The sequence below is a fragment of the Oenanthe melanoleuca genome, unplaced genomic scaffold (genome assembly GCF_029582105.1).
Source record: "Oenanthe melanoleuca isolate GR-GAL-2019-014 unplaced genomic scaffold, OMel1.0 S011, whole genome shotgun sequence".
Classification (NCBI taxonomy): domain Eukaryota; kingdom Metazoa; phylum Chordata; class Aves; order Passeriformes; family Muscicapidae; genus Oenanthe; species Oenanthe melanoleuca.
In genome coordinates, this window is record NW_026612660.1 from 81,265 (window position 1) to 148,335 (window position 67,071).

Consider the following 67,071-nt stretch of genomic DNA (forward strand, 5'->3'; position numbering starts at 1 on the left):
TGGGAGAGCAGGAGCTTCCTTGCTCTCCTCCAAGCAGCTACCAAGAGTCTGGATAGCCCAGAACTTCAGTGGCTACTTGCAGCTACTAGCTAGCAATGGACGAAAGCTTGAGACAGCGTTGCAAATGTTCCAAATTATCTTTGAAGGGACTTGCAAACAACAGTCTAATTACATTAAACAATAAAAGGGTATTTATAGGATTCTGGAGGATTGACTTTTCATCCAGTAAAATTCACACATTTCAAAGTAACCAATTATCTCTAAATTCTAAGTACAAAAAGAACCAATTATTGTAACACTTTAAGAACCAATAGAAATCCTAAAAGATAACGGGAGCTGAGGTAGGGAAGAGGGCCTCTGTCCTTAGGAATGTCTTTGTTCTAAGGAATATAGTTCCAGGGCCCCGTTTTGGGGGAATCAGAATTTCCCAGAGGTCCTCACAGGGTTTCTGTTCCAAGCCCCTCACCAGCCTTGTTGCCTCCTCTGGACGCGCTCGAGTGCGTCAACATCCTTCCTAAACTGAGGGGCCAGAACTGGACACAGCACTCAAGGTGTGGCCTCACCAGTGCTGAGTCCAGGGCAAGAATGACCTCCCTGCTCCTGCTGGCCACACCATTCCTGATCCAGGCCAGGGGCCATTGGCCTTCTTGGCCACCAGGGCACTCTGCTGGCTCATGTCCAGCTGCTGTCCATCAGTGCCCCCAGGTCCCTTTCTGCCTGGACACTGTCCAGCCACATGATAGATGTTGTCATTCATGCCATCACAATCAGAAGCCAACTATTTCCTAATTACAATTCATGAGAAGCCTTTCTTGGCCTATTAGCTTCTGTCACATCCTGCTGTCAGATGCCTTAAAGCCAATCATCTGAAATCACCCCTTGTGGGTTCCATGACAATGAATCTTTCATAGTTCTATTTCTCCAGTGTATCCACTCTGATTTGCAAGGCCATCCTTTCAAACTTTTTTCTATCTCCATTTCTCTCTCAATAATACCTGTCCTATTCCATGGCATTTCTAAGTCAGCATTTCTTATCTCCAAATTTGCACACAGATGCACGCAGTGTGAGCCTTCTGTCAGGCCCTGAGAGCTCCCTACTAATCCATTTCCCACATTTCCCTCTCTCTCCCTCACAGAAAAATCTTCTTGGATTGTCTCATTAATTATTCACCGTGCACAGTGAAGTGCACAAGGCACTATCACTAACATTGCCACTATAACAATCCATGCATATAAAACTATTTCGCAAAGCTCCTTTAGCCATGGGGCAAAACCCCATCCTTCAAACAAATCATCTAACCATGTTCCATTGTTAATTTTAATTGGATTTGTTCAATGCCTCAGTTTTTGAAGTTGGTTGTGGATGGACACTGAGTGGTCAGACAAGTTTATACAAAACAATTTTTCAAATTCCTCACAACCACACCCACGTGCCAGTTAAAGAAAATCGATTCCAGTTCTGGTCTGTAAGATTTCATGTCTGACAGCACTGACATCTGTCATCCTGTCACTAATTGCAATGGAAGTAGCATTGGCTAACCCAAAGTCCTCCTCAGACCAAAAAATCACCCCAAATGTATCCAAGCACCACAAAAACCACTCTCAAGGACACCACAAAATCCTCAGGACCCCCCTGAACCAAATCTCCCCATTCCAGGACCGCCCTTAAACACTCCAAAAACCCGCAGCACTCTGAAATCATCCCGGGGTCGCGAAAACCAGCACCCCCACTCCCACTCCTCAATTCCAGGGATTCCCCTCAGGGATTTCCCCCTCACAAATTCCCACCGCGGCCCCTCAGGAGCCCCTGGCTGGGTTTCCGCCGCCGTTCCCGCAGGAATTCCGCTTCCCAGCGCTTCAGCAGCACCTTCAGCTCCTGCTGCCGCTCCATGGCCGCGGGATGCGGCATCGGGGATCAGGGATCGGGATCAGGGATCGGGATCGAAGACCCTGGATCGGGATGAGGAATTTATCGGGATTTACAGAGACTCGGTGGGGACCCGAGAGTCGCCTCAGACCGAACCTCCGCCTCCGGCCAAGCGCTAGCCAATAGGAAAGCAGGGATTTGTGATTGACAGCGAGAACAACCACTGGAAAGGCGGAATGTTAAAGAGTTTCCTCCCGACTCTGTTGAGCAAATGAGAATGAAATAAAACAATGACAGACAGCTGAAAGATCGAATTAATTCTCCTCCAGGGTGGGTCTCGCGCACTGAGAGGTTGCGACCATGGCCAGAAACGAAAGTGAAGCTCCCGTACGGGCTGAGGGCGAGTTGGGGCTGCGAGCGGGCGGTGAGTGCGGGGCGCCGTGTTGGGGGGGCGGCCGAGCCGGTTTTGGGGATCCCTGAGGGGACTTTGGGATAATTTTGGGATCCCTGTGGGAATTTCGAGACTCTCGAAGGGATTTTGAATTTTTGGGGGATTTTGGGGTAGCCCTGGTGGGGGTCGAGGGTACCCTTGGACCCTCTTTTTAGGGAGCTGCGCTGGGGGTACCCTCACAACACCGCCCATCTTCCACAGCTTCCCTTTTCTTCGGGATATCCCTGGATTCGGAGTTTCCTGGGAATTCTCCCCTGGTGCTTCTTCATCCTGGAAGCTCGGAAAAACAATCTGTAATCCACAGAATAAGTTATAAGAGTAGGTATGTATTTATTCAGTGCTGAGGTGCATGGGGGATAGCTCCTCCAAAACCACGCACACCTTTGGTGACCTGCGCCTCTCCTTTTATTCTCTACAAACTGGGACTACACAATACACCTAATACACATTCATTGCCTGTCTCTGCTTCATAATTAAAATTAACTCCACACCTCTTTCTTTCTGCGCATTGTTCCTCTTTTGTTTGCTCTGGTGGTCAAATGGAGTTCTTTGGGATGGAGTAAATAGTCTTCCTCTCAGATGAACTTTTCACTTTGCCTCTTTGCCCATGCTCTCTTTTTTGTCCTTTTTCCATCTTCTGGACTTTGATATCATTTTTCCTGGTTTCAGGAAGGAGGACCCTCTTATCCTGGGGTGCCTTTGTCCTTGCATCCTGTTTGTGCACTCCAGCTCTTGACCTCACCTTGAGCCTTGCTGTGCTGCTGTTCTTGTCAGCACTGTAAATTAAAGTAAACATACAGTTCTGTCAGCCTACATTTTAGTCAAAGCATTTCTTGATGCGTTATTCTTAATTCTTTATTTCTGTCTCAGGGTTCCCCAAATTCACCTAATTCCCACAGCCCCCCAGAATCCATGGATTCTCTCCTTCTCCTCTGCGCCCGCCGAGTTGTCGCCCAGCACCCTCTTCCTGCCCTTCCCCCGGTTCTCTATCCCGTCCTTTTCCAAGCGGCATTCCTGGATGGAAGACCCCTGGTCCTGCAGGATTTGGTGGCCACTTGGCCTTTCCCGGTGCTCCACGTCCAGCGGCTCCTGGGACACCTGGACCTGAGCTTGTTTCTTCCCCGCCTCAAATGTGTCCGGGCCATCATCCAGGGTGTGGTGGCGCATCTCCAGAGGGAGCTGGAAGAGCCCGGCCGCTATTCCAGGTGGGTTTTGGGAATTCCAGCATGGCCACAACCTCCATTCCTTCAATTCCTCCATCTGTCCTCATTCTCCTGGGTTCTCCTGATGGGCTGTTTTTGTTTTCTCAGCCTCCGCATTCTGAACATGAGCATGCTCCCGGAGCCAGAGTCCTGCCACACTGTCATTGGGATGAAGTTGTGGTGCAGAACCGACGATTTCGCAAAGGCTTGCGTGGAGGTGTCCAAGCACCTAGAGGAATTCCAGAAGTGCAGATCCAAGCACCACAAAGGCTGCTCCAGAGCCAACATGGCCACATCAGCTCTGCAGTGTCCAGGCGTGGACATCTACGCCGACCTGTGCGTCAGTAAATCGTCCTACAGGTTGCTGCGTGATGCGCTCCAGACCGGAGCCACTGGCCTGCTGCGCCTCAAGTGCTGCAAATTCAATGCAGAGAACATTTCGGTATCCGAGATTGTAACTTTGTTGGAATCTCTGGATCCATCCTGTCTGCGGAGGGTGGAACTGCGCTTCAACAATTTTGGATTGACCGGGCTCTCGGTGATCCTGCCGCAGCTCTCGCGCTTCCCGGAGCTGTGCAGCCTCAAGCTGGAGCACAACAACGTGGTCGTGCGGAACCTGACGCTGAAAACACTAATGAGAACCCGCTCTGTGGCCCAGCAGCTGGCAATGCTGCCCAGCCTCCGGGACCTTAACCTGGCATTCTCCAGGCTCTCTGGGAATCTGCACCAGATCCTCTGGTAAGTTCCCCACAGAGCGGGACCTTCGCGCTCCAGGGGGATTTCCAAGTGTTGAGCTCAAGGATCTTGAGGGTCTTTTCCAACCTGAGTGATCCCATGGTTCCAGGATTTCAGTCATATCTCAATGTTCCCACGATTCTGTTATCCCAATAGTTTGTGACTCCATTGTCCCATAATTCCATGATCCCATAATTCTGTGATTCTCAGAGGCTGAACTTCAGGATCTTGGAGGTCTTTTCCAACCTTACTGATCCTATGATTCCAGGATTTCATTATGCCAATATTCCCATGATTCCGTTATCCCTGTAGTGCATGACTTAACGTTTCCATTATCCCATAAACTCATGATCCCAAAATTCCATGCTTCCAAGATTCTTAAACTTTGGGCTCCATGGGCCAAGAGGGTCTTTTCTGGCCTGAAGAATCCACTGATTCCAGGAATTCATTATCCCAATGATTCCGTGATTCTGTTATCCCAGTAGTTCATGATGCAATGATTCTGTCATCCCATAATTCCATGATCCCAAAATGGCGTAATTCCAGGATTCCCAAAATCTGAATTTTAGGATCATGGAGATCTTCTCCAATCTTAGTGATCCCGTGATTCCAGGATTTCATACCCCTAATAGTCAAATGATTCCATTATTCCAATCCTTGATTCCAGAATTCCCAAGGTTTGGGCTCAATGGTCCCTGACAGCTTTTCCAACCTTAGTGATCCCTGTTTTCCATGATCCCATGATCCTAACAGTACAGGACTCCATGATTCCGTGATCCCATAATTTCTTGATTCCAGAATTCCCAAAGTTAGGTTTTGATGATTCTGAAGCCTCTTTGAACTTTAAAGGTTCCATGACCTTGCAACTCCACTCCATTATCCTATAATTCCATGACTCCCTTATCCTAATATCCCATGATCCTATAATTCTATAAATCTATGATTCCAAGACCCTGTAACTCAACAATTCCACAATTCCCGGGCTCCACGATCCCATAATCCCAGGACTGGCAAAGCCTGAACCTCATGGTCTCGGAGACTTTGCCCAACTTCAGCAATTCCATTATTCCCTGATTCCATGATCCCATCATTTTAAAATCCCAGGATTCTCAGGGGTTGAACTCGACATTCTTGGAGCTCCTTCCCAACCTCACCCATCCCACAATGCCACAATTACAGGGATACAATCCCAGCTCTCATTCCCCGTGTTTCCCCCAGGAATCCCGACATTCCCAGATCCCATCAATCTTCCCTTGGGCCTCACCTCTTCCTTTCTTCTTCTGCCAGCGAACTCCAGTCTCCATTGGAAAGCTTGGAGTTACCCTTCTGCGACCTTCTTCCTGCTGACCTCGCCTTCCTCTCCCAAAGCATCCACGCTCCAGCCTTCAAAAGGTTAGATCTGAGCGGCAACAACATCTCCCAAGGCCTCCTGGAGCCGCTCCAGCTGCTCCTGGAGGAAGCCTCGGCCTCGCTGCTGTACCTGAATCTCAAGGATTGCCACGTGGACGACTCCCACCTGAACGCGCTGCTCCCGACGCTCCTGCGCTGCTCCCGCCTGCGCTTCCTGGGACTCCGCATCAATCCCCTGTCCATGGCCGCACTCAAGGATCTGCTCCAGAAAACCTTGGAGCTGCCGGATCTCCACCACGTTGAGTATCCCATCCCCAAGGTTTCCTACAAGAGAGGGTCGCCGGGATTTTTTTGCAATTTTACTACGGATGAAAAGCTTTTGTCAGCAGCCAGTGAGGAGATTTCCCAGCTGCTGGCGAATTCCTCGAGAACCGACCTCATCTGGACTTACATTCCTGTAAACTGCAGAGCCATCGACTACTTCTCCTTGGGATTTGGGAAAACCTCAGATGCGGGAAAAGGTCTGCCGCCTCCTTACTGAAATTCGGATGTTTTTCGTTGTTTTTCTGCCTCATTGCAGCGATTTTTCCGTTCATTTCAATGCTTTTTTGCATGTTTTTTTTTCCCCCTCATCCTGATGTTTTCTTGCCCCATCCCCAGATTTTTCCCTTGTTTCATACCTTTTCTGCCACCTTTTGAGGTTTTTCCTCCCCGTCCCAACAGTTTTTCCTTCATCCCGATATTTTTCCCCTGATCCCAGTATTTTTCTGCCTCATCTCGGTATTTTTCCCCCTTTTAATTATTTTTCAAGCCTGTCCTGGTGTTTTTTCAGCCCATCTGGATATTTTTCTGCCTCATCCCAGTATTTTTCCATCCCATTTCATGATTTTTCCATCCAATCCCGCTGTTTTTTCCATCAGGATTGGCTTTGCACGGCCAAATTCCAGGAGGCTCCAAGGCTGGATTCCACAGGAAGCTGCCAGAAGAGTCTCCCATGTTTGGCCAATCCCCTTGTGAACAGTGGCAACACCTCTGGAAGAAGAATGAACTCAGAAGAAACCAATCATAGCACAGCTGGAATTCTGGAGCAGGAATTTGCGAAAGGAACGACTCCAGAGATTATTCCAAGGTGCTGGAGTGGAAATTCCCAAAATTCTGTACTGCATCCGAAGAGAAGCTCATCCTGGAGCTGTATCTGGGGAGGGACCTGCAGATCCATGGCAAAAGGAGCAGATTCCTGGCAGGAATCCCACAGTGGAAAAACCTTTTGGAGCAGGATATTCCCAAAGTATTGAGCCCTTGGAAAAGTCCATGCAGAATTGTGTTCCATGGGAACGACACACTGGAGAAATCCATGGAAAACTCCCCTGGGATGGCCCCGGCTCCCTGCACTGCTGGAGGGATTGAGGGAAAGCTGGGAAATAGTGATTTAGGGGAGGGAAAAGTTGGATTTGGGGTCTTGTAATCCTGCTGTGATCCCGTTGGAAATAAAGTCATCCTATTGCAGATCCTGAGTCTGTTGTGCCCGGATGGGATTTCCTGAGGGATCTTTCCTGATCCTTATCCTGATCCCTGAATCCTCCAGGTTTTCCTGGCTGTTGCAATGAGGGTGGGGGCGCTACTGCGGCTCTGCGCGCCCGGGGCCCCGGTACCTGCAGGGACAGCAGCCGGGCCTGGAACCCGCGAGTGTTTTTATTACATGGATTTACATGAACAAGTCAGGATGGATCGATAAGATTTTTATTTGTTTTGGCAGTTTTGAAGCTTCCATATCCCCAAATTTCCCCCGAAAATCTCTGCAGGCCATATGAAGCCTCCTTGATGTCAACTTGGAAGGGAAAAATGGCCTGGAATTAGGGATTTGGGGATTATGGAGGATTTGGGTTTTTTTTTTTTTTTTATTTGGATTTTTGGTTTTTATGCATTTGATGTTTTTGAGGAGGAGATGGATCTTTGGGAGTTGGGAATGTTTGGGGATTTGGGGGTTTTTAGGATTCAATTTTTTTAGGCCTTGGTGTTTCTTGGGGGGCATTTTCGGTTTTCGGGGGTATTAGTGATTTTCTGGGCATTTGGGGTTTTTTGGGATTTGGGGATTTGAGGGAGTTCTCACAGAATCCACAGAATCACTGCAATGTAAGAAAACTTCAAGATCATCGAGTCTAAACCTGCCCTAACACCTGAACTAGAGGATGACACCAAGTGCCATATCCAGCCTTGTTTTAAACACATCCAGGGATGGTGACTCCACCAGCTCCCTGGGCAGACCATTCCAGTACTTAATCACTCTTTCTGTGAAAAACTTTTTTCTAATTTCGAACCTAATTTTCCCTTGACACAGCTTGAAAATGTGTCCTCTCTTTCTGTCAGTTCCTGCCTGGAGAAGGAGACCAACCTCACCTGGTTACAGCCACCTTTCAGGGAGCTGCAGAGAGTGATAAGGTCACCCCTGAGTCTCCTTTTCTCCAGGCTCAACAACCCCAGCTCCCTCAGCCGTTCCTCACAGAGTTTCTGTTCCAAGCCCCTCACCAGCCTCGTTGCCTCCTCTGGACGCGCTCGAGCGTCTCAACATCCTTCCTAAACTGAGGGGCCAGAACTGGACACAGCACTCAAGGTGTGGCCTCACCAGTGCTGAGTCCAGGGCAAGAATGACCTCCCTGCTCCTGCTGGCCACACCATTCCTGATCCAGGCCAGGGGCCATTGGACTTCTTGTCCACCAGGGCACACTGCTGGCTCATGTCCAGCTGCTGTCCATCAGTGCCTCGAGATCCCTTTCTGCCTGGGCACTGTCCAGCCACATGACAGATATTATCATTGACACCATCACAATCAGAAGCCAACTATTTGCTAATTACAATTCATTACAAGTGTTTCTTGGCCTATTAGCTTCTGTCACACACTGCTGTCAGATGACCTAAATCCAATCATCTGAAATCACCCCTTGTGGGTTCCATGACAACGAATCTTTCATAGTTCTATTTCTCCTAATTATTCAGTCTGATTTGCAAGGCCATCCTTTCAAACTTTTTTCTATCTCCATTTTTCTCTCAATAATACTTGTCCTATTCCGTGGCATTTCTAAGTCAGCATTTCTTATCTCCAAGTTTGCACACAGATGCACACAGTGTGAGCCTTCTGTCAGGCCCTGAGAACTCCCTACTAATCCATTCCCTACATTTCCCTCTCTCTCCCTCACAGAAAAATCTTCTTGGATTGTCTCATTAATTATTCACCGTGCACAATGACATGCACAAGAGACTATCCCTAACATTGCCACTATAACAATCCATGCATGTAAAACTATTTTGCAAAGCTCCTTTAGCCATGGGGCAAAACCCCATCCTTCAAACAAATCATCTAACCATGTTCCATTGTTAATTTTAATTGGATTTGTTCAATGCCTCAGTTTTTGAAGTTGGTTGTGAATGGACACTGATTGGTCAGACAAGTTTATACAACACAATTTTTCAAAATCCTCACAACCACACCCACGTGCCAGTTAAAGAAAATCGATGGCAGCTCTGCTCTGTAAGACTTCATGTCTGACAGCACTGACATCTGTCATCCTGTCACTACTTGGAATGGAAGTAGCGTTGACTTCCTTACTCAGCCAACTCCCCACTCTGTAGAATTAATTTAATGCCTCGCCTGAGGCAAGCTGAGGCAGAAATAAAGCTGATGTGAGTCATTTTGCAGGGCCCCAGGGTTTGAAATTCCTATTACAGTTTTCTTTCTAAAGATGGGAAAATATTTTTTCTTTATTTCAAACCTGCCCCGTTCCAGCAACTCCCAAAACCAATCCCTTCAGACCCCAAAACCACCCCAAAGCCCCCCCCCAGTAACCCAAAAACCACTCTCAAGAACAACCCAAAAATCCCCAATACTCCCCCAAACCAGTCCCCCTCATGGTAGGGATCCCCAAATCCCCCCTAAAATCACCTTGGTACTGCAAAAATACTTCATGGACCCCCTCGTCCACCCCAAGGACATCCAAAAAATCCAAGGTCACCCCTAAGCCAATTCCACTCATTCCAGGTATTCCCTACAAGACTCCCTCAGACCCCCTAAAACACCTCAGAAGTCCCAAAAATGACCTCTCCCATTGAAAAGACACCCAAAAACAACCAGGATCCCTCTAAACCAAATCTGCCATTTCAGGGACTCCCTAAACCACCCCAACGACTCCAAAACCAGCCCAAGAACACCCCGAAAAGCCCCAGGACTCCCCAAACCAATTCCCCCAATTGCAGGACACCCTAAATCACCAAGACCACCCCAGCACCCCAAAAACCACTCCATGCACACCGCAAAAACACCCAGTACACCCAAAACATTCCCTCTCATTGCAAGGATCATGAAATCGCCTCAAAAACTCTTCACGCACCCCAAAACCACCTCAAGGACACCAACAACAACCGAAGGAAACCCCAAAAAGTCCTGGATTGCCCTAAATCAATCCCACTCATTCCAGGGATCGCCAAACTAACCCAAAGTCCTCCTCAGACCAAAAAATCACCCCAAATGTATCCAAGCACCACAAAAACCACTCTCAAGGACACCACAAAATCCTCAGGACCCTCCTGAACCAAATCTCCCCATTCCAGGACCGCCCTTAACAACCCCAAAAACCCGCAGCACCCTGAAATCATCCGGGGCCCTGAAAACCAGCACCCCACTCCCACTCCCCAATTCCAGGGATTCCCCTCAGGGATTTCCCCTCACAAATTCCCGCCGCGGCCCCTCAGGAGCCCCTGGCTGGGTTTCCGCCGCCGTTCCCGCAGGAATTCCGCTTCCCAACGCTTCAGCAGCACCTTCAGCCTGCTGCCGCTCCATGGCCGCGGGATGCGGCATCGGGGATCAGGGATCGGGATCAGGGATCGGGGTCGAAGACCCTGGATCGGGATGAGGGATCGGGATTCAGGGAGACTCGGTGGGGAACCCAGAGTCGCCTCAGAGCGAAACTCCGCCTCCGGCCAAGCGCTAGCCAATAGGAAAGCAGGGATTTGTGATTGACAGCGAGAACAACCACTGGAAAGGCGGAATGTTAAAGAGGTTCCTCACGACTCTGTTGAGCAAATGAGAATGAAATAAAACAATGACAGACAGCTGTAAGATCGAATTAATTCTCCTCCAGGGTGGGACTCGAGCACTGAGTGGTTGCGACAAAGCGCAGACACGGAAGTGAAACTTCCGTACAGGCTGAGGGCGAATTGGGGCTGCGGTTCGGCAGTGAGTGCGGGGCGCCATGTTGGGGGGGTCGGCCGGGCCGGTTTGGGGTGAACCTGAGGGATAATTTTGAGATCCTGTGGGAATTTCGAGAGTCTCGAAGGGATTTGGAATTTTGGGGGGATTTTGGGGTGGCCCTGGTGGGGGGCGAGTGTACCCTTGGACCCTTTTTTAGGGAGCTGCGCTGGGGGTACCCTCACAACACCGCCCATCTTCCACAGCTTCCCTTTTCTTCGGGATATCCCTGGATTCGGAGTTTCCTGGGAATTCTCCCCTGGTGGTTCTTCATCCTGGAAGCTTGGAAAAACAATCTCTAATCCACAAAATCCTTATAAAAGTAGGTATGTATTTATTCAGTGTTGAGGTGCATGGGCGATAGCTCCTCCAAAACCACGCACACCTTTGGTGACCTGCGCCTTTCTTTTTGTTCTCTACAAACTGGGACTACACAATACACCTGATACACATTCATTGTCTGTCTCTGCTTCATAATTAAAATTAACTCCACACCTCTTTCTTTCTTCGCATTGTTCATTTTTGGTCACGCCAGTGTTTACCTGAGGCTCTTTGGGATGGAGTAAATAGTCTTCCTCTCAGATGAACTTTTCACTTTGCCTCTATGCCCATGCTCTCTTTTTTGTCCTTTTTCTGTCTTCTGGACTTTGATACCAGTTTTCCTGGTTTCAGGGATGAGGACCCTCTTATCCTGTGGGTGCCTTGTCCATCCTGTCTGTGCACTCCATTTCTTGACCTCACCTTGGAGCCTTGCTGTGCTGCTGTTCTTGTCAGCACTGTAAATTAAACATACAGTTCTGTCAGCCTACTTTTTAGTCAAAGCATTTCTTGATGCATTATTCTTAATTCTTTATTTCTGTCTCAGGGTTCCCCAAATTCACCTAATTCCCACAGTGCCCCAGAATCCATGGATTCTCTCCTTCTCCTCTGCGCCCGCCGAGTTATCACCCAGCGCCCTCTTCCCACCCTTCCCCCGGTTCTCTATCCCGTCCTTTTCCAAGCGGCATTCCTGGATGGAAGAGTCCTGGTCCTGCAGGATTTGGTGGCCGCTTGGCCTTTCCCAGAGCTCAACTTTCAGCGGCTCCTGGGACACCTGGAGCTGAGCGTGGATCATCCCCGCCTCAAATGTGTCCAGGCTGTCATCCAGGGTGTGGTGGTGTATCTCCAGCGGGAGCTGGAAGAGCCCGGCCGCTATTCCAGGTGGGTTTTGGGAATTCCAGCATGGCCACAACCTCCATTCCTTCAATTCCTTCATCTGTCCTCGTGGGTTCTCCTGATGGGCTGTTCCTGTTTTCTCAGCCTCCGCACTCTGAACGTGAGCATGCTCCCAGAGTCAGAGTGCGGCCACACTCTTACTCGGATGAACTTGTGGTGCAGAACTGATGATTTGACAAAGGCTTGCGAGGAGGTGTCCAAGCACCTACAGGAATTCCAGAAGTGCAGATCCAAGCACCACAAAGGCTGCTCCAGAGCCAACAGGGCCACATCAGCTCTGCAGTGTCCAGGCGTGGACATCTACGCCGACCTGTGCGTCAGTAAATCGTCCTACAGGATGCTGCGTGATGCGCTCCAGACCAGAGCCACCGGCCTGCTGCGCCTCAAGTGCTGCAATTTCCGCACAGAGAACATTTCGATATCCGAGACCGTGTCTTTGTTGAAATCTCTGGATCCATCCTGTCTGCGGGGGGTGGAACTGTGCTTCAACATTTTTGGATTGGGCGGGCTCTCGGTGATCCTGGCACGCCTCTCGCGCTTCCCAAAGCTGCGCAGCCTCAAGCTGGAGCACAACAATGTGGACGTGCGGAACCTGACGCTGAAAACACTAATGAGAACCCGCTCTGTGGCCCAGCGGCTGGGAATGCTGCCCAGCCTCCGGGACCTTAACCTGGCATTCTCCAGGCTCTCCGGGAATCTGCACCAGATCCTCTGGTAAGTTCCCCACAGAGCGGGACCTTCGTGCTCCAGGGAGATTTCCAAGTGTTGAGCTCAAGGATCATGAGGGTCTTTTCCAACCTGAGTGATCCCGTGGTTCCAGGATTTCATTATCTCAATGTTCCCACAATTCTGTTATCCCAATAGTTCGTGACTCCATTGTCCCATAATTCCATGATCCCATAATTCTGTGATTCTCAGAGGCTGAACTTCAGGATCTTGGTGGTCTTTTCCAACCTTACTGATCCTATGATTCCAGGATTTCATTATGCCAATATTCCCATGATTCCGTTATCCCTGTAATGCATGACTCAACGTTTCCATTATCCCATAAACTCATGATCCCAAAATTCCATGCTTCCAAGATTCTTAAACTTTGGGCTCAATGGGTCTAGAGGGTCTTTTCCAGCCTGAAGAATCCACTGATTCCAGGAATTCATTATCCCAATGATTCCGTGATTCTGTTATCCCAATATTTCATCATTCAATGATTCTGTCATCCCATAATTCCATGATCCCAAAATGCCGTAATTCCAGGATTCCCAAAATCTGAACTTCAGGATCTTGGAGATCTTCTCCAATCTTAGTGACCCCGTGATTCCAGGATTTGATACTCCTAGTAGTCAAATGATTCCATTATTCCAATCCTTGATTCCAGAATTCCCAAGGTTTGGGCTCAGTGGTTCCTGACAGCATTTTCAACTTTAGTGATCCCTGTTTTCCATGATCCCATGATCCTAACAGTACAGGACGCCATGATTCTGTGATCCCATAATTTCTTGATTCCAGGATTCCCAAAGTTAGGTTTTGATGATTCTGAAGCCTCTTTGAACTTTAAAGGTTCCATGACCTTGCAACTCCATTATCATATAATTCCATTACTGCCTTATCCTAATATCCCAAGATCCCATAATTCTATAAATCTGTAATTCCAAGACCCTGTAACTCAACAATTCCACAATTCCCGGGCTCCACGATCCCATAATCCCAGGACTGGCAAAGCCTGAACCTCATGGTCTCGGAGACTTTGCCCAACTTCAGCAATTCCATTATTCCCTGATTCCATGATCCCATCATTTTAAAATCCCAGGATTCTCAGGGGTTGAACTCGACATTCTTGGAGCTCCTTCCCAACCTCACCCATCCCACAATGCCACAATTACAGGGATACAATCCCAGCTCTCATTCCCCGTGTTTCCCCCAGGAATCCCGACATTCCCAGATCCCATCAATCTTCCCTTGGGCCTCACCTCTTCCTTTCTTCTCCTGCCAGCGAACTCCAGTCTCCGTTGGAAAGCTTGGAGTTACCCTTCTGTGGCCTCCTTCCCGCTGACCTCACCTTCCTCTCCCAAAGCATCCACGCTCCAGCCCTCAAAAGATTGGATCTGAGCGCCAACAACATCTCCCAAGGCCTCCTGGAGCCGCTCCGGCTGCTCCTGGAGGAAGCCTCGGCCTCGCTGCTGTACCTGAATCTCAAGGATTGCATGTAGACGACTCCCACCTGGCCGTGCTGCTCCCGACACTCCGGCGCTGCTCCCGCCTGCGCTTCCTGGGACTCTACCGCAATCCCCTGTCCATGGCCGCACTCAAGGATCTGCTCCAGAAAACCTTGGAGCTGACGGATCTCCACAAGGTCGTGTATCCCATCCCCACGGATTGCTACAAGAGAGGGTCACCGGTATTTCTTTCCGAATTAACTGCGGATGAAAAGCTTTTGTCAGCAGCCAGTGAGGAGATTTCCCAGCTGCTGGTGAATTCCTCAAGAACCGACCTCATCTGGACTTGCGTCCTGTAAGCTGCAGAGCTTTCCCCTTGGGATTTCGGAAAACCTCAAGATGCAGGAAATGCTTAGAGCCAGCATCACGGGAAAGGTCTGCCACCTCCTTACTGAAATTCGGATGTTTTTCGGTGTTTTTCTGCCTCATTCCAGCTTTTTTTTCCTTTCATTTCAATGCTTTTTTATGTGTTTTTTTTAAGTTTTCCGCCTCGTCCTGATATTTTCTTGCCCCATCCCAGATTTTTCCCTGTTTTTTACCTTTTCTGCCACATTTTGAGGTTTTTCCTCCCCGTCCAAACAGTTTTTCCTTCATCCCGATATTTTTCCCTGATCCCAGTATTTTTCTGCCTCATCTCAGTATTTTTCCCCCTTTTCATTATTTTTCAAGCCTGTCCCGTGTTTTTTCAGCTGTCTGGGTATTTTTCTGCCTCATCCTAGTATTTTTCCATCCTATTTCATGATTTTTCCATCCAATCCCGCTGTTTTTTCCATCAGGATTGGCTTTGCACGGCCAAATTCCAGGAGGCTCCAAGGCTGGATTCCACAGGAAGCAGCCAGAAGAGTCTCCCATGTTTGGCCAATCCCGTCATGAACAGTGGCAACACCTCTGGAAGAAGAATGAACTCAGAAGAAATCAATCATAGCACAGCTGGAATTCTGGAGCAGGAATTTGCGAAAGGAACGACTCCAGAGATTATTCCAAGGTGCTGGAGTGGAAATTCCCAAAATTCTGTACTGCATCCGAAGAGAAGCTCATGCTGGAGCTGCATCTGGGGAGGGACCTGCAGATCCATGGCAAAAGGAGCAGTTTCCTGGCAGGAATCCCACAGTGGAAAAACCTTTTGGAGCAGGATATTCCCAAAGTATTGAGTCCTTGGAAAAGTCCATGCAGAATTGTGTTCCATGGGAACAACACACTGGAGAAATCCATGGAAAACTCCCCTGGGATGGCCCCGGCTCCCTGCACTGCTGGAGGGATTGAGGGAAAGCTGGGAAAGAGTGATTTAGGGAGGGAAAAATTGGATTTGGGGTCTTGTAATCCTGCTGTGATCCCGTTGGAAATAAAGTCATCCTATTGCAGATCCTGAGTCTGTTGTGCCCGGATGGGATTTCCTGAGGGATCTTTCCTGATCCTTATCCTGATCCCTGAATCCTCCAGGTTTTCCCGGCTGTCGCGATGAGGGTGGGGGCGCTGCTGCAGCTCTGCGCGCCCGGGGCCCCGGTACCTGCAGGGAGGGACAGCAGCTGGGCCTGGAACCCGTGAGTGTTTTTATTACATGGATTTACATGAACAAGTCAGGATGGATCGATAAGATTTTTATTTGTTTTGGCAGTTTGAAGCTTCCATATCCCCAAATTTTCCCCAAAACTCGCTGCAGGCCCTACGGAGCCTCCTTGATGTCAACTTGGAAGGGAAAAATGGCCTGGAATTAGGGATTTGGGGATTATGGAGGATTTTGGGGCTTTTTTTTATTCGGATTTTTGGTTTTTATGCATTTGGTGTTTTTGAGGAGGAGATGGATCTTTTGGGAGGTGGGGATGTTTGGGGATTTGGGGGTTTTTGGGATTCAAATTTTTTAGACCTTGGGGTTTCTTGGGGGGCATTTTCGGTTTTCGGGGGTATTAGTGATTTTCTGGGCATTTGGGGTTTTTTTGGGATTTGGGGATTTGAGGGAGGTCTCACAGAATCCACAGAATCACTGCAATGTAAGTAAACTTCAAGATCATCGAGTCTAAACCTGCCCTAACACCTGAACTAGAGGATGACACCAAGTGCCATATCCAGCCTTGTTTTAAACACATCCAGGGATGGTGACTCCACCAGCTCCCTGGGCAGACCATTCCAGTACTTAATCACTCTTTCTGTGAAAAACTTTTTTCTAATTTCAAACCTAATTTTCCCTTGACACACCTTGAAAATGTGTCCTCTCCTTCTGTCAGTTGCTGCCTGGAGAAGGAGACCAACCTCACCTGACCACAGCCACCTTTCAGGAGCTGTAGAGAGTGAGAAGGTCCCCTGAGTCTCCTTTTCTCCAGGCTCAACAACCCCAGCTCCCTCAGCTGTTCCTCACAGGGTTTGTGTTCCAAGCCCCTCACCAGCCTCGTTGCCTCCTCTGGACGCGCTCGAGCGTCTCAACGTCCTTCCTAAACTGAGGGGCCAGAACTGGACACAGCACTCGAGGTGTGGCCTCACCAGTGCTGAGTCCAGGGCAAGAATGACCTCCCTGCTCCTGCTGGCCACACCATTCCTGATCCAGGCCAGGGGCCATTGGCCTTCTTGTCCACCAGGGCACACTGCTGGCTCATGTCCAGCTGCTGTCCTTCAGTGCCCCGAGGTCCCTTTCTGCCTGGGCACTGTCCAGCCACATGACAGATATTATCATTCACACCATCACAATCAGAAGCCAACTATTTGCTAATTACAATTCATTACAAGTGTTTCTTGGCCTGTCAGCTTCTGTCACACACTGCTGTCAGATGCCTTAAATCTAATCATCTGAAATCACCCCTTGTGGGTTCCATGACAATGCATCTTTCATAGTTCTATTTCTCCAAAGTATCCACTCTGATTTGCAAGGCCATCCTTTGAAACTTTTTTCTATCTCCATTTCTCTCTCAACAATACCTGTCCTATTCCGTGGAATTTCTAAGTCAGCATTTCTTATCTCCAAGTTTGCATACAGATGCACACAGTGTGAGCCTTCTGCAGGCCCTGAGAACTCCCTACTAATCCATTTCCCACATTTCCCTCTCTCACCCTCTGTAAGAGTCCATCTGAAAGCCTCTCGTTTGCTCTGCCCAACGACCCTCGCCTGAGGCCTAAGAAGACCCCTCAAACTGCAGTTTAAAGGCGCTGGCCAGGGATGGGAGGAATGCCAAGCCATTATTCGCAGGTGGTGCCCTTGGACCAGGACTGGTTTCTCAGGAGACTGGTTTACGGATAGTCACGGTGCACTGAACTGTGTTTAGTCGACAAGGCTCCCACAGGTGCGATAACAATGAACTGGTCAGAAATGGAGCGCCCTGTGTTTGTTTCATCGACAAGGACTCGCTTGGGCTTGTTGTGGGTTTGTTCCCCCACGGAACCCAAAGTGTCCATGAAAGTCCTCACTTGTTTGGTCAGTCGCCCGACGCCTTGGAAAAAGAGTATAATAGACACGCTCAAACTAAAGACCCCCGAGATCTCCCTGGACGGCAACGGACATCTATTGGCTGGTTCCACGAGGATCGTCTGCCCGTCTTGGTAGCTATAATCCCAACCCCTTTTCTCTCTGTCTCTCTCTCTCTCTCTCTCTCTCCGTCCCTCTATCGCATTTTGTTGGCACTAAATAAAAGTGCATCTTTTGCAAAAGTAAACTGGTTTTGTCCCCTGCTGTGTCTTTTGCGCTTTGAGATCCCTAAAAGAACCTATAAGGACTCCGCATGTGGTGTGGACCTGACACCCTCACAGAAAAATCTTCTTGGATTGTCTCATTAATTATTCACCGTGCACAATGACATGCACAAGGCACTATCCCTAACATTGCCACTATAACAATCCATGCATATAAAACTATTTGCAAAGCTCCTTTAGCCATGGGGCAAAACCCCATCCTTCAAACAAATCATCTAACCATGTTCCATTGTTAATTTTAATTGGATTTGTTCAATGCCTCAGTTTTTGAAGTTGGTTGTGGATGGACACTGAGTGGTCAGACAAGTTTATACAACACAATTTTTCAAAATCCTCACAACCACATCCACGTGCCAGTTAAACAAAATCGTTTCCAGTTCTGGTCTGTAAGATTTCATGTCTGACAGCACTGACATCTGTCATCCTGTCACTAATTGCAATGGAAGTAGCATTGGCTAACCCAAAGTCCTCCTCAGACCAAAAAATCACCCCAAATGTATCCAAGCACCACAAAAACCACTCTCAAGGACACCACAAAATCCTCAGGACCCCCCTGAACCAAATCTCCCCATTCCAGGACCGCCCTTAAACACCCAAAAACCCGCAGCACCCTGAAATCATCCCGGGGTCCCGAAAACCAGCACCCCCACTCCCACTCCCCAATTCCAGGGATTCCCCTCAGGGATTTCCCCCTCACAAATTCCCACCGCGGCCCCTCAGGAGCCCCTGGCAGGGTTTCCGCCGCCGTTCCCGCAGGAATTCCGCTTCCCAACACTTCAACAGCACCTTCAGATGCTGCATCCGCGGGATGCGGCATCGGGGATCAGGGATCGGGATCGAAGACCCTGGATCGGGATGAGGAATTTATCGGGATTTACGGAGACTCGGTGGGGACCCAGAGATTCGCCTCAGACCGAACCTCCGCCTCCGGCCAAGCGCTAGCCAATAGGAAAGCAGGGATTTGTGATTGACAGCGAGAACAACCACTGGAAAGGCGGAATGTTAAAGAGTTTCCTCCCGACTCTGTTGAGCAAATGAGAATGAAATAAAACAATGACAGACAGCTGAAAGATCGAATTAATTCTCCTCCAGGGTGGGTCTCGCGCACTGAGTGGTTGCGACAAAGCGCAGAAACGAAAGTGAAGCTCCCGTACAGGCTGAGGGCGAGTTGGGGCTGCGGTCGGGCGGTGAGTGCGGGCGCCGTGTTCGGGGGGCGGGGGGCGGTTCTGGGGATCCCTGAGGGGACTTTGGGATAATTTTGAGATCCTTGTGGGAATTTCGAGACTCTCGAAGGGATTTGGAATTTTGGGGGGATTTTGGGGTGGCCCTGGTGGGGGGCGAGGGTACCCTTGGACCCTCTTTTTAGAGAGCTGCGCTGGGGGTACCCTCACAACACCGCCCATCTTCCACAGCTTCCCTTTTCTTCGGGATATCCCTGGATTCGGAGTTTTCTGGGAATTCTCCCCTGGGTTCTTCATCCTGGAAGCTTGGAAAAACAATCTGTAATCCACAAAATACTTATAAGAGTAGGTATGAGCTCCTCCAAAACCACGCACACCTTTAGTGACCTACGCCTTTCCTTTTGTTCTCTACAAACTGGGACTACACAATACACCTAACACACATTCATTGTCTGTCTGCTTCATAATTAAAATTAACTCCACACCTCTTTCTTTCTGCGCATTTTTCCTCTTTTGTTTGCTCTGGTGTTCAAACGGGATTCTTTGGGATGGAGTAAATAGTCATCTTCTCAGATGAACTTTTCACTTTGCCTCTTTGCCCGTGCTCACTTTTTTGTCCTTTTTCCATCTTCTGGAGTTTGATACCAGTTTTCCTGGTTTCAGGGATGAGGACCCCCTTATCCTGGGGTGCCTTTGTCCTTGCATCCTGTCTGTGCACTCCATTTCTTGACCTCACCTTGGAGCCTTGCTGTGCTGCTGTTCTTGTCAACACTGTAAATTAAACATACAGTTCTGTCAGCCTACTTTTTAGTCAAAGCATTTCTTGATGCGTGATTCTTAATTCTCAGTTTCTCTGTCTCAGAAGTCCCCCCAATTTTATCTAATTCCCACAGCGCCCCAGAATCCATGGATTCTCTCCTTCTCCTCTGCGCCCGCCGAGTTGTCGCCCAGCGCCCTCTTCCCACCCTTCCACCAGTTCTCTATCCTGTCCTTTTCCAAGCGGCATTCCTGGATGAAAGACCCCTGGTCCTGCAGGATTTGGTGGCCACTTGGCCTTTCCCAGTGCTCCACGTCCAGCAGCTCCTGGGACACCTGGACCTGAGCTTGTTTCTTCCCCGCCTCAAATGTGTCCGGGCCATCATCCAGGGTGTGGTGGCTCATCTCCAGAGGGAGCTGGAAGAGCCCGGCCGCTATTCCAGGTGGGTTTTGGGAATTCCAGCATGTCCACAGCCTCCATTCCTTCAATTCCTCCATCTGTCCTCATTCTCCTGGGTTCTCCTGATGGGCTGTTTTTGTTCTCTCAGCCTCCGCATTCTGAACATGAGCATGCTCCCGGAGTCAGAGTCCTGCCACACTGTCATTGGGATGAAGTTGTGGTGCAGAACCAATGATTTGGCAAAGGCTTGCGTGGAGGTGTCCAAGCACCTAGAGGAATTCCAGAAGCGCAGATCCAAGCACCACAAAGGCTGCTCCAGAGCCAACACGGCCACGGCAGCTCTGCAGTGTCCAGGCGTGGACATCTACACCGACCTGTGCGTCAGTAAATCGTCCTACAGGTTGCTGCGTGATGCGCTCCAGACCGGAGCCACTGGCCTGCTGCGCCTCAAGTGCTGCAAATTCAATGCAGACAACATTTCGGCATCCGAGATTGTGACTTTGTTGGAATCTCTGGATCCATCCTGTCTGCGGAGGGTGGATCTGTGCTTCAACAATTTTGGATTGGCCAGGCTCTCGGTGATCCTGGCTCACCTCTCGCGCTTCCCGGAGCTGCGCAGCCTCAAGCTGGAGCACAACAATGTGGACGTGCGGAACCTGACGCTGAAAACACTAATGAGAACCCGCTCTGTGGCCCAGCGGCTGGGAATGCTGCCCAGCCTCCGGGAGCTCAACCTGGGATCCTCCCGGCTCTCCGGGAATCTGCACCAGATCCTCTGGTAAGTTCCCCACAGAGCGGGGCCTTCGTGCTCCAGGGGATTTCCAAGTGTTGAGCTCAAGGATCATGAGGGTCTTTTCCAACCTGAGTGATCCCGTGGTTCCAGGATTTCATTATCTCAATGTTCCCACATTTCTGTTATCTCAATAGTTCATGACTCCATTGTCCCATAATTCCATGATCCCAGAATTCTGTGATTCTCAGATGCTGAACTTCAGGATCTTGGAGGTCTTTTCCAACCTTACTGATCCTATGATTCCAGGATTTCATTATGCCAATATTCCCATGATTCCGTTATCCCCATAGTGCATGACTCAACATTTCCATTATCCCATAAACTCATGATCCCAAAATTCCATGCTTCCAAGATTCTTAAACTTTGGGCTCGATGGGTCTAGAGGGTCTTTTCCAGCCTGAAGAATCCACTGATTCCAGGAATTCATTATCCCAATGATTCTGTGATTCCATTATCCCAGTAGTTCATGATTCAATGATTCTGTCATCCCATAATTCCATGATCCCAAAATGCCGTAATTCCAGGATTCCCAAAAGCTGAACTTCAGGATCTTGGAGATCTTCTCCAATCTTAGTGACCCCGTGATTCCAGGATTTGATACTCCTAGTAGTCAAATGATTCCATTATTCCAATCCTTGATTCCAGAATTCCCAAAGTTTGGGCTCAATGTTCCCTGACAGCTTTTCCAACCTTAATGATCCCTGTTTTCCATGATCCCATGATCCTAACAGTACAGGACGCCATGATTCTGTGATCCCATAATTTCTTGATTCCAGGATTCCCAAAGTTAGGTTTTGATGATTCTGAAGCCTCTTTGAACTTTAAAGGTTCCATGACCTTGCAACTCCACTCCATTATCTTGTAATTCCATTACTCCCTTATCCTAATATCCCATGATCCCATAATTCTATAAATCTATGATTCCAAGACCCTGTAACTCAACAATTCCACAATTCCCGGGCTCCACGATCCCATAATCCCAGGACTGGCAAAGCCTGAACCTCATGGTCTCGGAGACTTTGCCCAACTTCAGCAATTCCATTATTCCCTGATTCCATGATCCCATCGTTTTAAAATCCCAGCACTCTCAGGGGTTGAACTCGACATTCTTGGTGCTCCTTCTCAACCTCACCCATCCCACAATGCCACAATTACAGGGATACAATCCCAGCTCTCATTCCCCGTGTTTCCCCCAGAAATCCCAACATTCCCAGCTCCCATCAATCTTCTCTTGGGCCTCACCTCTTCCTTTCTCCTCCCGCCAGCGAACTCCAGTCTCCATTGGAAAGCTTGGAGTTACCCTTCTGTGGCCTCCTTCCCGCTGACCTCGCCTTCCTCTCCCAAAGTATCCACGCTCCAGCCCTCAAAAGATTGGATCTGAGCAGCAACAACATCTCCCAAGGCCTCCTGGAGCCGCTCCAGCTGCTCCTGGAGGAAGCCTCGGCCTCGCTGTTGTACCTGAATCTCATGAATTGCCACGTGGACGACTCTCACCTGAACGCGCTGCTCCCGACGCTCCTGCGCTGCTCCCGCCTGCGCTTCCTGGGACTCCGCATGAATCCCCTGTCCATGGCCGCACTCAAGGATCTGCTCCAGAAAACCTTGGAGCTGCCGGAGCTCCACCACGTCGTGTATCCCATCCCCAAGGATTGCTACAAGAGAGGGTCGCCGGGATTTCTTTGCAATTTTATGGGTGAAGAGCTTTTCTCAGCAGCCAGTGAGGAGATTTCCCAGTTGCTGGCAATTCCTCTAGAACCGACCTCATCTGAACTTATGTTCCTGTAAGCCGCAGAGCCATGGACTACTTCTCCTTGGGATTTGGGAAAACCTCAGGTCCAGGAAATGCTTAGAGCCAGCATCACGGGAAAAGTCTGCCAACCTCCTTACTGAAATTCAGATGTTTTTCGTTGTTTTTCTGCCTCATTCCAGCGTTTTTTCCGTTCATTTCAAAGCTATTTTGCATGGTTTATTATTTTCCGCCTTGTTTTTCATGGTTTTTATTTTCTGCCTTGTCCTGATGTTTTCTTGCCGCATCCCCAGATTTTTCCCTTGTTTCATACCTTTTCTGCCACGTTTTGAGGTTTTTCCTCCCCGTCCCAACAGTTTTTTCCTTCATCCCGATATTTTTCCCCTGATCCCAGTATTTTTCTGCCTCATCTCAGTATTTTTCCCCCTTTTCATTATTTTTCAAGCCTGTCCCCGTGTTTTTTCAGCCTGTCTGGGTATTTTTCTGCCTCATCCCAGTATTTTTCCATCCTATTTCATGATTTTTCCATCCAATCCCACTGTTTTTTCCATCAGGGTTGGCTTTGCACGGCCAAATTCCAGGAGGCTCCAAGGCTGGATTCCACAGGAAGCAGCCAGAAGAGTCTCCCATGTTTGGCCAATCCCGTCATGAACAGTGGCAACACCTCTGGAATAAGAATGAACTCAGAAGAAATCAATCATAGCACAGCTGGAATTCTGGAGCAGGAATTTGCGAAAGGAACAACTCCAGAGATTATTCCCAGGTGCTGGAGTGGAAATTCCCAAAATTCTGTACTGCATCCGAAGAGAAGCTCATGCTGGAGCTGTATCTGGGGAGGGACCTGCAGATCCATGGCAAAAGGAGCAGATTCCTGGCAGGAATCCCACAGTGGAAAAACCTTTTGGAGCAGGATATTCCCAAAGTATTGAGCCCTTGGAAAAGTCCATGCAGAATTGTGTTCCATGGGAATGACACACTGGAGAAATCCATGGAAAACTCCCCTGGGATGGCCCCGGCTCCCCGCACTGCTGGAGGGATTGAGGGAAAGCTGGGAAAGAGTGATTTAGGGAAGGGAAAAGTTGGATTTGGAGTCTTGTAATCCTGCTGTGATCCCGTTGGAAATAAAGTCATCCTATTGCAGATCCTGAGTCTGTTGTGCCCGGATGGGATTTCCTGAGGGATCTTTCCTGATCCTTATCCTGATCCCTAAATCCTCCAGGTTTTCCTGGCTGTCGCGATGAGGGTGGGGGCGCTACTGCGGCTCTGCGCGCCCGGGGCCCCGGTACCTGCAGGGAGGGACAGCAGCTGGGCCTGGAACCCGCGAGTGTTTTTATTACATGGATTTACATAAACAAGTCAGGATGGATCGATAAGATTTTTATTTGTTTTGGCAGTTTGGAAGCTTCCATATCCCCAAATTTCCCCCAGCACTCACTGCAGGCCCTACGGAGCCTCCTTGATGTCAACTTGGAAGGGAAAAATGGCCTGGAATTAGGGATTTGGGGATTATGGAGGATTTGGGGTTTTTTTTTTATTTGGATTTTTGGTTTTTACGCATTTGGTGTTTTTGAGGAGGAGATGGATCTTTTGGGAATTGGGGATCTTTGGGGATTTGGGGGTTTTTAGGATTCGAATTTTTTAGGCCTTGGGGTTTCTTGCGGGGCATTTTCAGTTTTCGGGGGTATTAGTGATTTTCTGGGCATTTGGGGTTTTTTGGGATTTGGGGATTTGAGGGAGGTCTCACAGAATCCACAGAATCACTGCAATGTAAGTAAACTTCAAGATCATCGAGTCTAAACCTGCCCTAACACCTGAACTAGAGGATGACACCAAGTGCCATATCCAGCCTTGTTTTAAACACATCCAGGGATGGTGACTCCACCAGCTCCCTGGGCAGACCATTCCAGTACTTAATCGCTCTTTCTGTGAAAAACTTTTTTCTAATTTCGAACCTAATTTTCCCTTGGCACAGCTTGAAAATGTGTCCTCTCTTTCTGTCAGTTGCTGCCTGGAGAAGGAGACCAACCTCACCTGGTTACAGCCACCTTTCAGGGAGCTGTAGAGAGTGATAAGGTCACCCCTGAGTCTCCTTTTCTCCAGGCTCAACAACCCCAGCTCCCTCAGCCGATCCTCACTGGGTTTGTGTTCCAAGCCCCTCACCAGCCTCGTTGCCTCCTCTGGAAGTGCTCGAGCATCTCAACGTCCTTCCTAAACTGAGGGCCCAGAACTGGACACAGCACTCGAGGTGTGGCCTCACCAGTGCTGAGTCCAGGGCAAGAATGACCTCCCTGCTCCTGCTGGCCACACCCACGTGCCAGTTAAAGAAAATCGATGGCAGCTCTGCTCTGTAACATTTCATGTCTGACAGCACTGACATCTGTCATCCTGTCACTAATTGCAATGGAAGTAGTGTTGACTTCCTCACTCAGCCACTCCCCACTCTGTAGAATTAATTTAATGCCTCGCCTGAGGCAAGCTGAGGCAGAAATAAAGCTGATGTGAGTCATTTTGCAGGGCCCCAGGGTTTGAAATTCCTATTACAGTTTTCTTTCTAAAGACGGGAAAATGTTTTTTCTTTATTTCAAACCTGCCCCGTTCCAGCGACTCCCAAAACCAACCCCTTCAGACCCCAAAACAACCTCAAAGACCCCCCCAGTAACCCAAAAACCACTCTCAAGAACAACCCAAAAATCCCCAATACTCCCCCAAACCAGTCTCCCTCATTGTAGGGATCCCCAAATCCCCCCTAAAATCCCCCTTGGTACTGCAAAAACACTTCATGGACCCCCTCAAGCACCCCAAGGACATCCAAAAAATCCAAGGTCACCCCTAAGCCAATTCCACTCATTCCAGGTATTCCCTACAAGACTCCCTCAGACCCCCTAAAACACCACAGAAGTCCCAAAAATGACCTCTCCCATTGAAGAGACACCCCAAAAACAACCAGGACCTCTCTAAACCAAATCTGCCCATTCCAGGGACTCCCTAAACCACCCCAAAGACTCCAAAACCAGCCCAAGAACACCCCGAAAAGCCCCAGGACTCCCCAAACCAATTCCCCCAATTGCAGGACACCCCTAAATCACCAAGACCACCCTAGCACCCCAAAAACCACTCCATGCACACCGCAAAAACACCCAGTACCCCCCAAAACATTCCCTCTCATTGCAAGGATCATGAAATCGCCTGAAAAACTCTTCACGCACCCCAAAACCACCTCAAGGACACCAACAACAACCCGAAGGAAACCCCAAAAAGTCCCGGATTGCCCTAAATCAATCCCACTCATTCCAGGGATCGCCAAACTAACCCAAAGTCCTCCTCAGACCAAACAATCACCCCAAATGTATCCAAGCACCACAAAAACCACTCTCAAGGACACCACAAAATCCTCAGGACCCCCCTGAACCAAATCTCCCCATTCCAGGACCGCCCTTAACAACCCCAAAAACCTGCAGCACCCTGAAATCATCCCGGGGTCGCGAAAAACAGCATCCTCACTCCTATTCCCGAATTCCAGGGATTCCCCTCAGGGATTTCCCCCTCACAAATTCCCACCGCGGCCCCTCAGGAGCCCCTGGCTGGGTTTCCGCCGCCGTTCCCGCAGGAATTCCGCTTCCCAGCGCTTCAGCAGCACCTTCAGCTCCTGCTGCCGCTCCATGGCCGCGGGATGCGGCATCGGGGATCAGGGATCGGGATCAGGGATCGGGATCGAAGACCCTGAATCGGGATGAGGAATCGGGATTTACGGAGACTGGGTGAGAACCCAGAGTCGCCTCAGAGCGAAACTCCGCCTCCGGCCAAGCCCTAGCCAATAGGAAAGCAGGGACTAATGATTGACAGCTGATAGAACCAATGGAAAGGCGAGCTGTTAATGTGGTTGCCCGCCACTCTGTTGAGCCAATGAGAATGAAATAAAACAATGACAGACAGCTGTACGATCGAATTAATTCGCCCCCAGAGTGGGACTCGAGCACTGAGTGGTTGCGACAAAGAGCAAACACGGAAGTGAAGCTTCCGTACAGGCTGAGGGCGAGCTGGGGTTGTGGACGGGCAGTGAGTGCGGGGCGCCGTGTTGGAGGGTCGGCAGGGCCGATTTTGGGGATCCCTGAGGGGACTTCGGGATAATTTGGGGATCCCTGAGGGAATTTCGAGATTCTCAGAGGGGTTTGAGATCATTTGGAGATTTTGGAGGTGCCCTGGTGGGGTGGGGGTACTCCGGGACCCCCTTTTTAGGGAGCTGCCCTGGGGGTACCCTCACAATACTGCCTCCACCTTCTCCCACAGCTTCCCTTTTCTTCGGGATATCCTTGGATTCGGAGTTTTCCTGGAATTCTCCCCTGGTGGTTCTTCATCCTGGGGGTGAAGCGTGGAAAAACCCACAAAAGAAGTTATAAGAGTAGGTATGTATTTATTGAGCACTGAAGTGCCTGGGGGATAGCCCCTCCAAAAACATGCACACCTTTGTCAACCTCTGCTTTTATTGTCTACAAACTGGGACTACACAATACGCCTAATACACATTCATTGCGTGTCTTCACTTCATAGTAAAATTAGCTCCATGCCTCTACACCGCTGAGCATTGCACCTTGTACGCTCTGGTGTTCATCTGAGGGTCTTTGACATGAATTAAATACTCTTCCTCTCAGATGGTCTTTTCACCTTTCCTCCTTGCCAATGCTCTCTTTTTTTGTCCTTTGGTCATCTTCTGGACTTTGATTCCAGTTTTCCTGGTTTCAGGGTGTGGTGCCTTTGTCCTTGCATCCTGTTTGAGCACTCCAGCTCCTGACCTCACCTTGTAGCCTTGCTGTGCTTCTGTTTTTGTCAGCACCGTAAATTACAGTAAACACACAGTTTTGCCAGCGTCCTTTTAGTCAAAGCATTTCTTGATGCTTGATTCTTAATTCTCAGTTTTTCTGTCTCAGGGGTCACCCCAATTTCACCTAATTCCCACAGTCCTCCAGAATCCATGGATTCTCTCCTTTTCCTCTGCGCACGCCGCATCGTCGCCCAGCGCCCTCTTCCTGCCCTTCCTGACCTTCCTGCCAATCTCTATCCCGTCCTTTTCCAAGCGGCGTTCATGGATGGAAGACCTCTGGCCCTGCAGGATTTGGTGGCTGCTTGGCCTTTCCCTGAGCTTCACTTCCAGCGGCTCGTGGGGCACCGGGAGCTGCACTGGGATCATCCTGGCATTGACTGTGTCAAGGCCGTCATCCAGGCTGTGGTGGAGCAGCTCCGGCAGGAGCTGGAAGAGCCTGGCCCCCAATCTAGGTGGGTTTTGGGAATTCCAGTATGGCCACAACCTCCAATACCTGCAGGTATTTTAATCGTTTCTTCCTATTTTTTCCAGCCGGTGTCGGCTGCGTGTGCTGGACATGACCGGACTCTGTGATTCTGTGCCCAGAGACACTCCTGATGGGTGGACCTTCTGGTCCAGAACTCAGTGTTTGGCTGAGGCTTGTGTGGAGGTGTCCAAGCACCAGCAGGAATTTCAGAGGCGCGGATCCAAGCGGCACAAAGGATGCTCTGGAGCCACCACGGCTGAGGCTGCCCTGCAGCATCCGGGCGTGGACATCCACGCTGACCTGGTCGTCGATGAAACATCCTACAGGATGCTGCGCGATGCGCTCCAGATCGGAGCCACCGGCCTGCTGCGCCTCAAGTGCCGGGAATTCCAAACAAAGCTCATCTCAGCATCTGAGATTGTGACTTTGTTGGAATCAGTGGATCCATCCTGTCTGCGGAGGGTGGATCTGTGCAGTTTGGGCTTTGGTGATCCTGGGCTCTCAGTGATCCTACCACACCTCTCACGCTTCCCAGAGCTGCGCAGCCTCAAGCTCTGGCACATGGACAGGCAGCACCCGACACCTGAATCGGCCATGAGAATGCATTGCATGGCCAGGCATCTGGGAATGCTGCCCAGCCTCTGGGACCTCAACCTGGGACCTGCCCAGCTCCCTGGAAATCTGAGCCAGATCCTCTGGTAAGTTCCCCATGGAGCATCGCCTTCTCTCCTCTGGGGGCATCTCCAAGTGTTGGGCTCAAGGATCTTGGGCGTCTTTTCCAAGCTGAGTGATCCTGTGATTCCAGGATTTCATTATCCCGATGTTCCCATTATTCTGTTATCCCCATAGTTTGTGACTCCATTGTCCCAAAAATCCATGATCCCAGAATTCCATGATTCCCAAAGGCTGAACTTCAGGATCTTGGATGTCTTTTCCAACCTTAGTGATCCCATGATTCCAGGATTTCGATATGCCATTATTCCCATGATCCCATGATTCTTTTATCAGTAGTTCATGACTCAACGTTTCCATTATCCCATAAACTCATGATCCCAAAATTCCATCTTTCCAAGATTCCCAAAGTTTGGGCTCAATGAGGGTCTTTTCCAGCCTGAAGGATCCATTGATTCCAGGAATTCATTATCCCAGTGTTCCCATGACCCTATGATTCTGTTATCCCAATAGCTCATGACTCAATGATTCTGTCATCCCATAATTCCAGGATTCCCAAAGGCTGAAATTCAGGATCTTGAAGATCTTCTCCAATCTTAGTGACCCCATGATTCCAGGATATCATAATCCTAATAGTCACATGATTGCATTATCTCAATCCTTGATTCAAGAATTCCAAAAATCTGAGTTCAATGGTCCTGGAGATATTTTCCAACATTAGTGATTCCAGGTTCCTGTGATCCCATTATCCCAATACTCCAGAACTCTGTGATTCCATGATTCCATAATTCCTTGATTCCAGGATTCCCAAAGGTTGGACTTGATGATCCTGAAACTTTTTCCAGCGTTAATGGCTCTGTGACCCCATAACTCCATGGTCTCATAATTCCAAAACTCTGTGATCCCAAGACCCCATAACTCCACAATTCCACAATTTCCAAGCTCCATGATCCAATAATCCCAGGATTCTCAAATCTTGGAGATTTTGCCCAACCTCAGTGATGCCATTGTTTCTTGATTCCATGACCCCATCATTCCAATATCCCAGGATTTTCAGGGGTCAAACTCAATGTTTTTGGAGCTCTTTCCCAACCCCATCCATCCCACAATCCTGCGATTCCAGGGATGCAATCCCAGCTCTCATTCCCAGTGATTCCTCCCTTACATTTCCAGCTCCCACCAATCCTCCCTTGGGCCTCACCTCTCCCTTTTCCCTCCCACCAGCGACCTCCAGGCTCCATTGGAAAGCTTGGAGTTGCCCTTCTGTAACCTCCTTCCCATCGATCTCACCTTCCTCTCCCAAAGCATCCATGCTCTGGCCCTCAAAAGGTTGGATCTGAGAGGCCTCTATGTCTCTGAAGGCCTCCTGGATCCACTCCAGCTGCTCCTGGAGAAAGCCTCGGCCTCGCTGCTGTACCTGGATCTCGCGCATTGCCATGTGACCGACTTCCACCTGGCCACGCTGCTCCCGACGCTCCTGCGCTGCTCCCGCCTGCGCTTCCTGGGACTCTACGGCAATTCCCTGTCCACAGCTGCGATCAAGGATCTGCTCCAGAAAGCCTTGGAGCTGCCGGATCTCCGTGTGGTTGTGTATCCCATCCCCAAGGATTGCTACACACAGGATCCATTAGAATTCGAATGGTATATATTTGTAGAGTCTGTGGATGAAGAGCTTTTGTCGGCAGCCAAGGCGGAGATTTCCCATCTACTGGTGAATTCCGGGAGAACCAACCTCGTCTGGACTGACGATCCCACCCACAAAGCCCTGGACTACTTCTCCTTGTGATCTGGGAAAACCTCGGAGGCAGGAAAAGCTCAGAGCCTCATCACAAAAAAGTGCTGCCACCTCCTTCCTTAAATCTGGGCATTTTCTGCCTTGTCCTGGTACTTTTCTGGTGCATTCCAGTGGATTTTTCCTTTCGTTTTGGTACTTTTATATTGACGATTGAGAGAGACACAGGGACTACTGAGATGTGCTCAGAATCCCAGTTTTACTGTGAGCTACTTATGTTCATAGACCATTTTCAGGAAAGTCAGTAATTTTCTTACTCTGTTTATTGGGTTGAACTTCACACAGATAAACTTTATATTTCCTTACATTTCTACTTAGTTAAATTGTCTTTCCTGTCGCCAGTCTTGATCCAATCTTCATGTAATCTTCAAAACTCTGTTAGCTCTTGCCAATGCATCTTGGTTATCAAACGGCATTTGCTAATTAAATCTACAGTGCTTTCAATCTAAGTCACCGCATGGCCTGATTTTGTTTGTTTTCCACCTCATCCCGATGTTTATCCGCCCCATCCCAAGATGTATCCCTGGTTTTGAAACTTTTCTGCCACATTTCCTCCCCATCCCGATAGTTTCCTCTCGTCCTGATATTTTCTCCCTCATCCCAGTATTTTGCTGCCTCATCCCAGTATTTTTCCTTCTGAGTCATTATTTTTCATCACATCCTGGTATTTTTCTGCCTCATCTGTGCTGGGAGGATTGAGGAAAGCCAGGAAAGAATGAATTAGGGGAGGGAAAAGTTGGATTTGGGGTCTTCTTATCCTGCTGTGATCCCGTCAGAAAGAAACTCATCCTATCCCAGATCTTGAGTCTGTTGTGCCTGGATGGGATTTTCTGAGGGCTCTTTCCTGATCCTTATCCAAATCCAAGAATCCTCCTTTATTTCCTTCATTTCCATCTCATTTTGGAGTTTTCCACCTAATCCTGGTGTTTTCCCACCTCATTCCAGAGTTTTTTCAGTTCTTATTGCTGTTTTCCCACCTCATTTCGGTGGGTTTTCCCTCATCCCAGTGTTTGTCCACCTTTTCCCAGTGTTTTTCCCCCTCATCGCAGTGTTTGCCTTCCCCATCCCAGTGTCTTTCCACCTCATTTTCTGTTTTCAGCCTCATCTCAGGATTTCCCGTCATCCCATTCTTTTTCCCCTCATTCTGTTTTTTCCCCATTTATTTTTGTTATTTTCACCTAGTTTTGGATTTTTTTTTCCCTTCTCCCAATATTTTCCCTCTCATCCTGGTGTTTTTCCACCTCATTTTGGTATTTTGGGCCTTATTCCGTTGCTTTTCCACCTTTTTTCATTTTGGTATTTTCCCCCCTCATCCCAGTGTTTTTCTGCTAAGTCTTGGTGCTTTTCTGCCTCACTTTGTGGGGTTTTTCCTCGTGTCAGTGGCTTTCCCTTCATCCTGGTGTTTTTTCCCCTCATCTTCGTATTTTACCATCTCATCCCAGTGATTTTTCACTGAACTTAAGTGTTTTGGATCTTATTCTGTTGGGGTTTTGCCTCATTTTTCGTAATTTTACATCTGATTTCTCTTATTTCATCCTCATTTTGATATTTTTCAGCACACTTTGCTGTTTTACCCCTCATCTCGATATTTTCCCACCTCATTGTGCTGTTTTTTCCCACTCATTTAACGTTTTTTCCCCTCATCCTGCTATTTTTCCATCCCATCCCATGGGTGTTTCTACCTGTTCCTGATACTTTCCCGCTTCATTTTCCAACATTTTCTGTCATCCCACTGCTTCTCCTGGTGCCTGAGTGTGAATCTTTCTGCCCTTTGATCCATTGGAATGTCAAACCATGCAAGTGTGGCAGCTTTCCCAGGACAATGAATTTCAAAGGCAGCTTGGGCTGACAACTATGAGCCTCCTTCACGACCAAAGCCTTCTGTGCTTTTTTGATTGCGGCTTTTGCCTCTGGGGTCAGTTCTCTGGGAGGAACCAGCTCTCTCTCCCCCTTCAATAAATTGAGGAGGGGGTCTAGGTCTTCATTGGTGAGGCCTAACCAGGGCCTGACCCAGTTCAAAGACCCACACAAGGCATGGAGATCTGCTAGGGTTTTGGGATCACTATCAATTTCCAATTTCTGTGGAACAATGGTCTGCACAGTGATCTCCAAGCCCAGGTGTTTCCAAGGTGGCAGCTTTGGACTTGGTCTTCCTGCAGTTGGAATCCACCAGAGGTTAAAACTTGAATCACTAGGTCAAGTGTGTGTTGGAATACAGAGTCATTGGGGCACACAGAAGCACGTCATCCATGTAGTGGAGGATGACGACTTCCCTTTTTTGGGCACGCACCGGGGACAGCAACGAGGCCACGTACCACTGGCAGATGGAAGCACTGAATTTCATGCCTTGCAGCAGTACTTTCCAGTGGTAGCACTTCATTGGGGCTTCTCAATTGATAGTAGGAACTGAGAAGGCAAACCGTGTGGCATCTTCTGGGTATAGGGGAATTTGGAAGAAAGAAAGTCCTTGATGTCCAGGACAGCCAATTGCCAGTTTTGGGGGAGCATCATTGGGAAAGGTATCCCAGCTTGGGGTGACCCCATGTCCTCAATTACTTTGTTTATTTCCCAGAGGCCATGTTGGAGCCGCCACTTATCCGTCCCTGGCTTCTTTATTGCGAAGACCGAGGAATTCCAAGGGCTGGTTGCCTCTTCTATGTGGCCTTTGGCCAATTGCTCCCCCACGAGCTCCTCAAGTGTCTTAAGTTTCTCCTTATTTAATGGCCATTGTCCTACCCAAACTGGGATGTCATCCAGCAACATTAACTTATGGGTAGGGCACTCTACAATGACTGCCTCTAAAAATCCTGGGAAGTCTTAGGGATAACTAATTTGATGCCATACTGGGACATGGTGTCTCTCCCCTCAGGGGGCACTTATAGTCTCTACCAAACGGATGGACACTGGCCAATTTTCCATCCGGCCCCTCAATTTGTACGATGCTCTTCGAGATTTTCGCCAATCTGACCCCTCCTACGAGGTCTTTGCGTTTTGGATTTTTTAGGGCTTGGGGCTTCTCATGGGTGGAATATGGGATGTGGGACTTTTCAGGGGATTTTCGGGGGATTAGAGGTTTTCTGGGCATTAGGGTTTTTTTGAGATTTGGGTTTTTTTGGGATTTGAGGGAGTTTTCACAGAATTCACAGAATCGTTGCGCTGTAAGATCATCTAGTCCAACCCCTGCCCTCATACCTGAACTAGACAATGCCACCGAGTGCCACATCCAGCATTGTTCTGAACACATCCAAGGACGGTGACTCCATCACCTCCCTGGGCAGACAATTCCAGTACTTGTTCACTCTTTCTGTGAAAAACTCTTTCTAAATTTCCAGCCTAATTTTCCCTTGGCACAGCTTGAGCCTGTGTCCTCTGGTTCTGTCAGTCGCTGCCTGGAGAAGACCAACCCCACCTGACCACAGCCACCTTTCTGGGAGCTGTAGAAAGTGAGAAGGTCACCCCTGAGCCTCCTGTTCTCCAGGCTCAACACCCCCAGCTCCCTCAGCCATTCCTCACTGGGTTTGTGTTCCAAGCCCCTCACCAGCCTTGTTGCCTCCTCTGGATGAGCTCGAGCATCTCAACGTCCTTCCTAAACTGAGGGGCCAGAACTGGACACAACACTCAAGGTGTGGCCTCACCAGTGCTGAGTCTAGGGAAAGAATGACCTCCCTGCTCCTGCTGGCCACACCATTCCTGATCCAGGCCAGGGGCCATTGTCTTCCAGGGCACACTGCTGGCTCATGTCCACCCTGGTGTGCTTCAGTGCCCCAGTCCCTTTTTGCTGGGCACTGTCCAGCCACATGATAGATGTTGTCATTCACACCATCACAATCAGAAGCCAACTATTTCCTAAATATAATTTATGGGAAGCCTTTCATGGCCTGTCAGCTCTGGTCACATCCTGCTGTCAAATGCCTTAAAGCCAATCATCTGAAATCACCCCTTGTGGGTCCCATGACAATGCATCTTTCATAGTTCTATTTCTCCAAAGTATTCTGTCTCATTAACAAGGCCATCCTTAAAACATTTCCTAGCTCCATTTATCTCTCAACAATATCTGTCCTATTTCATGGCATTCCTAAGTCAGCATTTCTTATCTCCAAGTTTGCACACAGATGCACACACTGTGAGCATTCTGTCAGGCCCTGTGAACTGTCTACAAATCCATTTCCCACATTTCCCTCTCTCTCTTGAAAAGAAAAATCTTCTTGGATGGTTCTTGTTAGTTATTTGCCGTCGACAGTGAAGTGCACAAGGTACTATCACTAACATTGCCACTATAACAATCTATGCATATAAACGCGTTTTGCAAAGCTCCTTTAGCCAAGGTGCAAAACTCCATCCTTCAAACAAGTCATCTAACCATGTTCCATTGTTAATTTTAATTGGATTCGTTCAATCTCTCAGGTTTTGAAGCTGGTTGTGGATGGATATTGAGTGGTCAGACAAGTTTACACAGGACAATCTTTCAAAATCCTCACAACCACACCCATGTGCTAGTGATAGAATATCAATGGCACTTCTGTTCTGTAAGATTTCATGTCTGACAGCACTGACATCTGTCATCATGTCACTAATTGCAATGGAAGTAACACTGACTTCCTTACTCAGTCAATTCTGCACTATTGTTTTAATGCCTCGCCTGAGGTAAGTTGAGGCAGAAATAAAGCTGATGTAACTCCTTTTGCAGGGCCCCAGGGCTTGAAATTGCTATTCCAGTTTTCTTTAAAAAAATGGGCAATTGTTTTTTCTCTATTTTAAACCTCACATATTCCAAAGACTCCCAAAAGCAACGCCCTCAGACCCTAAAACCACCCCAAAGACCCCCCGCAGCACCCCAAAAACCACTATCAATGTCAACCCATAAATCTCCAGTACTGCCCAAACCAGTCCCCCTCATTGCAGGGACCACCAAATCACCGCAAAGACCCCCCTTGGTACCCCAAAAACACCTCAAGGAACCCCTCGACCATCCTAAGGACATCCCAAAAATCCGAGGACACTCCTAAACCAATTCCATTCATTCCATTCTACAACGCCAAAGACTCTCTCAGACCCCCTAAAACACCTCAGGAAGCCCCAAAAATGACCTCTCCTATTGCAGGGACACCTCAAAAACATCCAGTACCCCCGTAAACCAATCCCCCTCATTGCAGGGATCCTGAAATGACCCCAAAACCCTGCTCAGCACTCCAAAACCCCCTCAAGGACCCACTCAACCATTTCAAGGACACCCCAAAAAGCCCCAGAACCCCCTAATCCAGCCCCCACTACAGGGACTCCATAAAGAAACCCATGGACCTCCTCAGATCCCCTCAAATATCCCAGGGACCCCCAAATATTCCCCTCCCCCATTTCAGGGACACCCCAAAAACCCCCAGGACCCCTCTAAAAGAAACCTCCCAGAAATCAGGGACTCCCAAAACCAACCCAAACACCCCAAGAGCAACCCAAGGACACCCCAAAACCCTTAGGACCTCTTAAACCAACTTCCCCCATCCCAGGTCACCCCTAAACCACACTCAAACCTCCCAGCACCCCAAAAACCACTCTCAAGGATAAAAGCCTCAGGACCACCCAAAACCAATCCCCCTCATTCTAGGGACCTCCCAAACCACCCCAAAGACTCATCCCAATCCCAAAACCACCCCAAGTACCCCCGCGACCACCCCAAGGAAACCCGAAAAAGCCGAAGGACTCCTCTAAACCAATCTCCCTCATACCGGGGATCCCCAAAGCACCCCAAAAATTCTAGGACCTCTCTAAACGAACTCCCTCCCATTCCAGAACCCCCTAAACTACCATAAGGACGCTCCGCCAGATCTCTCAAACCACTTTGGGAACCCCCAAACCAGCTGCCCCCTCCAATTCCAGGGATTCCCCTCAGGGATTTCCCCCCTCACAAATTCTCGCCGCGGCCCCTCAGGAGCCCCTGGCTGGGTTTCCGCCGCCGTTCCCGCAGGAATTCCGCTTCCCAGCGCTTCAGCAGCACCTTCAGCTCCTGCTGCCGCTCCACGGCCGCGGGAACCGGGATCGGGAATCGGGATTGAGGGAGGCTCAGCAGGGACACCAGAGTCGCCTCAAACCGAAACTCCCGCTCTTGCCCATCACCAGCCAATAGCAAGGCAGAGATTAGTGATTGACAGTGAATAAGCCAATGAGAAAGCAGTGTCAAAGCATCCGCCTATGTCGCACTTGAGCCAATGAGAATTAAATCAATTGTGACGGACAGGTTTGCAAGCCTATTAAATCTAAGAATAGGCCTTATGGGTGGGTCTCGCTCGCTGATTGGTTTGGACAACGCGCAGACACGGAAGTGAAGCTTCTGAACGGGCAGGGCGCGAGTTGGGGCTGCGGGCGGGCGCCGAGGAGGGGCCGCCATGTTGGGGGGGGCGGCAGGGCCGGTTTTGGGGACTGAGGGTACTTTGTGATAATTTGGGAATCCCTGTGGGAATTTCGAGATTTCCTGGAGGGGCTTGGGATCCTTGGGGGATTTTGGGATGGCCCTGGCGGGTTGGGGGTACTCCGGGACCCTCTTTTTAGGGAGCTGCGCTGGGGGTACCCTCACAACACCGCCCCAATCTTCTCCCTCAGCTTCCTTTTCTTCGGGATATCCTTGGATTCGCAGTTTCCCTGGAATTCTCCTTGGTGGTTCTGCATCCTGAGGGTGAAGCACAGAAAAACTCTCTATAATACACAAAGAAAGTTATAAGAGTAGGTATGTATTAATTCAGTGTTGAGGTGCATGGGGGATAGCTCCTCCAAAACCACGCACACCTTTGGCCATCTGCGCCTCTCCTTTTATTCTCTACAAACTGGGACTACACAATACACCTAATATACATTCAATGCCTGTGTCCGCTTTATAGTAAAATTAGCTCTGTGCTCTTTATGGCTGCACAATGTTCCTTTCTGGTTTGTCTGGTGTTCATCTGAGGGTCTTTGGGATAAAATAAATAGTCTTCCTCTCAGATGAATTTTTCATCTTGCCTCCTTGCCTGTGCTCTCTTTTTTGTCCTTTGGTCATCATCTGGACTTTGATACCAGTTTTCCTGGTTTCAGGGTGTGGTGCCTTTGTCCTTGCATCCTGTTTGAGCATTCCAGCTTTTGACCTCACCTTGTAGCCTTGCTGTGCTTCTGTTCTTGTCAGCACCGTAAATTATAGTAAACACACGGTTTTGTCAGCTCCCTTTAAGTCAAAGCACATATGGATGCTTGGTTCTTAATTCTCAATTTCTCTGTCTCAGGGATCCCCCCAATTTCACCTAATTCCCACAGGCCCCCAGAATCCATGGATTCTCTCCTTCTCCTCTGCGCCCGCTGCATCCTTGCCCAGCACCCTCTTCCCCACATTCTCCCTGGTCTGTGTCCTGTCCTTTTCCAATTGGCGTTCCTGGATGGAAAACACTTAGTCCTGCGGGATTTGGTGGCCGCTTGGCCTATCCAAGTACTCAACTTCCAGCAGCTCATGAGGCGCCGAGAGCTCCTCGGGGATCATCACTTCATCGACTACATCAAGGCCATCATCCAGGCCGTGGTGGCACAGCTCCGGCGGGAGCTGGAAGAGCCCGGCTGTGATTTCAGGTGGGTTTTCGGAATTCCAGCATGGCCACAACCTCCAATACCTCCAGGTACTTTGATGGTTTTTTCCTGTTTTTTCCAGCAAGCGCCGGCTGCGTGTGCTGGACATGACCGGACTCCCGGAGTCCCTGTGCAGCTGCTCTCCAGATGGGTTGACCGTCTGGTCCAGCACAAAGGCTTTGGCCAAGGCTTTTGCGGAGGTGTCCAAGCACCAGCAGGATTTCCAGAGGCATGAACCTAAGCGGCACAAAGGCCCCTCTGGAGCAGCCACGGCTGCTCAGCAGCCCCCAGGCGTGGACGTCCACGCCAACCTTTATGTCAGGAAAGATTCCTACAGGATGCTGTGTAACGCGCTCCAGACCAGAGCCGCCAGCCCGCTGCACCTCAAGTGCCACGAATTCTACGCGGAGAACATCTCAGCACTGAAGATTGTGATTTTGTTGGAATGTCTGTATCCATCTTTTCTGCGGAGGGTGGAACTGTGGTACAACAATTTTGGATTGACTGAGCTCCTGCTGATCCTGCCACACCTTTCCCGCTTCCCGGAGCTGCGCAGCCTCAAGCTCCTGGACTTCAGCATGAACATGCGGCACCTGACGCCAGACCTAGCCATAGTAATCCGTTGCGTGGCCAGGCATCTGGGAATGCTGCCCAGCCTCCGGGAGCTCAGCCTGGGATCTTCACAGCTCTCCGGGAATCTGCGCCAGATCCTCTGGTGAGCTACCCTTAGAGCAGGTCCTTCTTGTGGTCTAAGGGAACTCCCAAGCATTGGGCACAGGGATCCTCGGGCTCTTTTAAATGAGGGATCCAGTGGTTCCAGGATTTTTTTATCCCTATGTTCCCATGATCCGTGATTCCATTATCCCAATAGTTCATGATTCAATTGTTTTGTCATCCCATAATTCCACGGTCCCAAAACTCCATAATTCCAGGATCCTCAAAGGATGAACTTCATAATCTTGGAGATCATCTCCAATCTTAGTGACCCCATGATTCTAGGATTTCATTATCTCAATATTCCTATGATTCCCCTTGATTCTAGAATTCCCAAAGTATGGGCTCGATGATCCCTGAGATCTTTTCCAACCATAGTGATCACAGGTTCCCATGATCCCATTAACCCAGTCCAGGACTCCATGATCCCATAATTCCTTGATTCTAGGTTTTCCAAAGGCTGGACGTGATGATCCTGAAGGCTTTTCCAAATTTAATGGCTCAATGACCCCGTAAGTCCACAATTCCAGAATTTCCAGGCTCCATGATTCCATAAGCCCAGGATTCTCAAAGCTTGAACTTGATGGTCTTGGAGATTTTGCCCAACTTCAGTGATTCCATGATTTTATGATCCCATAATTCCAAAATCCCAGGATTTTCATAAGTCAGATTTGATGGTTTTGGAGACCTTTCCCAAGCTCACCCATTCCATAACTCCATGATCCCAACATTGCAAAATCCCAGGGTTTTTCAGGGGTTGAACTCGATGTTCCTTGAGCGAGCTCTCTCACACATCCCACAATCCTACGATTACCGGGATGCGATTCCAGCTCTCATTCCCCATGTTTCCCTCACAAATCCTGACATTCCCAGCTCCTACCAATCCTCCCTTGGGCCTCACCTCTCCTTTTTCCCTCCTGCCAGCAACCTTCAGTCTCCATTGGAAAGCTTGGAATTGGGCTACTGCTCCCTGGTTCCTGACGACCTCGCCTTCCTCTCCCAAAGCATCCATGCTCCAGCCCTCAAAAAGTTGGATCTCACTGGCAACAACATATACCAAGGCCTCCTGGAGCCGCTCCAGCTGCTCCTGAAAAAAACCTCGGCCTCGCTGCTGCACCTGGATCTCAGTAATTGTGACATGGCCGACTCCCAGGTGGATGTGCTGCTCCCAACACTCCTGTGCTGCTCCCGCCTGCGCTTCCTGGGACTCCACGGCAATTCCCTGTCCACGGCCACAATCAAGGATCTGCTCCAGAAAACCTTGGAGCTGCCAGATCTCCACCTGCTCGTGTATCCTTACCCCAGGGATTGCTACAAGGAGCCCCTGCCAGAAAACAACTGGGATTGTGGAATGGATGATGAGCTTTTGGCAGCGGCAACACTGGAGTTTTCCCAAATCCTGGCGAATTCTGGGAGAACTGACCTCGTCTGGACTTACAATCCCTACGGTCACAAAGACCTGGACTACTTCTCCATGTGATTTGGGAAAAGCTCAGAGCTGGGAAATTCTCGGAGCCTCCATTGCAGAAAAGCATCACAGCCTCGTTCCCAAAATCCTGGTGATTCTGCCTTATCCCAGTGCCTTTCTGTCTCATTCCAGCGGTTTTTTCCTTTTATTTCGATGTTTTTCTGCTGGTTTTTTTAGTTTTCTGTCACATCCCGATGCTTTTCTACCCCATCATTTGAGATTTTCCCTGATTTTGTAGTTTTTTCTGCCATGTTTTAACGTTTTTTTTCCTTAAGTACTGTCATTCTCAGTTTGACATTTATGGCAAACCTTTATCGTTAAACTTGGAAAAAAGCCTGGGCCACCGTGCCTTGACAGAAGTAGTGGTACCCAATCAAATGGTTCTGGTACCTCAGTCACTTATCCCTCAGTCAACAATTCCTCAGATGGTTCCAGCTCAATCCTCTGAGGTGCAAGGTTGGAATTGGCCTCCTCAAAATTGATACATCTTTCAAATAATTTTTGTTATGAAAACATTCCTGATGGAAATATTGAGTCTTTTCAACAAAGACAAGATTTTTTGATTATAGGCAAGGCCAGCAACAAAATTTTTGGACTTCCAGTCCTTCCAGCTGTTGCTTCAGTAAATTGTAAGGACGAGCTAATGATTTTAACTCTTGCATTTAATGTTCCTATGGTAATTCCACCAAAAACACCTACAGCTGTTGTATTTCTTTTACCCATGAATACACCCAAGCAAAACTTTCCAGAGCATCCAGTTATGTCTGTGCCATTTGGAACCTCAGGCCCTGAGGTCTTTTAGGTGCAATATTTAGACTACAACCAACCAAAATTGACTTGCAGCCTGACTCGCCATGGTAAATCAATTTCATTACAGGCATGCCGGATACCAGTACCAATGTCACTGGAATTTCTCACATGTTTTGGCCCACCCACTGGGCTTTGGTAGCTCCTGCAGGTTCCCTCACAGGGGTTGGAGGTGCTATGGTGTGTTTGCAAAGTGCATCTATGATTAACATTACAGGTCCTGAAGGACAGACAGCGACAGTACGTCCTTTTGTTGTTCAGAGGCCTTTCACAGTCTGGGGGAGAGACGTCCTGTCCCAATGAGGAGCAAGACTGGAAGTAGGCCTGTGATGGAAATCACGTCATAACCTGCCATTTTAAGGCTGAACTGGAAAACTGATTGTATTGTATGGATTGATCAATGGCCTTAAACCACCTTATTTTGAGTATTTTCCACCTAATTCTGGTGGTTTTCCACCTCATTCAGAGTTTTTTTTTCACTTTTTACTGCTGTTTTCCTGTGGGAATCCTTAAAATCAGAATTTTGGGAAAGCTGCAAAAAAGCAGGGCTCAGAGACAACAGAACTGCAATTAGAGCTAAGCTGAAAGCATAAGGCATGTCAACAGAAAAGTTCTATGAGATGTAGAAAGCAAGGACAAATAGAACAATGATCTGTGAATTAACGCTTGGCTAGAATAACTCTCTAAGCTGCAGAAAAGTATATTTAGGAAGATATTAGTAGGTCTAAGCTTAATAATGGAGCTCAGTGCATTGTATTTTAAGGCTTACAAGCAGGTACTGTATTTGAAAGAAGCAAGCATTGATTTAACCAAAGGTATGTGTACTTACAGTGGTTGGATAGAACTACTGTCAATGTCCTTTTGCTTTTGTGATTGGTCAAAAAACTTTCAAAGCGCCTTGTAACATCACATTCTCTGGCTGTTGCCAAGGACATGAGCTGCTGGCATCTTCCCTCTGTCCCATCCATGTAATGAGTCTGATGGTTGGGTAGGAAAAACAAATAATAAAGAAGCTCGAGATGCGTTCCACAGCAGTCCCGTCCCATTTATGATTCTGTGCATAAACCCGTGGCCAGAATTATTTTCCCACCTCATTTTGGTGGGTTTTGCCTCATCCTGGTGTTTTTTCACCTTTTCCCAATGATTTTCCACCTTTTCCCAGTGTTTCCCCCCCTCAACCTGGTGCTTTTCAGCCTTATTTTTCTATTTCCCCTCATCCCAGTGGTTTCCTACCTCATGTCACTTTTTTCCGCCTCATTTTGGTGTTTTTCCAGCTCATTTTCAGATTTTTTCCTCATCTCATTTTTTCCCCCTTGTTCTGGTGTTTTTCTCCTTTATTTTGGCCTTTTTTTTCACCTCATTTTGGGTTTTTTCTTTTGTGTTATCCCAGTATTTCCCCCCCTCATACAGGTGTTTTTCCAACTAATTTTTGGTATTGTGAGCCTCATTCTGTTAATTTCCACCCACCTCATTTTAGTATTTTAGTCCTCATCCCATTATTTTCCTCCATATTTTCTTGTTTTTCTCCTCATTCTGGTTGTTTTCCGCTTCATTTGGGGTTTCTTTTTTTGCCTTATCCCATTATTTTCCCCCTCATTTAAATGGTTTTCTCCTCATTCCAACTTTTTCCACCTCTTTTTGGGTTTGTTTTTTTTCTTTGCCTTATACCAATATTTTCCCACTCATCCTGGTGTTTTTCCACCTCATTTTGGTATTTTGGGACTTACAGAGTTGTTTCTCCACCTCACTTGGGGTTTCTTTTTTGCCTTATCCCAATACTTTTCCACTCATTCTAGTGGTTTTCTTCTCATTCCAATTTTTCCACCTAATTTTGGGTTCGTTTTTTTTCTTTGCCTTATCCCAATATTTTCCCTCTCATCCTGGTGATTTTCCACCTCATTTTGGTATTTTGGGACTTATAGAGTTGCTTTTCCACCTTTTTCCATTTTGGTATTTCCCGCTTCAGTGTTTTTCTGCTTCATTTTGATATTTTGGGTCTTATTCCATCAGATTTCTACATAATTTTGGAAATTTTCTGCTTATCCTTGTGTTTTTGCCTTCATTCCTGCATTTTTGCACACAATTTTCTTACTTTTTTGCCTCATCTAGTGTTTTTCCACATAGTCCTGGTGCTTTCCTGCCTCATTTTGGTGGGGTTTTACCTCATTTCAGTGGTTTTTCCCTTGTCCTTGTGGTTTTCCACATCATTTTCGTGTTTTATCCCTTCATTCCAATTTTTCTTCTCCTCAATTTGGTGTTTTGCACCTTATTCTATTGCTGTTTGCCTCCTTTTTGGTGTTTCTCTACCTCATTTCTCTCTTTTCATCCTCATTTTAGAGTTTTCCAGGACACTTGGGTATTTTAACCATAATTTTGATGTTTCTGCCTCATCCCCATATCTTCCTGCCTTATTTTATTGCTTTTTCCCCCTCATTTAACATTCTTTCCCCTCATCCTGGTACATTTTCCCTCATGATATTTTTCCACCCCATCCCAGGTGTTTTTCTACCTCATGCTGATATTTTCCTACTAATTTTCCAACTTTTTCCCTAATCCTGCTGCTTCTCCTGGTGCCTGTGGGGCCCTGAGGGCCTAGAGGAGAAAATGGCAGGAAACTGAGGCGGAGCATCTCTAGGGGATCTATGAGGGCACACAGCACCAGGAGATGCCTACATGGGATTTTTATGGTGTCAATGAGCATCTGTAGCAGTCCAAGATGCTAGAAAAAAATTTTGGGGGTGTTATATGGCGCTCTGAGGGTGTTCTATAGGGTCTGGAGATCTATAGGTGCCCCTATAGCAGCAAGTCCCCTCCCCCAGCCCCTCTCCTTCCACTTCCACTTCCCCCCAGAACCTTTTCACTGCCGCACCACCTGAGGTGCACACACCTACTGATCTCCCAGGTGCCCACACCTGGGTGACGCCGGTGGCGCTGCTGTCGCTGTCACTGTCGCGACAGGGAGGTGGCCCGGCCGTGTTGGGGGTCGCCGGTGGCTGTCGCGATGAGGGTGGGGGCGCTGCTGCGGCTCTGCGCGCGCCCGGGGCCCGGTACCTGCAGGGACAGTGGCCGGGCCTGGAACCCGTGAGTGTTTTTATTACGTGGATCACTACGGAGAGGTCAAGGGCTATCAATAGATTTTTATTTGTTTTGTCAGGTTTGAAGCTTCCATATCCCAAATTTTTCCCCCAAACTCACTGTGGGTTTCCTGCGGAGCCTCCTCAATTTCAACCTGGAAGGGAAAAATTAGGGACGGAATTAGGGATTTGAGGATTATGGAGTATTTTTTTTTTGATTTGGCATTTTCATGGATTTGGGGTTTTGGAGGAGGATTTGGGGGTTTTCGAGGAGGATTTGGGGGTTTTAGGAGTTCACTACTTCTGGGTATTTGTGGCTTTTTGGTGAAGATTTCGATATTTTAGGGTTTGGGATTTTCTGGGGTGGAATATGTGACTCGGGGCATTTCTTATCTCCAAGTTTGCACACAGATGCACACAGTGTGAGCCTTCTCTCAGGCCCTAAGAACTCTCTTCAAATCCATTTCCCACATTTCCTCCTCTCTCTTGAATAGAGAAAACTTCTTGGATGGTATTGTTAATTATTTGCCCTATGCAGAAGGCACTGTCACTAACATCACCACTGTAACAATCCATGCATATAAACCTATTTTGCAAAGCTCCTTTAGCCAAGGTGAAAAACTCCATCCTTCAAACAAGTTGCTTAACCACGAAGCATTGCTTGTTTTAATTGGATTTGTTCAATCTCTCCTTTTTTGAACGTGGTTGTGGATGGACACTGACTGGTCAGACAAGTTTATACAACTTTCAGATTTAAAAATCCTCAAAACCATGCCCATGTGCCAGTAAAAGAAAATTGATGGCAGCTCTGTTCTTTAAGGTTTCATGTCTGACAGCACTGACATCTGTCATCATGTCACTAATTGCAATGGACGTAGCATCGACTACCTTATTCAGCCAACTACCCAACCCCAGTTTTTGATGGTGTAAAACCCATTCCTACCAAAAACCCCAAAATCAAGCAGCCAATAGAGACACAGCAAACAGCACACAGCAAACCTCACTAGTGTGCAAACCTGCAGCCCTGCCTGCTCGCCCGGCCTGTGCCAACTGCCGCGCAAAAACTGCCGAGCCACGGCCCTGTTTGCCTGCTCTGGGTCACCGTGGGACACCCCAAAAAGTGCCAGGGCCCCTCTGAAACAAACCTCACTGATTCTACGGTCTCCCAACACCAACTCAAGGACCCTCTCAGACCCCAAAATTACCCCAAAGACACCCCCAGAAACCCAAAAATCACTCCACAGGACGCCTCAAAAATCACCTGTAGGCCCCCAAACCAGTCCCCTACATTGTAAGTTTCCAAAATAACCCCAAAGACCTCCCCCCGGTACCTTTAAGCTATCGATAGGACACCCCGAAAAATGCAGGACAGCTTGAAATTAACTTCCTCTACTCCTGGGTCCTCCAAACCATGCCACCCCTCCCATCACCCCAAAGCCACCTAAAGAACTTCCCACAAAAACCCCCTAGAACACTCCAAGAGGCATAGGCATGCCCCCCTAAAAGACTTCAACTCATCTCAGGTATCCACGAATAACCCCGAAGACTCTCTCAGACGCCCAAAAACACACCAAGGACCTCCAAATATGCCCCCCTAAATTCCAGGGACACCCCAAAACTCCTCCAGGACCCCCTAAACCAAACGTGTGACACTCCATGGACTCCCAACCACACCAAAACCCGCCCAACACCCCGAAACAACCTCAGTGACCCCCCAAATCAGCCCCCGCCCCAAATTCCAAGGATTCACTTCACGGATTTCCCCCCTCACAAATTCCCGCCTCGGCCCCTCAGGAGCACCTGGCTTGTTTTCCGCCGCCGTTCCCGCAGGAATTCCGCTTCCCAGCGCTTCAGCAGCACCTTCAGCTCCTGCTGCCGCTCCATGGCCGCTAGAACCAGGATCGGGGTTCAGGGATTGTAATCAGCGATGAGGGATCGGGATCGGCATGGGCGTGGAGGGAGACTCAGTGGGGACCGCAGAGCCGCCTCAGAGCGAAACTCTCGCCCCCGCCCGGCGCCAACCAATAGGAAAGCAGGGTTTTGATTGACAGAGAAAAGAACCAATGGAAGGCGGAAGTCAAAGCGCCTTCCCACAACGCTGTTGAGCCAATGAAACTACCGCATGCAGCTGAAAAGTCTAATTAATTCGCCTGCAGAGTGTGAGTCGCGCACTAATTAGTTGCGACAAAGTGCAGAAACGAAAGCGAAGCTTCCGTACGGGCTGCGGGCGGGCGGTGAGTGCGGGGCGCCGTGTTGGGGGGGGCAGGGACGGTTTTGGGGATCCCTGAGGGGACTTTGGGATAATTTGGGGATACCAGTGGGAATTTCGAAATTCTCGGAGGGATTTGGCATCCTTCGGGGTTTTTCGGGTGGCCCTGGAGGAGTGGGGGTACTCCGGGACCCACTTTTTAGGGAGCTGCGCTGGGGGTACCCTCTGAAACCTGCCCTCACCTTCTCCCACAGGTTCTCTTTTCTTCGGGATATCCCTGGATTCAGAGTTTCCCTGGAATTCTCCCCTGTTGGTTCCGCAGCCTGGAAGCGCAGAAAAACTCTCTATAACTCATAAAAGAAGTTATAAGAGCAGGTATGTATTTAATTCAGCACTGAGGTGCTTGGGGGATAGCTCCTGCAAAACCATGAACACTTTTGGCAACCTGCGCCTCTCATTTTATTCTCCTCAATGTGGAACTACACAATACACCTAATAACCATTCTTTGCCTGCCTCTGCTTCATATTAAAATTTTCTCCACGCCTCTTTCTGGCTCCACAATGTTCCTTTTCAGTTACTCTGGTTTTCATCTGAGAGTCTTGGAAATGAAATAAATACTGTTCTTCTCACATGAACTTTTCACTTTGCCTCCTTGCCTATGCTCTCTTTTTCATCCATTGGTAATCATCTGGACTTTGATTCCAGTTTTCCTGGTTTCAGGGGTCTGAGGACTCCCTTATCCTGTTGTGCCTTTGTCCTTGCATCCTGTCTGTGCACTCCAGCTCTTGACCTCACCTTGTGGCCTTGCTGTGCTTCTGTTCTTGTCAGCACTGTAAATTTTAGTAAACACACAGTTCTGTCTGCCCCCTTTTAGTCAAAGCATTTCTTGATGCTTGATTCTTACTTCTCAGTTTCTCTGTCTCAGGGCAAGCCCCCATTTCAGCTAATTCTTACAGGCCTCCAGAATCCATGGATTCCCTTGTTTCCCTCTGCACCCACCGTGTCATCGACAACCGCCCTCTTCCTGTCCTTCCCCCCCATCTCTATCATGCTGTTTTCCAAGCGGCATTCCTGGCTGGAAGAGCCCTGGTCCTGCAGGATTTGGTGGCCACTTGGCCTTTCCCAGAGCTCCACTTCCAGCGGCTTGTGGGGAACCTGGAGCTGCCCGGGGATCATCCCTACAAAGACTGCATCAAGGCCGTCATCCAGGCTGTGGTAGAGCAGCTCCGGCAGGAGCTGGAAGAGCCCGGCCGCCAATCCAGGTGGGTTTTGGGAATTCCAGCATGGCCAGAACCTCCCATATTTCCAGGTATTTTGGTGGTTTCTTCAATTTTTTCCAGCAGGTTCCGGCTGCGTGTGCTGGACATGACGGGAGTTCCGGATGATCCAGAAGAGAGGTGGTTCTATTCCAGCACCAAGGCTTTGGCCACAGCTTGTGTGGAGCTGTCCAAGCACCAGCAGGAATTCCAGAGGCACAAACCCGAGCGGCACATCAGATGCTCTGGAGCCACCGCGGCTGTGGCAGCACTGCAGCCCCCCAGCGTGGACGTGCTCATCGACCTTCATGTCAGCGAAAAGTGCTACGAGATCCTGTACGACGCACTCCAGACCAGAGCCGCTGGCCCTCTGCGCCTCACGTTCCGCGAATTCCATTCAGACAATATTTCAGCATCCAAGATCGTGACTTTGTTGGAATCTCTAGATCCATCCTGTCTGCGGAGGGTGGGTCTGTTCAGCATCTTTATTGGATTTCCTAATCTCTTGGAGATCCTGCCGCACCTCTCGCGCTTCCCGGAGCTGCGCAGCCTGAAGCTGCGGGACATCGACAACTGTGTGCAGATCCAGACACCAGAATCAGCCAGTGGTATCCGCGACGTGGGCAGGCAACTGGGATTGCTGTCCAGCCTCCTGGAGCTCAATCTGACAGGCACCCAGCTCTCTGGGAATCTGAGCCAGATCCTCTGGTGAGTTCTCCATGGAGCGGGGCTTTCTCACACTCCAGGGGAATTCCCATAGTTTGGGCACAGGGATCTTGGGGGTCTTTTCCAAGCTGAGAAATCTTGTGGTTCCAAGTTTTAATTATCCCGATGTTCCCATGATTCCGTTATCCCAAACGTTTGTGACTCCATTGTCCCAAAATTCCATGATGACAGAATTCTGTGATTTCAGGATTCTGAAAAGCTGAACTTCAGGATCTGGGAGGTCTTTTCAGACCTTAGTGATCTCATGATTCCAGGATTTCGTTATTCCAATATTCCCATGATCCCATGATTCCAGTAATTCATGACTCAAGGTTTCCATTATCCCATAAACTCATGATCCCAAAATTCCGTGTTTCCAGGATTCCCCAATTTAGGATTCAATGGATTTTGAGGATCTTTTCCAGCTTGAAGGATCCATTGATTCCAGGAATTCATTAGCCCAATGTTCCCATGATCCTGTGATATCGCAATAAGGCCTGAATCAGTGATTCCATCATTCCATAATTCCATGATCCCAAAATGTTGCAATTCCAGAATTCCCAAAGGCAGAACTTCAGGTTCTTTGAGATCATCTCCAATCTTAGTGACCCCATGATTCCAGGATTTCATTATCCCAATAGTCCCGTGATTCCATGATCCAATCCTTAATTCCGGAATACCCCAAATCTGGGCTCGATGGTCCCTGAGATCTTTTCCAACCTAAGTGATCCCTGGTATTCATGATCCTATTATGCCAACAGTCCAGGAGTCCATGTTTCCATGATCCCATAATTCCTTGATTAAAGGATTCCCAATGGTTGGAATTGATGATCCTGAAGCCTCTTCCAACTTTGATCGCTCTGTGACCCGATAACTCCGTAATCCCAAAGTTCCATAATTCTGTGATCCTAAGACCCCACAACTCCACAATTCAAAAAGTCCCTGGCTCTATGATCCCATAATCCCAGGATTCTCAAAGCTTAAACTTGGAAATGTTGCCCAACCTCAGTGATGCCATTATTCCATGATTCCATGACCCCATCAAATCAAAATCTCAGGGTTTTCAAGGGTTGAACTTGATGATCGTGGAGCTCTTTCCCAACCTCACCTATCCCACAATCCCACAATTCCAGGGATCCAATCCCAGCTCTCATTCCCCATGTTTCCCCCAGGAATCCTGACATTTCCAGTTCCCACCAATCCTCCTTTGGGTCTCACCTCTCCATTTTCCCTCCTGCCAGTGACCTCCAGACTCCATTGGAAAGCTTGGATTTGAGCTACTGCTCCCTCGTTCCCGCTGACCTCGTCTTCCTCTCCCAGAGCATCCACCCTCCGGCCCTCAAAAGGTTGGATCTGAGTGGCAACTACATCTCCCAAGGTCTCCTGGAGCCACTCCGGCTGCTCCTGGAGGAAACCTCGGTCTCGCTGCTGCACCTGGATCTCACAGATTGCCACGTGGCCGACTCCCACCTGGCCGCGCTGCTCCCGACGCTCCTGCGCTGCTCCCACCTGCGCTTCCTGGGACTCTACCACAATCCCCTGTCCAAGGCTGCAATCAAGGATCTGCTCCAGAAAACCTTGGAGCTGCTGCATCTCCACCTGGTCATGTATCCCATCCCCTTGGATTGCCACACGGACGACCCGTCAGAATTCGATTGTGGTCACTTTCATGAGTCTCTGGATGAGAACCTTTTGTCGGCAGCTGAGGTGGAGATTTCCCAGCTGCTGGCGGATTCTGGGAGAGCCGACCTCATCTGGACTGACAATCCTGACAGCCATGAAGCACCAGACTACTTCTCCTTGTGATTTAGGAAAACCTTGGAGGTGGGAAAAGCTCGGAGCCTCCATTGTAAAAAATCGCTGCCGCCTCTTTCCCGAAATCTGCCTGTTTTCCTCCTCATCCTGGTGCCTCATTCCAGTGGATTTTTCCTTTCATTTTGGTGCTTTTCTACTGATGATTGAGAGAGACATGGAGACTACTGACTCGTGATCAGAATCCAAATTTTACTGTGAGCTACATATGCACATATATCATTTTCAGAAAAGCCAGTCATTTTGCACTTTGTTTATTGGGTAAACTTCACACAGATAAACTTTGCATTTCTTTACATTTCTATTTAGTTAAATCCTGTCGCCAGTCTTGATCTGATCTTCTTGTAATCTTCAAAGCTCTGTTAGCTCTTGCCAAGACATATTGGTTATCAAACTGCATTTGCTAATTGAATCTACAAGGGCTATCAGTCTCAGTCACCACACTGCCTGGTTTTGTTAGTTTCCACCTCATCCTGATGTTTTTCTGCCCCATCCCAAAATTTTTGCCAGGTTTTGTAGCTTTTCTACCACGTTTTGAGGTTTTTCCTCCCCATCCCGAATGGTTTTCCTCTCATCCCAATATTTTCCACTTCATCCCAGTATTTTTCCACCCATGTCATTATTTTTCAGCCCAACCTGGTATTTTTCTGCCTCATCCCTGCTGGAGAGATTAAGGGAAAGCCGGGAAAGAGTGAATTGGGGGAGGGAAAATTGCATTTGGTATCTTGTTATCCTGCTCTAATCCTGTTGGAAAGAAACTCACCCTATCCCAGATCCTGAGTCTGTTGTGTCTGGACGGGATTTGCTGAGGAATTTTTCCAATCCATATCTCGATCCATGAATCCTCAATGATTTCCTTCGTTTCCACCTCATTTTGGAGTTTTCCCACCTAATCCTGGTAGTTGGCCACCTCACTCTGGAGTTTTTTCACTTTTGACTGCTGTTTTTCCACCTGAGTTTGGCACGTTTTTCACCTTTTCCCAATGTTTTTTCTCCTCATCCCAGTGTTCTTCCTTCTCATCTCACTGTTTTCCCTCCTCATCCCAGTCTTTTTCCACCTAATTTTTCTGTTTTCCACCTTATTTTGGGATTTTTCCCTCCTCATGCCATTATTTTCTCCCTCATTCTGGCGTTTTCATCCTCATTCCAGTTGTTTTCGACCTCATTTTGGGTTTTGATTTTTGCCTAATCCCAATATTTTCCCCCTCATCCCAGTGATTTTCTGGCCAGTCCTGGTGCTTTTCTGCTGCATTTTTCTGGTGTTTAACCTCATTTCAGTGGTCTTTCCACTCATCCTGGTGGTTTTCCCTGTCTTTTTGCTGTTTTACCACTTCATCCCAGTTCCCCTGAATTTTAGTATTTTGGGCCTTATTCTGATGTTTTTTTGCCTCATCTTTCGTGGTTTTCCACCTCGTTTCTTTTTTTTTCATTTTCACTTCGATAGTTTCCAGCTCACTTTGGTGTTTTCCCCATCTTCCAGATATTCTCCCACCTCAGTTTTGTTTTTTCCCTCCTCATTTGACATTTTTCCACTCTTCCTGCTACTTGTCCCTAATCCTGCAATTCTTCCACCCCAATCTAGATGTTTTTGTACTTCATCCCAGAGACTATTCCCTCATCCTGATATTTTCCTACTAATTTTCCAGCTTTTTCCTTCATCCCGCTGCTTCTCCCGGTGCCTGTGGGGCCCTGGGGGCCTAGAGGGGAAAATGGCGGGAAACGGAGCTGGTGGGGGAGCATCTGAAGGGGATCTATGAGGGCACACAGCACCAAGAGCTGCCCATCGGGGATTTTTATGGGGTCATTGAAGCTCTGTAGGGCTCTGAGACTTTATACAGATGCTCTGGGGGTCTGTAGGGAGGTCTGGGGGGTTCTATAGGGTCTGGAGATCTATAGGTGCCCCTATAGCAGCAAGTCTCCTCCCCCAGCCCCTCTCCTTCCACTTCCACTTTCCCCCAGAACCTTTTCACCTCCGCACCACCCGAGGTGCACACACATTCCAGTCCCCCAGGTGCCCACATCCGGGTGACGCCGATGGCGCTGCTGTCGCTGTCACTGTCGCGACAGGGAGGTGGCCCGGCCGTGTCGGCGGTCGTCAGTGGCTGTCGCGATGAGGGTGGGGGCGCTGCTGCGGCTCTGCGCGCGCCCGGGGCCCCGGTACCTGCAGGGACAGCGGCCGAGCCTGGAACCCGCGAGTATTTTTATTATATGGATCACCATGGACAGGTCAGGGGGGGATTGATAGCTTTGTCTTTGTTTTAGGGGTTTTAAAGCTTTATTATCCCCAAATTCTGCCCCAAACTCACTGTGGGTATCCTGCGGAGCCTGCTCGATTTCAGCCTGGAAGGGAAAAAAGTTCTGGAATTAGGGATTTGGGGATTATGGAGGATTTGCGGTTTTTTGGGGGATTTTTTGCATTAGGAAGTTTTGGGGAATGTTTTGGGGGTTTTGAGAGTTGTACTTTTTGGAATTAGGAGGTCTTTGGGCTTTGGATTTTTTACGGTTTGGGGCATTTTGTGGGTGGAATATAGGACGTTGAGATTTTGGGGAGGATTTTGGGTTTTCTGGGGGATTAGATGTTTTCTGGGCATTTGGGTTTTTTTTGCGATTTGGGGCTTTTTGGGATTTGAGGGAGTTTTCACAGAATTAACAGAATCATTGCATTATAAGATCATCGAGTCCAACCCCTGCCCTAACACCTCAACTAAACCACAGCACCGAGTGCCACATCCAGTCTTTTTTTAAACACATCCAGGAATGGTGACTCCACCACCTCCTCGGACAGACAATTCCAGTACTTGATCACTCACTCAATGAAAAGCATTTTTCCTAATATCCAACCTAATATTCCCTTGACACAGCTTGAGGCTGTGTCCTCTGGTTCTGTCAGTTGCTGCCTGGAGAAAGAGACCAACCCTACCTGACCACAGCCACCTTTCAGGGAGCTGTAGAGAGTGAGAAGGTCACCCCTGAGTCTCCTTTTCTCCAGGCTCAACAACCCCAGCTCCCTCAGCCATTCCTCACAGGGTTTGTGTTCCAAGCCCCTCACCAGCCTCGTTGCCTCCTCTGGACGCGCTCGAGCGTCTCAACGTCCTTCCTAAACTGAGGGGCCAGAACTGGACACAGCACTCAAGGTGTGGCCTCACCAGTGCTGAGTCCAGGGGAAGAATGACCTCCCTGCTCCTGCTGGCCACACCATTCCTGATCCAGGCCAGGGGCCATTGGCCTTCTTGGTCACCAGGGCACACTGCTGGCTCATGTCCAGCTGCTGTCCATCAGTGCCCCCAGGTTTCTTTCTGCCTGGGCACTGTCCAGCCACATGATAGATGTTATCATTCGCACCACTGCAATCAGAAACCAACTCTTTCCTAATTACAATTCATGAGAAGCCTTTCTTGGCCTATCAGCTTCTGTCACATCCTGCTGTCAGATGCCTTAAATCCAATCATCTGAAATCACCCCTGGTGGGTTTCATGACAATGCATCTTTCATATTTCTATTTCTCCAGTGTACCTAGTCTGACTTGCAAGGGCATCCTTTCAAACTTTTTTCTATCTCCATTTCTGTCTCTAAAACATCTGTCCTATTCCATAGTATTTCTAGGTCAGCATTTCTTATCTCCAAGTTTGCACACACATGTACACAGTGTAAGCATTCTGGCAGGCCCTGAGAACTCTCTACAAATCCATTTCCCACATTTCCCTCTCTTTTTTGAAAAGAAAAATCTTCTTGGATGGTCTTGCTAATTATTTGCCGTGCACGGTGACTTGCACAAGGCACTATCACTAACATTGTCACTATAACAATCCATGTATATAAACCTATTTTGCAAAGCTCCTTTAGCCAAGGTGAAAAACTTAATCCTTCAAACAACTCATCTAACCACGATCCATCGTTTATTTTAATTGGATTTGTTTTAATTGCTTTTTGAAGTTGATTGTGGATGGACACAGAGATGTCAGACAAGCTGATACAAGACAGTCTTTCAAAATCCTCACAACCATGCCCATGTGCCAGTAAAAGAAAATCGATGGCAGCTCTGCTCTGTAATATTTCATATCTGACATCTGTCATCCTGTCACTAATTTCAATGGAAGTAGCGTTGACTCCCTTACTCAGCCAACTACCCAACTCCATTTTTTGATGGTGTAAAAACCATTCCTAACAGAATCCCCAAATCAGCCAATAGAAACACAGCAAACAACACACAGCAAACCTCCCTCGTGTGCAAACCTGCAGCCCTGCCTGCTCGCCCTGCCTGCGCCAACTGCCGCGCAAAAACTGCCGAGCCACGGCCCTGTTTGCCTGCTCTGGGTCGCCAAAGGACATCCCAAATAATCCCAGACCCACATAAAACAAACCTACTCCATTCCACTTAGGGACTCCTAAAACCACCTCAAGGACCCCCTCAGCCACCCCAAGTACATCTCAAAGGGCCCCAGGACCCCCTTAAACCCATCCAAAACATTCCAGGGACCCCTAAAGCACCCAAAAGACTCTCTCAGATCCTCTCAAACACCCAAGGAAGCCCCAAATTTTCCCATCCCCATTCCAGAGGCACCCAAGAAAGCCCAACACCCCCTTAAAACAAAGCTGCCTTATTCCAGGGACTCTCAAATGCATCCCAAAGAGAACCCCCAGTACCCCAAAACCACTCTTAAGGATTCCCCAATAACACCCACTATCACTCTAAATCAATCCCCACCATTGCAAGCATCCCCAAATCACCTCAAAGGCACCCCCCTGTGTGCCAAAACACCTCAAGGACAAACCACAACGCCCAAGAACACACCAAAAATCTTCAGGACCCCCCTAAAGCAATCCCACTCATTCCAGGGATCCCCTAACAATCCCAAAGACTCTCTCAGACCCCTGAAAACACCTCAGGAAGACCCAAAAATGTCCCTTCCCTCTCCCGGGACACCTGAAGAATGCAGAGAAACCCCTTAAACGAAACCTGCATCATTTCAGGGACTCTCAAAACCAACCCAAACAACCCAAAACCAGCCCAAGGACACTCCAATAAAACCCTGTCCCCCCTCCACACATAAACAAACTCCCTACAATTCCAGGGACTCCCTGAACCACTCCAAGACCACCCTAAAAAACCCAGGAACCCCCTACACCACTCCAAAACCTCCATTGCCAGCACCCTAAAAAGACCTCAAGAAGCCCCTGAACCACCACATGGACATCCCAAAAAGCCCCAGGACCCCCTTAAACTAATCCTTCTAATTCCAGGGATTCGCAAACCATCCCAAAGACTCTCTCAGACCCCCTCAAACACCTCAGGAACCCCCAAATATTGCACTTGCCCACTCCAGGGACACACCAAAAATCCCCAGGACCCCACAAAAAGAAACCTCCCTGACTCCAGGGACTCCCAAAACCAACCCAAACACCCCGAAAACAGCCTAGGGACACCCCAGAGCAACCAGAACCTCCTAAACCAGCTTCCCCCATTCCAGTTCCCCCTCTAACCCACCCTTAATGACCTCTCCAGCACTACAAGAACCACTCTCAAGGACACCCCAATAGCCTCAGGACCCCTCTAAACCAATCCTCCAAATGGCAGAGATCCAGAAATCCCCCAAAACCCCTCCCAGCAACCCAAAACAACATCCAGGACCTCCTCAACCACTTCAAGGACACCCTAAAAAGCCCCAGGACCCCGCAAGTCCAAGCCCGTCCACATTACAGGGATTCCCTAAACCAAGCCAAGGACCTCCTCAGAAGCCAAAACGACCTCAAGGTCACCCCGAAAATCCCCACGACTTCCCTAAAAAATATCCCCCCATCACAGGACCACTTTAACCACCCCAATGACCCCCCAGCACCCCAAAACCACCGAGCGGATCCCCCAAACCAGCCACCCCAATTCCAGGGATTCCCCTCAAGGATTTCCCCCCTCACAAATCCCCGTCGCGGCCCCTCAGGAGCCCCTGGCTGGGTTTCGGCCGCCGTTCCCGCAGGAATTCCGCTTCCCAGCGCTTCAGCAGCACCTTCAGCTCCTGCTGCCGCTCCGTGGCCGCGGGTACCGGGAGCGGGATCGGGATCAGGGATCAGGATCGAAGATCTTGGATCGGGATGAGGGATCGGGATTCAGGGAGACTCGGTGGGGACCCGAGAATCGTCTCAGACCGAACCTCCGCCTCCGGCCAAGCGCTAGCCAATAGCAAAGCAGGGATTTGTGATTGACAGCGAGAACAACCACTGGAAAGGCGGAATGTTAAAGAGCTTCCTCCCGATTTTGTTGATGCAATGAGAATGAAATAAAACAATGACAGACAGCTGTAAAACCGAATTAATTCTCCTCCAGAGTGCGTCTCGCGCACTGAGTGGTTGCGACAATGCCCAGAAACGAAAGTGAAGCTCCCGTACAGGCTGAGGGCGAGTTGGGGCTGCGAGCGGGCGGTGAGTGCGGGGCGCCGTGTTGGGGGGGCGGCAGGGCCGGTTTTGGGGATCCCTGAGGGGACTTTGGGATAATTTTGGGACCCCTGTGGGAATTTCGAGACTCTCGAAGGGATTTTGAATTTTTGGGCGATTTTGAGGTGGCCCTGGTGGGGGGCGAGTGTACCCTTGGACCCTCTTTTTAGGGAGCTGCGCTGGGGGTACCCTCACAACACCGCCCATCTCCCACAGCTTCCCTTTTCTTCGGGATATCCCTGGATTCGGAGTTTTCTGGGAATTCTCCCCTGGTGCTTCTTCATCCTGGAAGCTCGGAAAAACAATCTCTAATCCACAAAATACTTATAAAAGTAGGTATGTATTTATTCAGTGTTGAGGTGCATGGGGGATAGCTCCTCCAAACCATGCACACCTTTGGTGACCTGCGCCTCTCCTTTTATTCTCTACAAACTGGGACTACACAATACACCTAATACACATTCATTGCCTGTCTCTGCTTCATGGTAAAATTAGCTCCCACACCTCATTATGGCTGCGCATAGTTCCTTTTTTGGTTACTCTGGTGTTAATCTGAGGTTCTTTGGGATGGAGTAAATAGTCTTCCTCTCAGATGAACTTTTCACCTTGCCTCCTTGCCCATGGTGTCTTTTTCGTCCTTTGGTCATAATCTGGACTTTGATTCCAGTTTTCCTGGTTTCAGGGGTCTGAGGACCCCCTTATCCTGTGGTGCCTTTGTCCTTGCATCCTGTCTGTGCACTCAGCTCTTGACCTCGTCTTGGAGCCTTGCTGTGCTTCTGTTCTTGTCAGCAGTGTAAATTACAGTAAACATACGGTTTTGTCAGCCCCCTTTTAGTCAAAGCATTTGTAGATGCTTAATTCTTGATTCTCAGTTTCTCTGTCTCAGGGATACCTGCAATTTCACCTAATTCCCACAGCCCCCCAGAATCCATGGATTCTCTCCTTCTCCTCTGCGCCCGCCGCATCGTTGCCCAGCGCCCTCTTCCTGCCCTTCCTGCCGATCTCTATCCCGTCCTTTTCCAAGCGGCATTCCTGGATGGAAAACCCCTGGTTCTGCAGGATTTGGTGGCCACTTGGCCTTTCCCAGTGCTAAACTTGCAGCGGCTTGTGGGGTGCCGGGAGTTGCTCCCGGGTCATACCTGCTTCAAATCTGTCAAGGCCGTCATCCAGGCTGTGGTGGCGCAGCTCTGCCGGGAGCTGGAAAAGCCCGGCAGCCATTCCAGGTGAGTTTTGGGAATTCCAGCATAGCCACAACTTCCAATGCCTTCAATTCCTCCACCATTCCTCAAAGATTTTCCTGATGGGTTATTCTTGTTTTCTCAGCCTGCGCGTGCTGGACATGACCATGCTCCCAGATTCTGAGTCCTGCCACACTCCCATTGGGATGAAAACCTGGTGCTCCACCAGGGACTTGGCCGAGGCTTGCGTGGAGGTGTTCAAGCACCAGCAGGAATTCCAGAGGTGCAGATCCAAGCACGACAAAGCCTGCTCTGGAGCTGACATGGCCACAGCAGCTCTGCAGTGTCCGGGTGTGGACATCTATGCCGACCTGTCCGTCATTAGATGGTCCTACAGGATGCTGCTCGATGCGCTCCAGATCGGAGCCGCCGGCCTGCTGCGCCTCAAGTGCCGTGAATTCCAAGTAGAAAACATTTCGGCACCCGAGATTGTGACTTTGTTGAAATCTCTGGATCCATCCTGTCTGCGGAGGGTGGATCTGTGCTGCAACTATTTCGGATTGACCGGGCTCTCGGTGATCCTGCCACACCTCTCGCGCTTCCCGGAGCTGCGCAGCCTCAAGCTGCAGGACAACTGGCTGGACGTGCGGCATCTGACGCCGAAATCAGGAGTGACAATCCGCTGCGTGGCCCAGCAGCTGGGAATGCTGCCCAGCCTCCGGGAGCTCAACCTGGCAATTTCCCGCCTCTCTGGGAATCTGCACCAGATCCTCTGGTGAGTTCCCCACAGAGCAGAACCTTCGTGCACTCCAGGGGGATTCCCAAGTGTAGTGCTCAGGGATCTCGGGGTCTTTTCCAACCTGAGGGATCCCGTGGTTCCAGGATTTAATTTTCTCGATGTTCCCATGATTCTGATATCCCAATAGATTTTTACTCCATTGTTCCGTAATTCCATGATCACAGAATTCCATGATTCTATAATTCTGTGACTCTCAAAAGCTGAACTTCAGTATCTTGGAGGTCATTTCCATCCTTAGTGATCCCATGATTCTAGAATTTCATTATGCCAATATTCTCGTGATCCCATGATTCTGTTATCCCAGTAGTTCATGACTCAACGTTTCTATTATCCCATAAACTCATGATCCCAAAATTCCGTGTTTGCAGGATTCCCGAAGTTTGGATTTAATGGGTCTAGAGTGTCTTTTCCAACCTGAAAGTTCCCTTGATTCCAGGAATTCACTGTTTCCATTATCTTGTGATTCCCTTACCCCAATAGTTCATGACTCAATGATTCTGTCATCCCATAATTCCGTGATCTCAAAATTCCGTGATCCCAGGATTCCCAAGGCTGAACTTCAGGATCTTGGAGATCTTCTCCAATCTTAGTGATCTCATGATTCCAGGATTTCATTATCCCAATAATCCTATAATTCCATTATCCCAATCACTGATTCTAGAATTCCCAAAGTTTGGGCTCGATGGTCCCTGAGATCTTTTCCAACTTAGTCATCCCAGGTCCCACAATGTCATTATCCCAAGAGTCCAGAATGCCATAATTCCATGATCCTATATTTCCTTCATTCCAGTATTCCCAAAGGTTGGACTTGATGATTCTGAAGCCTTTTCCAACTTTAATTGTTCCATGACCCTGTAACTCCATGATCCCATAATTCCATGACTCCCTTATCCCAGTATCCAATGATCCCAAATAATTCCAAACCTCTATGATTCTAAGACCCTCTAACTCAAGAATTCCATTGTTCCCTGGCTCCATAATCCCAGGATACTCAAAGTCTGAACGTTATGGTCTCAGAGATTTTGCACAATCTCAGGAATTCCATTATTCCATGATTCCATGATTCCAAAACCCCAGGATTCTCAGGGGTTGAACTCGATGTTCTTGGAGCTCCTTCACCCATCCCACAATGTCGTGACTCCACAGATGCAATCCCAGGTCTCATTACCCATTTTTCCCCCAGGAGTTCCAACATTCCCAGCTCTCACCAGTCTTCATTTGGGCCTCACCTCTTCCCTTTTCCTTCCTACCAGTGACCTCCAGGCTCCATTGGAAAGCTTGGAGTTGCCCTTCTGCTACCTCCTTTCTGCTGACCTCGCCTTCCTCTCCCAAAGCATCCACGCTCCAGCACTCAAAAGGTTGGATCTGAGCGGCCACGACATCTCCCAAGGCCTCCTGGAGCCGCTCCAGCTGCTTCTGGAGAAAACCTCGGCCTCGCTGCTGTACCTGGATCTCACAGATTGCCACGTGGACGACTCCCACCTGAACGCGCTGCTCCCAACGCTCCTGCGCTGCTCCCGCCTGCGCTTCCTGGGACTCCGCATCAATCCCCTGTCCATGGCCGCACTCAAGGATCTGCTCCAGAAAACCTTGGAGCTGCCGGATCTCCACGTGGTCGTGTATCCTGTCCCCAAGGACTGTTGCAAGAGAGCGCTGCCGGGATTCGTTAGTAATTTTGTCATTGATCGGGAGCTTTTGTCGGCAGCCACTGCGGAGATTTCCCAGCTGCTCGCAAATTCTTGGAGAACTGACCTTGACTGGACTTGTGCTCCTGTAGGCTGCAAAGCCATGGACTACTTCTTGTTGTGATTTGGGAGAACATCAGATGCGGGAAAAGCTCGGAGCCACCATCACGGAAAAGGTCTACCGTCTCCTTACTGAAATCCGGGGGTTTTCCGCCTCATCCCGGTGCTTTTCTGCCTCATTCCAGTGTTTTTTTCCTTTCATTTCCATGCTTTTCTGCCTGCTTTTGTTAGTTTTCCGCGTCATCCTGATGTTTTTTCCACGTGTCCTGGTTTAGGGCAAATTTGGGGAAAACTTCTGGAAGGAGCCCCCAGAAAACAAACCCTCACGATTCTTCCCCCCTCCACCGGGTTCAGGAAGAATTTCCTCAGAGAAAAGTGGAATAAACCTGTTTATTTAACAAACAAAATACTACCTAACACAAGGAAAGAAAAAAAGAACAGCCCCAGTTGACAAAAACTGTTTCACCACTCTGAGATGATGACAAACTCAGAAAGTCTTTCCTGTGAGTGGTCAGCCAGTCATCGGTCTCTAGCGCTGGGGATGACTGCTGCAGATCACAAAATGCAGACTCCCGGTGTTCCTTGGTGCCTCCCAGGTCCCGGTCCGGAACAGGTTCAGATGGTATTCAGGAAAGGGAAAGAAAGAAAGAAAACAACAGTCCAGGGGAAGAAATTGGACTGCTTAGCTAGACTAACTAATAAGCAAAAGCAAAAGCAAGCAAGCAAGGAAGGAGCGAGCGAGCGAGAGAGCGAGCAAGCCTAGCCTCTCCTAAGCACAGACCATGGGGGAGGTGAGCTGGCTGATAACCAGACAAAACAAACCTTCACTTTCAGAGTCAGTCCTGAAAGCACAGAACATAATACCAGGCATAAACAAGACAGACGATTGGGGATACAAGCACCATAACGTCACCCCAGGACAGGAGTTATTCCATTATTTTTCCACCTTTTTCCATATTTGTATTTCACCCCTCATCCCAGTGTTTTTCTGCCAAGTCCTGGTGCTTTTCTGCCTGACTTTAATGGGGTTTTTCCTTGTGTCAGTTGCTTTCCCTTCATCCTGGTGGTTTTCCCCCTCATCTTCATATTTTACCACCTCATTCCAGTGATTTTCCACTGAACTTTAGTGTTTTGGATCTTATTCTCTTGGCTTTTTTACCTCATATTTGGTGTTTTTACATCTGATTTCTCTTTTCATCCTTACTTTGATGTTTTCCAGCTCACTTGGTGTTTTCCCCGCATCCTGATATTTTCCCACTTCATTTTTTTTCCCTAATCCTGATATTTTCCCACCTCATAGTCCAACTTTTTTCTTATCCCACTGCTTCTCCCGGTGCCTCTGGGGCCCTGAGGGCCTAGAGGGGAAAATGGCGGGAAACTGAGGACGGCGGGGGCATCTGTAGGGGATCTATGAGGGCACACAGCACCAGGAACTGCCTATAGGGGATTTTTAGGGCACAGCTGACACTCTGTAGAGGCCTGAGACTCTATAGGGAAGCTCTGGGACTCTGTAGGGCGGTCTGGGGGATTCTATAGGGTCTGAAAGATCTATAGGTGCCCCTATACTGGTGGGATACCCCACCCCCAGCCCCTCTCCTTCCACTTCAACTTCCCCCCAGAACCTTTTCACTGCCGCACCACCCAAGGTGCACACACATCCTGATCCCCCACTTGCCCACACCTGGGTGGCGCCGGTGACGCTGCTGTCGCTGTCACTGTCGCGACAGGGAGGTGGCCCGGCCGTGTCGGGGGTCGCCGGTGGCTGTCGCGATGAGGGTGGGGGCGCTGCTGCGGCTCTGCGCGCGCCCGGGGCCCGGTACCTGCAGGGACAGTGGCCAGGCCTGGAACCCGTGAGTGTTTTTAGTACAAAGATCAACATGGAGAGGTCAGGGGAGGATTGATAGCTTTTTATTTGTTTTGGAGGTTTTCAAGCTTTCATATCCCAAATTTTTCCCCAAGCTCACCGTGGGTTTCCTGCGGAGCCTCCTCGATGTCAACCTGGAAGGGAAAAATGGCCTGGAATTAGGGATTTGGGGATTATGGAGGATTTGGGTTTTTTTGGGGATTTGGTTTTTTTTGGAATAGGGGGTTTTGAGGAACATTTTGGGTTTTTGAGAGTTGGAGTTTTTTGGAATTAGAAGGTCCTCCCTAAACTGAGGGGCCAGAACTGGACACAGCACTCAAGGTGTGGCCTCACCAGTGCTGAGTCCAGGGCAAGAATGACCTCCCTGCTCCTGCTGGCCACACCATTCCTGATCCAGGCCAGAGGCCATTGGCCTTCTTGGCCACCAGGGCACACTGCTGGCTCATGTCCAGCTGCTGTCCATCACGTCCCTTTCTGCCTGGGCACTGTGCAGCCACATGATAGATGTTATAACTCACGCTATCACAATCAGAAGCCAACTATTTCATAATTACAATTCATTAGAAGCGTTTCTTGGCCTATCAGCTCTGGTCACATCCTGCTGTCAGTTGCCTTAAAGCAAATCATCTGAAATCACCCCTTGTGGGTTCCCTGACAATGCATCTTTCATAGTTTTATTTCTCCAAAGTATCCACTCTGATTTGCAATGCTAGTCATTGAAACCTTTTTCTAGGTCTGTTTCTCTCTCAACAATACCTGACTTATTCCATGGAATTTCTGAGTCAACATTTCTTATCTTCAACTTTTCACACAGATGCACACAGTGTGAGCCTTCTGTCAGGCCCTAAGAACTCTCTATAAATCCATTTCCCACATTTCCTCCTCTCTCTTGAATAGAGAAAACTTCTTGGATAATATTGTTAATTATTTGCTGTGCACAGTGACTTGCACAAGGCACTGTCCCTAACACTGCCACTGTAACAATCTATGCATATAAACCTATTTTACAAAGCTCCTTTAACCAAGGGGCAAAACCCCATCCTTCAAACAAGTTGTGCAACCACGATCCATCATTTGTTTTAACTGGGTTCGATAAATCTTTCTGTTTTTGAAATTGGTTGTGGATGGACACTGACTGGTCAGACAAGTTTATACAACACAGTCTTTCAAAATCCTCACAACTACACCCATGTGCCAGTAAAACAAAATTGATGGCAGCTCTGTTCTGTAAGGTTTCATGTCTGACAGCACTGACATCTGTCATCCTGTCACTAATTGCAATGGAAGTAGCATCACTACCTTATTCAGCCAACTACCCAACCCCAGCTTTTGATGGTGTAAAACCCATTCCTACCAAAAACCCCAAAACCAAGCAGCCAATAGAAACACAGCAAACAACACACAGCAAACCTCACCAGTGTGCAAACCTGCAGCCCTGCCTGCTCGCCCTGCCTGCGCCAATTGCCGCACAAAAACTGCCGAGCCACGGCCCTGTTTGCCCGCTCCAGGTCACCGTGGGACACCCCAAAAAGCGCCAGGACCCCTCTGAAACAAACCTCACTGATTCTACGGTCTCCCAACACCACCTCAAGGACTCTCTCAGACCCCCAAAATGACCCCAAAGACATCCCCAGAAACCCAAAAATCATTCCACAGGACGCCTCAAAAATCACCTCTAGTCCCCAAAACCAGTCCCCTACATTGTAGGGTTCCCAAATGACCCCAAAGACCTCCCCTCGGCAACCTTAAGCTATCCATAGGACACCCCAAAAAATGCAGGACCCCTTGAAATTAACTTCCTCTACTCCTGGGATCTCCAAAACCTTTCTACCCCTCCCATCACCCCAGAACCATCTAAAGGACCCACCACCAAAATCCTCCTAGAACACCCCAAAAGGCCTAGGACCCCCCTAAACCACCGCAACTCATGCCAGGTATCCACCAATAACCCCACAAACTTTATCAGACGCCCTAAAACACCCCAGTGACCTCCAAATATGCCCCCCCCAAATTCCAGGGACACCCCAACCCCCCCAACCCCAGGACCCCCTAAACCAAACGTGCGCCATTCCAGGGACTCCCTAAACTACACCAAAGACCCCCCAGCACCCCAAAATCATCTCGGGGACACCCAAACCAGCCCCTGCCCCCCCAAATTCCGGGGATTCCCCTCAGGGATTTCCCCCCTCACAAATCTCCGCCGCGGCCCCTCAGGAGCCCCTGACTGGGTTTCCGCCGCCGTTCCCACAGGAATTCCGCTTCCCAGCGCTTCAGCAGCACCTTCAGCTCCTGCTGCCGCTCCATGGCCGCGGGAACGGGGATCGGGGATCAGGGATCGGAATCAGCGATGAGGGATCGGGATCGGCATGGGCGTGGAGGGAGACTCAGTGGGGACCGCAGAGCCGCCTCAGAGCGAAACTCTCGCCCCCGCCCGGCGCCAACCAATAGGAAAGCAGGGTTTTGATTGACAGAGAAAAGAACCAATGGAAGGCGGAAGTCAAAGCGCCTTCCCACAACGCTGTTGAGCCAATGAAACTATCACATGCAGTTGAAAGTCTAATTAATTCGCCTGCAGAGTGTGACTCGCGCAGTAATTAGTTGCGACAAAGTGCAGAAACGAAAGCGAAGCTTCCGTACGAGCTGCGGGCGGGCGGTGAGTGCGGGGCGCCGTGTTGGGGGGGGGGGGGGGCAGGGACGGTTTTGGGGATCCCTGAGGGGACTTTGGGATAATTTGGGGATACCAGTGGGAATTTCGAAATTCTCGGAGGGATTTGGCATCCTTCGGGGTTTTTCGGGTGGCCCTGGAGGAGTGGGGGTACTCCGGGACCCACTTTTTAGGGAGCTGCGCTGGGGGTACCCTCAGAAACCTGCCGTCACCTTCTCCCACAGGTTCTCTTTTCTTCGGGATATCCCTGGATTCGGAGTTTCCTGGGAATTCTTCCCTGGTGGTTCCGCATCCTGGAAGCTCGGAAAAACTCTCTATAACTCACAAAAGAAGTTATAAGAGCAGGTATATATTTAATTCAATGTTGAGGTGCATGGGGAATAGCTCCTCCAAAACCATGCACACCTTTGGCAACCTGCGCCTTTGCTTTTATTCTTCTCAAAGTGGGACTACAGAATACACCTAATAAATATTCATTGCCTGTCTCCACTTCATATTAAAATTTGCTCCACGCCTCTTTCTGGCTCCACAATTTTCTTTTTTAGTTACTCTGGTGTTCATCTGAGGCTCTTGGAAATGAAATAAATAGTCTTCCTCTCAGATGAACTTCTCTCCTTGCATCCTTGCCCGTGCTCTCTTTTTCGTCCTTTGGTCATCATCTGGACTTTGATTCCAGTTTTCCTGGTTTCAGGGATCTGAGTACTCCCTTATCCTGTGGTGCCTTTGTCCTTGCATCCTGTCTGTGCACTCCAGCTCTTGACCTCACCTTGTAGCCTTGCTGTGCTTCTGTTCTTGTTAGCACTGTAAATTATAGTAAACACACAGTTCTGTCTGCCCCCTTTTAGTCAAAGCATTTCTTGATGCTTGATTCTTACTTCTCAGTTTCTCTGTCTCAGGGCAAGCCCCCATTTCAACTAATTCCCACAGGCCTGCAGAATCCATGGATTCCCTTGTTTCCCTCTGCACCCACCGCATCGTCAACAACCGCCCTCTTCCTGCCCTTCCCCCCCATCTCTATCATGTTGTTTTCCAAGTGGCATTCCTGGATGGAAAACCCCTGGTTCTTCAGGATTTGGTGGCCACTTGGCCTTTCCCAGAGCTCCACTTCCAGCAGCTTTTGGGGAACCTGGAGCTGCCCGGGAATCATCCCTACGAAGACTGCATCAAGGCCGTCATCCAGGCTGTGGTAGGGCAGCTCCGGCAGGAGCTGGAAGAGCCCGGCCGCCAATCCAGGTGGGTTTTGGGAATTCCAGCAGGGCCACAACCTCCAATACCTGCAGGTATTTTGATGGTTTCTTCAATTTTTTCCAGCAGGTGCCGGCTGCGTGTGCTGGACATGACAGGAGTTCCAGATGATCCAGACGAGTCGTGGTTCTGTTCCAGCTCCAAGGCTTTGGCCACAGCTTGTGTGGAGCTGTCCAAGCACCAGCAGGAATTCCAGAGGCACAGACCCAAGCGGCACAAAGGATGCTCTGGAGCATCCACGGCCATGGCAGCACTGCAGCCCCCCGGCGTGGACGTGCTCATCGACCTTCATGTCAGCGAAAAGTGCTACGAGATCCTGTACGACGCACTCCAGACCAGAGCCGCTGGCCCTCTGCGCCTCACGTTCCGTGAATTCCATTCAAAGAATATTTCAGCATCCAAGATCGTGACTTTGTTGGAATCTCTGGATCCATCTTGTCTGCGGAGAGTGGGTCTGTCCTGTATCTATTTTGGATTTCCTGATGTCTTGATGATCCTGCCGCACCTCTCGCGCTTCCCGGAGCTGCGCAGCCTGAAGCTGCAGGACATCGGCAGGTGCAGGCTGCACCTAACGCTGGAATCAGCCAACGGAATCCGTGACATGGGCAGGCAACTGGGAATGCTGTCCAGCCTCCAGGAGCTCAATCTGACAGGCACCCAGCTCTCCGGGAATCTGAGCCAGATCCTCTGGTGAGTTCTCCATGGAGTGGGGCTTTCTCACGCTCCAGGGGGATTCCCATAGTTTGGGCAAAGGGATCATGGGGGTCTTTTCCAAGCTGAGGGACCTTGTGGTTCCAAGTTTTCATTATCCCGATGTTCCCATGATTTCATTATCCCAAAAGTTTGTGACTCCATTGTCCCAAAATTCCATGATGACAGAATTCTGTGATTCCAGGATTCTGAAAAGCTGAACATCAGGATCTGGGAGGTCTTTTCAGACCTTAGTGATCTC

At 49.1% G+C, this 67,071-nt stretch overlaps 8 protein-coding genes across 15 annotated transcripts in view; all 8 read left to right on the top strand.

The window, feature by feature from the left end:
* Positions 1-2,118: 2,118 nt before the first annotated feature.
* LOC130266291 (leucine-rich repeat-containing protein 14-like) lies at positions 2,119-15,035 on the top strand. The gene is given in 6 exon segments (XM_056515604.1): positions 2,119-2,291; positions 11,051-11,166; positions 11,710-12,044; positions 12,144-12,773; positions 14,050-14,258; positions 14,261-15,035. Coding segments are annotated over 6 exon segments (1,665 nt in total). The 5' UTR covers positions 2,119-2,227; the 3' UTR covers positions 14,572-15,035.
* On the top strand, positions 2,600-7,111 carry LOC130266292 (leucine-rich repeat-containing protein 14-like). Of its 2 annotated transcripts, XM_056515606.1 has the most exons (4): positions 2,600-2,640; positions 3,189-3,523; positions 3,629-4,258; positions 5,543-7,111. In XM_056515606.1, the coding sequence occupies exons 2-4, from the start codon at positions 3,231-3,233 to the stop codon at positions 6,144-6,146; spliced, it is 1,527 nt and encodes a 508-aa protein (XP_056371581.1). In that variant the 5' UTR covers positions 2,600-2,640; positions 3,189-3,230; the 3' UTR covers positions 6,147-7,111. The 2 variants fall into 2 exon arrangements, with proteins under 2 accessions (XP_056371581.1, XP_056371580.1); XM_056515605.1 differs by lacking the exon at positions 2,600-2,640 and having other exon boundaries at positions 3,091-3,523.
* A 4,035-nt stretch (positions 15,036-19,070) lies between the features above and the next one.
* On the top strand, positions 19,071-23,972 carry LOC130266298 (leucine-rich repeat-containing protein 14-like). 3 transcript variants are annotated; one of them, XM_056515616.1, is made up of 5 exons: positions 19,071-19,134; positions 19,360-19,477; positions 20,022-20,327; positions 20,433-21,062; positions 22,343-23,972. In XM_056515616.1, exons 3-5 carry the CDS (start codon positions 20,035-20,037, stop codon positions 22,860-22,862), a joined length of 1,443 nt encoding a protein of 480 aa, XP_056371591.1. In that variant the 5' UTR covers positions 19,071-19,134; positions 19,360-19,477; positions 20,022-20,034; the 3' UTR covers positions 22,863-23,972. The 3 variants fall into 3 exon arrangements, with proteins under 3 accessions (XP_056371591.1, XP_056371592.1, XP_056371593.1); XM_056515617.1 differs by having other exon boundaries at positions 19,075-19,134; positions 19,360-19,473; XM_056515618.1 differs by lacking the exon at positions 19,071-19,134 and having other exon boundaries at positions 19,405-19,477; positions 22,343-22,910; positions 23,379-23,972.
* Positions 23,973-26,834: 2,862 nt separating this feature from the next.
* On the top strand, positions 26,835-31,022 carry LOC130266293 (leucine-rich repeat-containing protein 14-like). The gene is made up of 5 exons (XM_056515607.1): positions 26,835-26,880; positions 27,112-27,227; positions 27,781-28,095; positions 28,175-28,807; positions 30,006-31,022. The coding sequence occupies exons 3-5, from the start codon at positions 27,794-27,796 to the stop codon at positions 30,565-30,567; spliced, it is 1,497 nt and encodes a 498-aa protein (XP_056371582.1). The 5' UTR covers positions 26,835-26,880; positions 27,112-27,227; positions 27,781-27,793; the 3' UTR covers positions 30,568-31,022.
* A 5,603-nt stretch (positions 31,023-36,625) lies between these two features.
* Positions 36,626-42,172, top strand: LOC130266300 (leucine-rich repeat-containing protein 14-like). 4 transcript variants are annotated; one of them, XM_056515621.1, is made up of 5 exons: positions 36,626-36,990; positions 37,165-37,288; positions 37,849-38,154; positions 38,234-38,866; positions 39,790-42,172. In XM_056515621.1, the coding sequence occupies exons 3-5, from the start codon at positions 37,862-37,864 to the stop codon at positions 40,343-40,345; spliced, it is 1,482 nt and encodes a 493-aa protein (XP_056371596.1). In that variant the 5' UTR covers positions 36,626-36,990; positions 37,165-37,288; positions 37,849-37,861; the 3' UTR covers positions 40,346-42,172. The 4 variants fall into 4 exon arrangements, with proteins under 4 accessions (XP_056371596.1, XP_056371598.1, XP_056371594.1 ...); XM_056515623.1 differs by having other exon boundaries at positions 38,033-38,154; XM_056515619.1 differs by having other exon boundaries at positions 36,626-37,288; positions 37,818-38,154.
* Positions 42,173-46,160: 3,988 nt separating this feature from the next.
* Positions 46,161-50,631, top strand: LOC130266286 (leucine-rich repeat-containing protein 14-like). Its single transcript, XM_056515596.1, has 5 exons — positions 46,161-46,181; positions 46,653-46,798; positions 47,381-47,686; positions 47,765-48,388; positions 49,627-50,631. The coding sequence occupies exons 1-5, from the start codon at positions 46,161-46,163 to the stop codon at positions 50,189-50,191; spliced, it is 1,662 nt and encodes a 553-aa protein (XP_056371571.1). The 3' UTR covers positions 50,192-50,631.
* Positions 50,632-56,547: 5,916 nt separating this feature from the next.
* Positions 56,548-60,617, top strand: LOC130266290 (leucine-rich repeat-containing protein 14-like). Of its 2 annotated transcripts, XM_056515602.1 has the most exons (5): positions 56,548-56,611; positions 56,840-56,959; positions 57,510-57,846; positions 57,947-58,576; positions 59,854-60,617. In XM_056515602.1, the coding sequence occupies exons 1-5, from the start codon at positions 56,548-56,550 to the stop codon at positions 60,407-60,409; spliced, it is 1,707 nt and encodes a 568-aa protein (XP_056371577.1). In that variant the 3' UTR covers positions 60,410-60,617. The 2 variants fall into 2 exon arrangements, with proteins under 2 accessions (XP_056371577.1, XP_056371578.1); XM_056515603.1 differs by lacking the exon at positions 56,548-56,611 and having other exon boundaries at positions 56,944-56,959; positions 57,541-57,846.
* A 3,958-nt stretch (positions 60,618-64,575) lies between these two features.
* The window catches only part of LOC130266287 (leucine-rich repeat-containing protein 14-like), a gene marked incomplete at its 3' end in the record, with an annotated part of 3,894 nt that continues 1,398 nt past the window's right edge, over positions 64,576-67,071 (top strand). Inside the window, exons 1-4 of the mRNA XM_056515597.1 lie at positions 64,576-64,666; positions 64,925-65,219; positions 65,802-66,107; positions 66,186-66,809. Of these exons, the coding sequence (XP_056371572.1) occupies positions 64,576-64,666; positions 64,925-65,219; positions 65,802-66,107; positions 66,186-66,809 (1,316 nt within the window). The remainder of the gene's footprint in view (positions 64,667-64,924; positions 65,220-65,801; positions 66,108-66,185; positions 66,810-67,071) is intronic.

What these genes read in the sequence shown, in the direction of transcription:
- LOC130266290 (XM_056515602.1), top strand. Translation starts at nt 56,548, where the DNA reads ATGCCCAGAAACGAAAGTGAAGCTCCCGTACAGGCTGAGGGCGAGTTG. An exon ending in GTTGGGGCTGCGAGCGGGCG is followed by an intron (nt 56,612 to 56,839) that starts GTGAGTGCGGGG and finishes CATCTCCCACAG; the next exon opens with CTTCCCTTTTCTTCGGGATA. An exon ending in AATCTGCACCAGATCCTCTG is followed by an intron (nt 58,577 to 59,853) that starts GTGAGTTCCCCA and finishes CCTTCCTACCAG; the next exon opens with TGACCTCCAGGCTCCATTGG.
- LOC130266300 (XM_056515619.1), top strand. Translation starts at nt 37,862, where the DNA reads ATGGATTCTCTCCTTCTCCTCTGCGCCCGCTGCATCCTTGCCCAGCAC. An exon ending in GAGCCCGGCTGTGATTTCAG is followed by an intron (nt 38,155 to 38,233) that starts GTGGGTTTTCGG and finishes TGTTTTTTCCAG; the next exon opens with CAAGCGCCGGCTGCGTGTGC. An exon ending in AATCTGCGCCAGATCCTCTG is followed by an intron (nt 38,867 to 39,789) that starts GTGAGCTACCCT and finishes CCCTCCTGCCAG; the next exon opens with CAACCTTCAGTCTCCATTGG.
- LOC130266292 (XM_056515606.1), top strand. Translation starts at nt 3,231, where the DNA reads ATGGATTCTCTCCTTCTCCTCTGCGCCCGCCGAGTTGTCGCCCAGCAC. An exon ending in GAGCCCGGCCGCTATTCCAG is followed by an intron (nt 3,524 to 3,628) that starts GTGGGTTTTGGG and finishes TTGTTTTCTCAG; the next exon opens with CCTCCGCATTCTGAACATGA. An exon ending in AATCTGCACCAGATCCTCTG is followed by an intron (nt 4,259 to 5,542) that starts GTAAGTTCCCCA and finishes TTCTTCTGCCAG; the next exon opens with CGAACTCCAGTCTCCATTGG.
- LOC130266293 (XM_056515607.1), top strand. Translation starts at nt 27,794, where the DNA reads ATGGATTCTCTCCTTTTCCTCTGCGCACGCCGCATCGTCGCCCAGCGC. An exon ending in GAGCCTGGCCCCCAATCTAG is followed by an intron (nt 28,096 to 28,174) that starts GTGGGTTTTGGG and finishes TATTTTTTCCAG; the next exon opens with CCGGTGTCGGCTGCGTGTGC. An exon ending in AATCTGAGCCAGATCCTCTG is followed by an intron (nt 28,808 to 30,005) that starts GTAAGTTCCCCA and finishes CCCTCCCACCAG; the next exon opens with CGACCTCCAGGCTCCATTGG.
- LOC130266298 (XM_056515616.1), top strand. Translation starts at nt 20,035, where the DNA reads ATGGATTCTCTCCTTCTCCTCTGCGCCCGCCGAGTTGTCGCCCAGCGC. An exon ending in GAGCCCGGCCGCTATTCCAG is followed by an intron (nt 20,328 to 20,432) that starts GTGGGTTTTGGG and finishes TTGTTCTCTCAG; the next exon opens with CCTCCGCATTCTGAACATGA. An exon ending in AATCTGCACCAGATCCTCTG is followed by an intron (nt 21,063 to 22,342) that starts GTAAGTTCCCCA and finishes TCCTCCCGCCAG; the next exon opens with CGAACTCCAGTCTCCATTGG.
- LOC130266286 (XM_056515596.1), top strand. Translation starts at nt 46,161, where the DNA reads ATGGGCGTGGAGGGAGACTCA. An exon ending in TGGGCGTGGAGGGAGACTCA is followed by an intron (nt 46,182 to 46,652) that starts GTGGGGACCGCA and finishes GGTACCCTCTGA; the next exon opens with AACCTGCCCTCACCTTCTCC. An exon ending in GAGCCCGGCCGCCAATCCAG is followed by an intron (nt 47,687 to 47,764) that starts GTGGGTTTTGGG and finishes AATTTTTTCCAG; the next exon opens with CAGGTTCCGGCTGCGTGTGC.